This window comes from Rhyacophila brunnea, unplaced genomic scaffold (assembly GCF_057557595.1).
Source record: "Rhyacophila brunnea isolate RB1 unplaced genomic scaffold, BYU_Rbru_1.0 scaffold_1, whole genome shotgun sequence".
NCBI classification, from domain to species: Eukaryota; Metazoa; Arthropoda; class Insecta; order Trichoptera; family Rhyacophilidae; genus Rhyacophila; species Rhyacophila brunnea.
This window is the reverse complement of record NW_028232751.1, coordinates 57,130,143-57,202,231: the sequence shown is the minus strand read 5'-3', so window position 1 is coordinate 57,202,231 and position 72,089 is coordinate 57,130,143. Positions and strand designations below refer to the sequence as shown.

The 72,089-nt window shown below is 33.5% G+C and overlaps 1 protein-coding gene across 1 annotated transcript; it reads left to right on the top strand.

The window, feature by feature from the left end:
- Window positions 1–41,106: 41,106 nt before the first annotated feature.
- CngA (Cyclic nucleotide-gated ion channel subunit A) lies at window positions 41,107–61,964 on the top strand. The gene is made up of 4 exons (XM_085946183.1): window positions 41,107–41,263; window positions 55,146–55,288; window positions 59,275–59,397; window positions 60,846–61,964. Exons 1-4 carry the CDS (start codon window positions 41,182–41,184, stop codon window positions 61,962–61,964), a joined length of 1,467 nt encoding a protein of 488 aa, XP_085802309.1. The 5' UTR covers window positions 41,107–41,181.
- The last annotated feature ends 10,125 nt before the right edge of the window (window positions 61,965–72,089 follow it).

Here is a 72,089-nt window from a genome sequence, read left to right as displayed (position 1 = left end):
TGGGTTGACCATTTTGCTTGACGTCACTACGTGTGGACAGTGGTGACTGCATGTTAATCCGATTTATTAATTAATTTTTCATGGGTTTTGGGGACATTGCATTTCATCTGTAATTGTACACATACACAAAAATATGGAGAATATTTGCGATATTATATATATTATTAAATTAAATTATTATATATATTGCGAATTATAACGTCATATGAATTGACGTCATTTTCGAATTTTTGTGGACACTGGCGTTTTTTGCTTTTATACAACTCAATTGTGTGTTTTGTTAAAACTAATACTATCAAGTGACCTCCCGTGAGGGTATGCAGAGCATGAATTCCATAGGGACGGCACATTATAAATGGCGGCGCATGAAAGATCGGATATAAATATGACAACTTTTGACAACACTAGCGGTTTTCCATGAAGCAGACGATGCGGTTGTTTTGTATCGATATCTTATTTTTTTAATTTTCTAAGCATTAAAAATCGTACTATTCTTATATTGCAATGGTAATTTATCACACAAGCAAATTTTTCACAAGGTTATCTGGAGGTGGCGAAGGGAGGACGTAGGCTGTTAAGATTCGACATAAATAGTGCACACTAAACTTTGTCAGTCATACTTATTTGTTTTTATTTAACTAAGAAAACAATTTGCAGGTGGTACTGGTTAGTTGTTAAAATACAATTAAACCCTGCCTAAATCAAACCATAATAGGTTATATTAATATTATGCTATGGGCGATTTGACAAAAATAGTGCACACTTTTTCAGTCATAAAAATTTGTTTTCGTTGAATTTAGAATACAGATAGTGTAGACAGTAGATTATCTTTTTAGGATTCATTAAGCCCTGCCTTACCAAACCATAATCGATAGAAATATTCTTCCATCTATTTTATTTTATATACTTATATATTTATAGATAAACGAATATTTTTTTTACTATTATCTAATATGTCTTGGATTAGGCAGGCAGAGTTTAATTGAATTTTAAAAACTAACAAAAACACTATCTACATAATATTGTAGTCTTAGTTCAATGAAAACAAATACGTTTGGCTGACAAAGTGTAGTGTGCACTATTTATGTCGGATCCTAAAACCCTACCTCCACCCTTCGCCACTGGTACCCGGAGGTACCTGTCAGTGCAACAGGCCATGTACCTAAAGCCAACACTCTTTGCTAGTAGGCTTCGTGGAAAAGCTCTGATTCTTAGTAGATTGTGTGTACATAATATTATATGAATTTTAATTTCTTTAGTGTATTTGACTGTTTAAACCTAAAATAATTAATAAAAAAAATGCATCAGTAGCATGATGCTGAGAACCTCCGCTACACGAAAGTACATTGGAACATGTATATGTCTGAGGGCGATTGAAGACACATATCCACATTCCAATGTACTTCCATGTAGCGGAAGTACTCAGCATTTACCTACTAACCAACATATCTCACTTATCTGGTCGACGACTCGCCTCGCCGGGGCCCTCGTGAGCCCGGACCCCCAGACTAGAGCCCCATAAGCACCCCCCCTGGGGGCCATGGTGTATGTACAACTTACTGTTGTAATTGAGTAAAAGTAAGTAAACGCAAAATCATCCCGCGTGCCACAGGTTCGCCATTACTGATCTATAATAATTATAAAATCTATACAGAAATAACTGTATTAAAGAAATTTACAATTAGAAACAAAGAATATCTCTCCAAAGCGTTGAAACTGATTCATTCGAGGTTTCTTCATACCAGACTCATTTTGATTAAAATTGCACTTAGACAATTCTGCGAAATCATCATTACCAGGAAACTAATTTATCATAATGCTTTGCTCCACAACCCTTGCGTCATATTTTTTAAAATTACATAGGAAGGACTAATATATATTTTAATAGTACTTAATAAAATATAAAATTTAGATGTTATATTATTATGTCTGTGAAAAAAATAAGTAACTTATTGACACTTCATCAATTGCGTATCCGGAAACTTGTACGTATGCAGTTCGCCGTATCACACTTCACCATGAAATTTTGTACCGGAAATTTGTAGCCATATATTAAAGACCGTCCAACCTCTTTGGGTCGTGTAGTACTGACATAAAATTCATGTCTAAATAAAACACGGTTCTTGTCGGTTTACACTTTACAAGAAGCCAGCGGCAAACAACTTTTGAAAAAAGCCGATTTATTGGATTATTTGTTAGGTTAGGATAGGTTAGGTTTCATGAATTTTGCGAAATCAGCTATGAAAATCAAATTAGTATTCATATTGAATCCACTAAAATTGGAGACCGGATAGTATACGGTCATCTCTTTCCGATAAGAAAGTTCACGGTGAACTGTTTTACGTACATTTTACATGTAACCCACCAATGGAAGGTACACATACCAACGTAGTCACAATTATTCAATTATTCAACATTATTCATCTTTATATCTTTACATTAAATTTTACATTAAAAGTTACACCCATGTACACCATAGATTTGTTTTTACATTTCCGCATTTCAGCTTTACACACATACATACTTATGTGATATTTTATGGAAAGCTTAATAATTTATACTTGTTATAAGTTATTTAATCTTGTTGATTAATATCACCATTATGACGTAAATATCACAATTATGACGGTAAAACACTAGAGATAGATAGGAAAAATATTTATTATAAGTAGTAATTGCTGGCGACATGAAATATATGTAAGTATAATAATATAATATAATATGTATGTATTGCTATATTTTCTCCATAATTTCCATATCTAATAATTATGTATTTCAAAAAAATATCTAAGCTTTTCTTACTGAATAGTCTACTTTAGTCTCATAGGTATCGCAAGCGTAAATATAACCTATTATATTAATATTATTTTGTATGTCTGTAAATATGTTGTATATCCAGTTTTTGTCGAAATTGAGTTAACATGCACAAAAGGTTCGTCTGCATCGTATCTTTATGCTGTAAAAACATTGTACTTCCAAATAAGATATTTGAGAAGATATTGTATCATTCAATTATTCAATTAAATACTATTATTATCCTATAGATTTTTCCGTTTTGGCGAGCAATTGTGTGCTTTCTTGGTCATGTCCGATAGGTTAAAAAAATTCCATTCCCTGATCGTTCTTTATTAAAAAAATATGTATGGAATATGTTGAAAAATCCCTCTCGAATACGGTTATTTTTTATTGTTTCCAATAGGTTTCCGATTCGACACGCGACTTTATTTACTGCGCACTCGATTGGAAAAAAAATTACATATTTGCAACACTGAAAAACATTATGAAACATTTTTATACGTGTGATTTTAAAATTAAAATGCGTTTTTGACAAACTATTCTCGGAATCGGATCGACAGATACACATATTTTATTTTATTTATTAATATTGCCGAGAGATTTCAATTGCAAATTTATTCATAAGGTCGTTTCAAAAATTAACCCCAATATAACCTAAAAATATCCGTATCGACCAATTTTAATCATTATTTACGTTAATTACTTAATAATCGTTATATTTTTAATGTCTCTATAAATGAGTATGACAAACAATCGTCATTTTAACCTTGTTCTTTAAATCAAAAGGAAATGATATTATTAGGTTTTTTGTCATAATAATTATAATCTATCTACACTCTTATCATTCTTGACTTCTCACAATTCCACTGTCACTTTTTTAACTTTCTTCACTTAAAAATGTATCCTGTTATAATAACTAAACACATTAAAATCGAATAAGCAATAACATTTATACGAAATCCCATTAAAATTTGTCATTTTTTAATCCACCCGCAGTTTTCACCATTTTCATTCACCCATAGACTAATATTTCAAAATTTGATAACGTTAGGCGCGATTGAGAAAACAGATCAGAGTGTATTTTTGGCGTGTAACGAAGTTGCGCGCGCAAATGTAACGCATTCATTTGGCATGGGACGGAAGTTTTGCCCGCCGATGCAACATAATTTATTTTGCGCGGTGACGTTCGGGTATTCTAAATGCTGGAGGTGTGTAACTTTCAGCTGTGATATTGAGGGCTGTGGCTTGGGCCGGTTGGGTAAAGACTGCATGTAGCAACTTTTATTTTGCGCGGCGACGTTCGGGTGTTCTAAATGCTGGAGGCATACACAAAAATACATATTTTTAACATTCTACACTGTTAATTTATATTCATAAAACTTCATTTATATTGTTGTGTAGATTTATTTTTCAATGTAAAGATTGTGTATTAAGATTTGAGGCTATATTTATGTAAGTATTATTTATGAGTAAAATTATATATCAATAAATAAATAAATTTTGTGAATGTTGAGTTGGTAAATAATTCAAACAATGGTATGTTGTAAATTTACAATATTTAGACACTCCGTCTCAAAAATTATATTCCCATAACCTAAAAATGTATCGTCATCATAAAATTTATGCATTCATAGATTGTGTATTTTTTTTCCCCACGCATTTTCACGACCACCATAGACTACGGCGAACTGTGCCATGGTGAAATGTTTTACGTATAATTTACATGTAACCAGTAAGTAGGCACATAAGCAGGGCTCGAAATAGACCGGAACGCACCTGAGCGCCGTTCCTGTTCGTGACATTCTAAAAGATGCCGTTCCGGCTCGTGGATTCTTTGAAAATTGCGTTCCGTTTCATGTTATTGAGATGATATTGCATTGATTGCATACTGATTCGTGGGAAAAAAATTCGCCTGCGGAGCTGACAAAATGTGTATTTTATTTATTAATGATTAGTCCTACAAGGTCTATAATATAATATAGACTGTTCGGACTTCAGATGTGTTTAAAAAAGGGCTAAAGGGGCTACAGGTCCAGGACCGTAAATCAGTAGATTTCCGGAACTTGAAAAATAATTTGAAATCACAAAAGAACCTTGCAGCGAAGGAATACACAAATTTACGAGCTTCTAGAATTTTGAAGATAAGAGCCCAATTCTAAGAAAATTGACGAAAAATAAGTGATTTTGCAAAAATGAGTAGTGTACCCACCCGCAGAGCCCCTTCAAGTATAAATGAAACCCTGATTATTAGGCATATCGCCCTTATGATATCCGAAACATATTTACCATAATTTGATATTTTTTAATGATTATTCAGCGCTCCGGTTCGTAAGATTTTCTATTTCCACCTCTGCACATAAGTTATATAAGAATGCAACATGTTTTATTGACCTTGCATAGCTTGGATAGAAAAAAAGTTAAAAAAAAAAGTTAAATAAAAATATTGTACCTAAGTATATTATCCACTGCAGTCCGGGAGGTGAGTTTTACCTTTAGCTAATATTAGATGAGGTACAATTTGTAATTACACCAAAATAATATTATAACAATCATACTTTTGAGTTGTTGTTTTAAATCACGTTATTAACAATCGTACTTAATATATAACATAAGATCTTCCCAAATATAAGTTTTAACGTACTTTCACTTTTTAATATTCTTTTAATTAATAATAATTATTTATTGTTTACAATTTTAATGAGTATAAGTAGAGGTTAGTGAAAACTTGGATGACGTCACTTTGAACGCAGCTAATCACCATAAGCTATCAGATGAAAACATATTGCTATTTCTACTATGCACGTGTACTCCGGTTTCAATGTCAGCCATTTGATAAATTAATCGTATGTTTACAAAATGTAGGTAAAACAATAAATATGAATAAGTAGTAAACAGTGTCATTACTCATTATATCGACAGTGATAAAGCAAAATGTTGTAAGTGACAAAATGCAAATTAACAGGAGAGAGCAATAATAAATTTTTTATTGGTTTCAACTTGTATTTTTCACTAACTACAACCACTAAACATAAAAATAGTAGAAATAGTAGGAAAAAAATTAATACAAGGGATAAACATGAAAATACAAAAAGAGAACATAATATAAACATACAAAAGCAATGAAAATACAATAATATTACAGTATGTAGTTCAAAGAAGTACACCGAGTTTGCTAAGTAGGCCCTATTTTAAGATTTTACAGAATAGCATCCACCTAAAACTCATTCTCACGCAAGTGGAATATATCAACACCCGAAGCAATTTGGTTGAACATAGTTATCGCCCTTCCAATTGGCATTACCAGTGGCAGGTTGGTTCTTCACCTTGGGAAAATAAACAACTGATGCTCCCTATTTCTAAGATAGTTAACAGGGACACACAGGGACACCGACATAAATAGTGCACACTAAACTTTGTCAGTCACTAAGACTACAATGTAGGTAGACATAAAGTCCTGGTGTTGGTTTGTTTTTAAAAATCAATTAAACCCTTCCTACTTAATAGTTTTGGTATGGTTTGGGCGATCTGATAAAATTGTTGACACTTTTCATTCATGCGTATTTGTTAACGTTGAATTAAAAATACACATTACACGTCATGTTGTAGGTTAATCTTTAAAATTCACGAAGTCATGCCTAAACCAAACAAAAATCTGATACAAAATATTATTCTATCTATAAAATATACAAAATGATGTATGATTTAATTGCATAATTTTAGATATTTTATAGATAGACTAGTATTTTTGGTTATTATCTATTATGGCTTGGTTTCGCAGGGTTTAATTAAATCTAACCAACGGTAACTGTAAATTGTAGTTTTAAATCAATGAAAACAAATACGAATGACTGACTAAATTTAGTGTATACTATTTATGTCGAATCTTAAAAGCCTCCCTCCACTCTTCGCCACTGGTATCGCGTAAGCACAATCAATATTTAATTGCATCTAACTTTTTTTACTGTAAGTAAGAAAGTACATGGAAAACATTTATAAGACAAGTATAAGAACTTGTTATCTGAACCTAGAAGATCTAGCATTATTTCATGTCAATAGGCTTCCTCACCTCGTCTGGCATATTTTTTCAGCGAGAATAAATTGATAACATTGGTGAGAGTATATCTATCACAATTCAAGCATGAAAACCTAACCTAACCTAACAAATAATCCAGTAAGTATATCGGCTATTTTCAAAATTTGTTTGCTGCTGACTTCTGTAAAGTTTAAACCAACAAGAACCGTGTTTTATTTAGACATGAATTTTATGTCAGTACTATACGACCCAAATAGGTTGGACGGTCTTTAATGTACGGCTATATATTTCCGAAACAACATTTCACGGGATACGTACAAGTTTCCGGACACGCGTATTTGTATTTGGGTGAATATACTATTTTTATGATTTCTTAAAAATCGTAGAACCTGGTGCATGGGTGGATCGAAACCTTGACCGATAATAATATTACCGACATAAAAAATAGTCGTATATATGACTCAAAGAGGTTGGACAGTCTTTGATATATTTCCGATACAACATTTCACGGTGAAGTGTGATACGGCGAACTGCATACGTACAAGTTTCCCGACACGCTATTTAGGTACTATCCATGCGTAAAAAATTGCATTTTTTTTATGTGCCACGTGTACCTATCTGAGAATTTGTCATTCATCATATTATCAGAGCCAAAACTACTAATAGTAGGTAATAATAGATCCAGAAAATAGTCAAGAGAATGGCTATTCAATCTGAAAACGTAATAAAGAATAAGTAATATTCCATTCATCTAAATATTTTTTTCATTCCTGGGGGGGGGGTGGGATTCAAACCCAATCCCCACCACCCCTGTGTGCGCGCCTATTAATTATCCGGGGAAATTGAAACAATAAAACTAACACACTCAAGATTTTTAGTGTGATTGAATTGGAGCCATATATTAAAAAATCTGTACGTTAGCATATTTTTTAGTCTTTATAGGTATATCAAAGGTTTCTTTACTATCTTTCGTCTCTGATAATTTTATTATCGTAGGAATCAAGGCCATCCGTTGTTTGTTCTCCCAAGGTGCAGAACTAACCTGCCATTAATAATGTGAATTGGGAGGGCAAAAACCATGTTTAATGAAATCGCTTCGGATATTGATATATTCCACTTACGTGAGGTGAATTTAGGTGGACGTTGTTTTATAGGTTTTTAAGATTGGGTCTATCAACGTTCACTCTGTGTGCTTCCATCTACTTTTTTTTTTATTTTATTTCTTTTCTTATTTTATTACTTATTGTATTATTAACTCACATTTCTTTGTATTTTTATTATTAAAAATTATTAACACTTATTTTATGTCATGTCGTGAACGCTTTGAATTTATAATTTGTTATGTTCATTATGTAAAATAAATAAATTTGATTTGATCTTGATACATAATTATAAATGTACCATATTCTGGGTATGGTTTCATATTGCGGACAGGTGACAACAAAGAGTTCGAAAGAGACCGAGCAAGACAAGCCGATATAATAGAAACAATATAAACACTGTCTACGATGGTGACAATAGGCTACTTCGTGCGTAATCCTCTGCACAACAGTTGTCGACAATTTCAAACAATATGCTTTTCAGGAGAGAGAAAAGAACCTTTGGATTATATTACGTTTTTGTAGGAACAATGATTTTTCAGACTTACATTTACCTTCTGACTTTTGCCGTATTTGTAAAATCGAAAAACAGGAAAAGATAGATATCGTAATTGCCCACAAGATGGCATTCAAATGTCAATTTCTATAAAAATTGACAATGTCTTTTTTAGGAATCAACTCGTCAAATTTTATGATCGCCCAGGTAATTATTTAGTTTATTCATAATTTTGTAACTATATAAACAGCAATATACTCTTATCTTTGTCATACAAATACCCTTTTTGGAATACTACAAAACCTCAAAACCAAAGAGATGCATCGATCACCCATCCTCGTAAGATAATATTGTTAATTAAGTACTTATATAATTATACTTATAAACAATTTTTTTTTATTCAATGAACTATTATATTATAATTGAACGTTTCATTATATTCTTCAATACCCACTAAGAATCCTTTCTTTTTCTTAAAGTTGGTATATTGGCATGTTCAATACCTTCATTCGGACACTCAATAATTATAGAAAATGTATTTTGTGTGTAATGTGCCTACATACTCAACTTAACTGATACCAAAGAGATTGGACTCCAGTCTTCAATCTCTTTGACTGCTACCCTTTTTACTACATTTTTATTAGCTCGTATTCTTGTTTGCCCAGTACAATTTTTTTCTTGTTTGACCAAATCTTACAATCGATTTCAACTAACTTCCCAACTAGATAGACATTTGAAACTTTTAGAATATATCAGAACACGATGACAATCCATTATTTTAATACTTTTAGCCATCTTTAAGCCGAATTGAATTCATTTTCAGTTAATTCTGTTTTGTATGGAAAGTTATTTCGGAAAAAATTCGTAAAAAGTAAAACACTAGTATTGGTTGCTAAGGTGGTCCTAGCAACTAAATTATTAATATATACGTGCGTTACTATGGAAATCAATATGAAATGTCAAAATGACATATCAGTATTCTATATTTATTCAATATGTCTATCAAGTACAAAATTTTTTTTTATTAACGGCCCACGTGCTCGTCGTAGGTAAAAATTGAGGTTTTATTGTATTTTCAAACCATGATCCTGGACACTCCTTAAACGTTGTAGATAATCTATTTATATAATTTTGAAGCCTTATTATCCTTTATAGTTATTTTAAACATTTGATGACTGCATAAAGTATTTTTATTACATAAAATAGTATTCTTTTAAACCTCTCGCTCTAATGTTTTAGAATATAGTCATATTTCGGTACATAACTGTGCAGTAGTGTTAAGATTTTTTACATTTATTAATTTTTAAACGCATTTATAAAACCATTAGTATAATTTATTACGAGATAATTTTTGTAAAATATTCACGATAAAAAATTATATTGATAATCTATGTGATCCCAAATTTGACAAGAATTAGGCTTTTATTATTCAAAAAATCGGCAAGATTAACACATTTGAAGATGATTCTAAAGATATTTGTTATAAGCTATGTCTTTGACCATTCAAGTGTGATAAATATCTTATGAATAATGATTGCTTTATAATAATTATTGACCAAAGAATAAGGTAGTATTTTTTTGAAATACGCCATTTCTTTTGTCATTCCCCAGTGGTTAAGCTACAACATACGGCCGTAGCCATAAATTTACAAACTATAATTGAAGTAGGGAGTAAAATTATGTTAACGCGCGTGTTTGAACATGTACCTAACCGAATTTTTTTTTATTTTTTTTTAAACGGTACATGTTCAAACACGCGCGTCAATATCATTTTACTCCCTACTTCAATTATAGTTTGTCAATTTATGGCTACGGCCGTATGTTGTAGCTTAACTACTGGGGAATGACAAAAGAAATGGCGTATTTCAAAAAAACACTACCTTATTCTTTGGTCAATAATTATTATAAAGCAATCATTATTCATAAGATATTTATCACACTTGAATGGTCAAAGACATAGCTTATAACAAATATCTTTAGAATCATCTTCAAATGTGTTAATCTTGCCGATTTTTTGAATAATAAAAGCCTAATTCTTGTCAAATTTGGGATCACAGAGATTATCAATATAATTTTTTATCGTGAATATTTTACAAAAATTATCTCGTAATAAATTATACTAATGGTTTTATAAATGCGTTTAAAAATTAATAAATGTAAAAAATCTTAACACCACTGCACAGTTATGTACCGAAATATGACTATATTCTAAAACATTAGAGCGAGAGGTTTAAAAGAATACTATTTTATGTAACAAAAATACTTTATGCAGTCATCAAATGTTTAAAATAACTATAAAGGATGATAAGGATTCAAAATTATATAAATAGATTATCTACAACGTTTAAGGAGTGTCCAGGATCATGGTTTGAAAATACAATAAAAACTCAATTTTGACCTTCGACGAGCATGTCCCCCCTTAATACATAGAATTGTCAAATTTATATGATTCAACAGAAAATTTAAAAGCGTGGTATATAAAAAGTTCTTTTTATCTTGTAATCATTATACATAAGCTTAATTAATTATTGTAATTGATCACTTTTTTCACCGATCGCATGTATTTTGCTTATTTACTTTTACATAGGTACATAATTTTAAAAACACTTCTGAGAAAATAATATATTTTAACCAAAAGAAAAAATCTTTTTGAAAAAAGTAAAACACCCCGCAAGAATAGGACCTGCATCTCTCGGATATCGCGCCCACGCACATATACCATTCATCATATCATTGCTTAATTAAAATTCATTAGCTAAAATTTGTCACAATTAAGTATGACTCCTTTAGCATAGTGGTATATGTGCGTGGACGCGATACCCGAGAGAAGCAGGTTCAATTCCTGCGGGGTGTATTGCTTTTTTCAAAAAGATTTTTTCTATTGGTTATAATATACTTTATCAGAAGTGTTTTCAAAACTATGTATGCTCAATAATTAGGATGGATGGATACATTCTTAAATCGTGTGAATTATTCATTGAATAAAAAAAATAGTTAATTATTTACTAGTGTTATCTATTTTATCTAATTTTAACATTTTTTTTTACTATTTATGTACTTACTTAATTATTATTATACCTACTTCTCATTCATTTATAATCATATGCTGTAAGTTACTATTGATAGTTCATTAACAAAATATAAGTTAATTCATAACCTGGTTATAACAAAAAAATACTATCCTCACAAACGTAAAATAATCGATTGAAATGAACATTTGATATCACGTTCGTGTTTTTTCAAATTACGTTACAAACTAGCGCGGCAGGGGGAGAAGGAGTGAGCTCCCTTAGCGATCCCCAGAGAAAGAATCACTAGCTCTTTTAGAACATCTGTTGGTACGTATAAGTACACTTTGCGATTGCAATTTCAGCTAACTTACACAACCATTCACTATTGCGTTTACAATTTCTATATATTTGATATTGATAGCTTGACCATGTTCACCATTTTCAACGCCGGGATAATATCGGAATCAATAAATCGAATAGGTTTCCTGGATAGTAAACCCTGCTTAGCACACTATCTATGGTCCATAACTGGATAATATACCATAAATCAGCGATTTCGGATGTTACGGTGTTAAAACTTTTGTTTAATTTTTTAGTTCAAATCAGGCTTGAAAGTGGGTATATTGTTTGGGCACCGCATCAGTTGAAGTAGGGCCTTATGGTCGAGAGGGATCAGAAGAAATTCTTGAGACTCCTTTACTTGAGGTTGTATGGATACTATCCGTGGCTTTATCCAACTGACATTCTCTTAGGTATGCTTGCTTATATACTGCAGTCTGCAATTTAGGAGAGATCTTTATTTAGCTACGTATTTTTTCGACTTATACGAGGTATAAATGAGAACTCTGCCACTCTGGGCAGTGTTGACCTGTGTGTCCCTGATAACTATCTTAAAAATAAAGAGCATCAGTTGTTTATTCTCCCAAGGTGCAGAACCAACCTGCCACCGGTAATGACAATTGGGAGGGCGATAACTATGTTCAACCAAATTGCTTCGGGTGTTGATATATTCCACTTGCGTAATGTGAGTTAAGGTGGACGCTATTTTATAAATTCATAAAAAAGTGTCTTCTTAGCAAACTCGGTGTACTTCTTTGAAATTCTTTAATATGTATAATTGTATTTTCACTGCTTTAGTATGTCTAAGTATAATATTATGTTCTCTTTTTATATTTTCATTTTTATCGCTTTTGAGCTCCTGAACTTCAAGCTGTTATCCCCTTCATTTGGAGTTTTTTTTTTTGTATCAAGTGTACGGTATGTGCGAGTTTAATTCGACTGTTGACGAGGGTCTAGGGAGGCTTGACCTCAATTGCAAATAATTTGTAAAATTACAATTTAAATTAAAATAAAAATTAATTAAGGTTTTCAAAATTTTTCATTCTTCGATCTCGAGCCACCCTCTCGACCGACGTTCGCTTGGTCGGTTTCCTTCCATCATCCGGTCGCCGGTTGCCATTCGTTTTCCTATTCTTCCAGTTTCTTCATCTCCGGACTGGGGAGGAGGAGGAAGAAGGAGAAGTTCAAAGTTTGGCATTAGTCGTACCAGCTCCAAGTAAATGCGAAGAAAGAAAGAAAGAAAGAAATAAAAATAACACCGGATTTCCAATCCTTTTTTCTTCATCAAAAATTGAACCGCGGGGGGGGGTGAAAAACTTTGAGAGTGGGGTGTGCAATACTCTCGGCCAAAAACCCTGCCGCTATGATTGTAATCTGAAAGGGAAGTGTTGGTTAGTTATCTGTAAGAGAAGTTGTTCGTCATTGGCTGCTGGTAGCTGTGGATCTATCTGTAATCAGAAAGATTCTGTTAGCGATTGATCATAGGTTTATTTGTGATCTAGGGTGGCTTTTTTCTAAGTAAAATTCTAGGTCTCTTGTATTCTGTGACGACGTTTTCGTCGTTGTCATTAAGGTTTTTTATTGATGGGTTGGGTTCCGGTATCAATACCAGCGCATCTATTCTATCCACAAGGCTGCTGTCGACGGCTATCGAGGGTAGTTTATCATATTTATGTGTTAGGCGGTTAATTGTTACAATAAGTAAAGTTAACCGTCGGAGCTGTCAAAAAGCGCTATATTGTAACAGCATCTCTCTTGGGTGTGTTAAATTTTAGAGCGAGATACACAGTCTTGACAGTTTAGATGGATAACTTATTGTAACGAGTATAATACATCAATACATAAAATATGATAAACTACCCTCGATAGCCGCCGATAGCAGCCTTGTGTATATAATAGATGCGCTGGTATTGATACTTTTTCTTTCGATATATTGGCCCACGACTATCGTCTCCTGGTTGTCTGCACAATCAATCCGCCTAAGTCCTGATATATCCGCCTTGTGCCGTCCTTCATGTTCTTTCTTTACGTATTACAATGCCAAAATAGATTTCGAAACTAGACCAAGCCAGATGCACCATAAGACTCACGGCCACAGTACCATGTTGGTAGTTTTCTTGTTTAATTACTTCAGCATGTTACGCTGTAGCATTGAAGCATAATGCAAGTAAAAGCCCATGGCATTTCCATGGTCCATCACCACGTCTCACTCCATGTGAGACCTACAGAGCATAGATCGGGGGGTCGGCCACGGCGACGGAGTCCTTGAGGCTGTGTCACAAGAATCTGGAGTGTCACACTCTCTAGTGGGATCCGAAATACAATGCCTAAGCCACGTCTGCAGCGTGCTACCTGTGCTATTGTACCTGTAGCTGTGCGATATAGCATCTTACTACCAAAGGTCTCAACTTTTGAGCTTTGAGAATAATTGATGTATTCGTCAAATCTTACGGTATATATTGATAGGAGGACGGAATAATTCCGATCACTCCTTAAATTCACCACTTTCAACTCTTGACTCGTCTGTTTCAGCAGAGTTTCAGATTACAGGTACAGAGGACACTTCATGTCATTAAAGATAAATGACGGCAGAGCAAGTCAAGATTCTTTTTATTTTCTAAAACTCTCTCTTTAAGCACTAAGGTGCATAGGTTGCTACATCATTCCCGTGCAGCATCGCTTCGGGACAAAGAAGTGTGGCACTAAAGTCTTTTCATTCGCATGTTTATAGCGTCATGGAAGGTGACCGTGCAAAAACTGCGTTTGCATATAGGTACATGTCGGGTGGAGATGGGGTAACTCAAATCATGATACGATTTCAATACAAACACTTGAGTTCGTAATCGTACACGTTGGTCATAGGTGATTAAAGTAAGAAGAGACGACTAGGTACCTACTATTTATTTATCTCTATGTATCGTCTTTTGGTGATCGTTGTTTTGTGAAAAACTGCTCGCAATTTCAAATCAGTTCAATTAAAAGTGGATGGACTTGAATATAGCTCTTACATTTCAACCGGTACATGGGGACGCTCCCAGAACACACCACACTCGAATAGTTATGTAATTAATAGATGCCTACTAAACATATCATCTACGTCTACGCCAAAGCCTCGTTCTAATGCTGCATAGGTGTGATTCTCAGTGCAAGTACAACCATTCACCGATAACCCCACTTATAAGTTGAGTAATCAAAATATAAAATGTATTTGGAAATAATACCTTTGACATTGGTGAGTTTTACGTTAAACTTATTATATGTATTTTATGGAATGGATAAAAAGAACATACTTGCATAGTTTTTAAGGATCTATGACGATTCGGTGCCCGGACAACTGGGCGCCACGCAATCGAATGGAATTCGAAAATAAATATACGTTCGTGAATTTAAACTTACCTACGTACTTTTAAAATATATTATTATTTATATTATTATTTAATATTTGTTGATAATTTAAATATGCACACGTAAATAATGATTTATTGTGCACATGTTTTAGTTCCAACGAGAAGATAGTTCTATTATTTTTATATAAAGCCTCAGGCATGATAATTCTCAATCCGCAATAATAAAAAAAGAGCAAGATGAATTACAACTACTAAATACTAAATAGTATATAAGCGGAAGAGCTAGGCAAAATTGTAAAGTTATTTAACAGAATAGGAGTGAGGACCTGATCGACGGATTCCCTTCTAGAAGAGAAGAGGTGATATGACAGCGAGTCGCAGTCAAAGCCTCGGTAAAATCACAAAAAAAGTAGTAGATAAAAATTGATTAAAACCCCTCGTCTACTTTCTGTATAAAATAGTAACAAACGTCTATTTATTTCATTCAACAGTGCGGCGCTCAATTGTCCTGGTGCCTAGTTGTCCCATTCCCGTTTTTCAAAACTTCAGAAATAAATTTAACAAACATATTTAACAAATTTTAAGCCGAGTGGGAATCGAATTCACATTTTCAGTGCTCCTTTGAACTATCGATCCGTCTATGATTGATCCGAATTTGTACATAAAAGGCGACCAGCTTTGTAAATAATTTAGGTGAATGATATTACAATAATACCGCAACTTACGTGAACTCGGGGTTACGCGGTTCTTGATGTTTTCGTTTGGCAACACTTCAGACTCAGTTCCACTAGAAAAGCACATGACAATTTCAAGCCTGATAGAAGGTCAATTAAAAATGCCCTATTTTTTTTAGAAAACATAGACTCCATCGAATAACGCGTTATAGCTACAAAGCAAGGAATAAAAAAAATATTAGCTACGAAGAAATTTTGCTTGAAAAAAATAAAGGCATTTTGTCGCCAGACAAATTTGTTAGATTTTATGAAGACATCGTAATAACTTTTTTACGTAACTCATTTATATTTTTAATATTTTGTACATAATATTAATATGTAGGTAATTACATAGAACTGCATTTTTTTTAAATATTTTTCTTTTAAACTAGTGTTTTTGTTAGTTCTTTTTCCCAATTAAAAAAAAAATATATTCAAAGTTACCCAACTTACTCGAATTCGACGTATGCGATTTTTTCTGACACACCTATCGCGTAACTTTGGGGTATTACCGTACTAGCATAATTATAATATATTATATTATATATCATCTAGTATTAACCAAATATTATGTATGAGGTATCGTACATAATAATATATTTTATTATTTTCACCATAGATAAAGACTGTTTCGCTCACCTTAATTTACATTTAAAAGTAATATTGTAATTGTTGTCAATACTTGTGTTGTGGGTTTGAAAATGAAGTTTTGCAATGTTAGAAAGGAATAGTTGGTGAATACCAAGTGATAAACTCGTTTTGTAAATTGTCATTGATTATTTCGAATTACCATTAAGCAAAACCTCAATTTAATGAAACAATACTGACTTTTGTAATAATGTACATAACACTTTTACTCTGTGTACAAATCCATCCACTAACCCCAGCTGCCAATGGTAACTGGCAGTTTTTCCGACTGTAGGTTACAAAAACATGCTAGATGGGGTACGAAAACAAGCTATTTGGCAGGGAAAAACGCTAGATTTTGAGAAAATAAAATTTCAACGTTGTGATCGAAGTGATTGAAAAAAAGTGCTAAAATTGAAAAAAATGGTATCTATACATGTAAAAATCACACCACATTTTCCAAGAAACACATAAAAAAAAACAACCCACTTTTACATAATTATTAATAATTAAGTAGGTAATACCAGAGAGTGGAATCCCCGATAATCGTCAATTCGATGCTGCATGCCAAAGCACACATTAAATTAGAATAGATATCTGATACCAATATATTATCATTTATCACTATAATGCTAATACTGTTCCTATTGTTTCTTTGGATTGTTTTATTTCTCAAGTACCGACCTACCTTCATTAAATATCTGTTTAAATTAACTAAAAACCTAGCTTATTTTCAGCACATTTAAAGCGTTGAATGAATCAAAAAATGCTAATATAAACGCTATGGGCTAGAATGCATTTTTTGCAAGCCTATATTTTAAGCAATATGCCTATCGAAAAATGCTAGATCTGGCAAGAACAACGCTGGTAATTGGTAACCACGCACTGTCGACTATATTTTCCATACTATTTTTATGAGATGTACATTATTATTATTGGTAGATGCGATTCGCAAGTATTATTCATACCTCGTTAACTTCATTACGGCGGTATCGTTCTAGCAGTGAACACCTGGCATGCAGTTATAATACACTACGAATCGCGTTGAACTGTTGCACCCACACTTGGTTATAATGTGCAGGTAACCTTAATAGTTAAATAAGGAACAATTATGCTATGGGTGACTGGAATAATATTCCAAATATTATATTATACACACAAAGAGGTTGGACGGTGCTACTGGATACATAGCTATATGTGTATAAATACACAACATAATATTCAGTAGTTTAAACTTAACGCGATTACCACTTCCGTCGTACTACGTGCTACGTAATAATAAGTAATAAGTAGGTATCTACAATATTGTAATTATACTAAGAATATAAGCAAATATTATACATAGCAACTTTTCAGACCGTGATAACTATTATTGGGTGATTTAAATGAAATAAATTTACTAATTTCGACCTAGATTCTTTTTCTTCTTGACTTTATAATCCTATATGGACCTTTTAATCGACCAAACTTTCCTCCAGATTTTGACGCCCGTTGTCTTTAAGCCCAACTCGACACTATTACAGATTGTCATAGAGATTTCATGTCTTAACAATAATTAATAAATAATGCGAAAAGTATTTTTGTTCAGAATTTTCGAGATTCTCATTTCTTGAAAAATTATGAACGATTATCTCTAAAATTTGATTTTTTACCGCCTTGCCAACTGACAGTCTAATTTACCTATTAAAACCTTTGTCAGAAGAGCTAAAGAAAAAAAAGGTGCCGATTTATATTCTAAACGGAATTTGTAAAATACTTTCAGGATGGAACTTTTCTCCAAAGACAACCGACTGTGTGTCATTGGTGGGTCAGAGGATACCGCGCAACACGCTTTCCTCGAATGAGCTCCGCATTCTTTCCGTGACTTTGGTCATGCAACAGGTTTCTGAGTCATATATTATGATATAATTACCTGTATTTAATTACCAAGGTGGGAATATAAAGGGATCTCCATCGGCGAAATCAAGAAAATGAAGATGGCCAAACTCTAATATATGTGGGTACCATTTCATCAACTGTCTTTATGTTATCATCATGGCCCCTACATCCCGAAGCGGGCCCCCAGGCCAGGATGCTTGGCGGGTCCCCATATCTATCACAAAGGTTATGGGCAGTGTGATGTTCTACACTTGTTTTCCCTAAATGGTATTCCTCAATGGAACCGCAGAGTTCTGCAAGGAAAAATTAATTCGTATATATTTTTAGTATTTTTTTAATAAATCCACTTGAATTATTGAGTGTCTACACTCGGTATTCTATTATAAATCACTGATCGCGATCTCTTTTTATTGTAGTCAAGTATCATGCACCCTTCAATATAATATGAGGCGCCCAGTATCAAAGTGGGTCCAAAGGCACTTTTCAGCGTTATTTAAATTTTAATGCCGAAAAATTCTTTATATCAATATCTACCATTCTTACACATTATTTCGTGCATCAAAAACGGCCAGAACTTATGCTAAATCGACTTTTAAGATGTAAATTAATATCAAAAACGGCCAAAGTCAATATGGCCGCCATAACACATCTTTCTTCCGCAAGACCTAAAAGATCATCACTTATTATCAAAAAGTGGCCGAGAGCATATTTTAGATGTCAAATTTAGCTTTGTTGATAAAGTTACACTTAAATTTACTATTATTATTATTCTATTATTAAGTATTCAGGAAAGCTTAGAGTTTATTAAGAAAAATATAATACTTAAATATACATTGTCAAAAGTATAACTACAGTTTTTCGCCCTACCTGTTAAAAACATCAAGGTCCCTTTGATCCACTTTGAAACTGTGCGCCTCATATTTGATGAATAGCCATTTTTATTAGTTTGAAAGCACACTAAAACTAATTAAAATGGATGTCTACATGTGAATTAACATTTAATTATATCAATAATCATTTCACACCGAATTGTATCACATAGGCACATATTTGTAAATGTTGATTGCTTTTAAGTAAAATAGTGCCGCAGGCGACTTTTTTATTATTATAGAAAATTTGCGATGTATGTTTATCTCACTTAACTGGTCGACCTGCCACGCCGGTGTCCATTTAAGCCCGGGCCCCAGGCTCGATCCACTAATGCATAAAGGCCTCCCAGGTTCCTTCAACTCTTATCGGTTAGATTCCATGTACATCTACCGAACTTTATGAGTTCATCTATCCAGAAGGTTTTTATCTATTAAATACAATACTGGAGATATACTCTTAATCCCATATCAAACAGTACTTTAAAGATAACTGACTGAAAAAAACATTTTGTGATACCTTTGCTCTTACTTCGAATGATCCTAGACATTATGTCAATTCCTATGAAGTCGTCTGTGTGCATGTGTATATGAATATTGAGTGTAAATGCCTATTTACATATTTAATTTAAATGATGTCTTAATTATTAAAATGCATTATTTGTAGATGTGGCGTGTGACACGCAGCAGGTGCGACTATTTGCTTCGTCGAGACAATTTATTGTTCCGATCAACACGTGACTGCCACGATTAATTGTTTTCCTATGTGGACCACAAGTCTTACAACATAATATTAACTTGTTAAATATCTCAGCACCAATCAGTATATACCTAAGTTTTAATATTATTTACAACCTAAAATTAATTGCCGAATTTGGTACCAGCATTCATAATTCGATTACAGCTCAAGTGAATTTATAACTCGACAGTCAATTTTAATTTATCAACAAAAAATTCAACTATCATAATTCTTGAGACCAGAGTTTTTGACGTACTTGATAAAGATTTCCATGTAGGTATACCAAAATACATCACGAATGTTTTAAGCAGAAGACTTCCACAAAGCCTTACATTTTATTTCATCTCACCCATTCATTTGCACATCTGAATGGAAGTTATATTAACACATTTTTACAACGAATCGTTTATCGATAACGAACTTTATCAAATTCACATAAAAAGGACACCATTTTTAGCAATAAAATCCACTCACAGCTTCAGAAAAAAATGTACTTATCTAAATAAATTTAGAAATTTATTTAGTAATTTTATTACCAAACTAGTTTTATCTTTATTTGAGACGGGGGGGGGGGGTATAATTTTTATTATAATTATATAATTTTACCGAGGATGCTGAAAATTAATATCTTTGAAAAGGGAGTGGCGCGCCAAAAAAATCTTGGTCAACTAATAGTCAAGTATAACTGAAACTTGTAAACCTTACTTACAGTAAGAACTGCGTTGATGATATCTACATAAGTAGGGATTGCAATACCGGTATTTCAAAACCGGTATCCCAGTATGTTTCGATAATAAATATAAATACTATAATAGATACACCGAAATACCGGTTTTAAAAAAATCAAACAATACCGATATATTCTTCGGTATTGACGGTGGAAACAAAATGTATTAATTAACATAAACGGCTTAACATGTCTGTAATTTATTTGTTGGTCTGGTTTACTTCCGTGGCCCCTCATTGTCCTTGGTGACCAGCAATGACATATGCTATAAAATATTAATATTTTAAAGAGATTTTTCTTCGGTCATATCCACCCCTTGTTGGAGCATATGGACACCACGAGGCGCCTCCAAGAATCCCTGTCGCTCGCCAGTCTTCTTGCATCATTCCAAGTCACACCAATCTTGTAGCTCCGCCGTATATACTCTATATGTAGTATTCAGTAGCCTACCAGGACGCCGGAATCTGGTTGGATTGAAGAATAGGCAAGCGAGGTTGAAATTCTCTTCTGCCATCCGCAGCACTTGGCCGAGCCAGGTCCAACGTCGCCTCTTCACTCTCAGCGTGATGAGAGACTGCATTGTGCGTTTTCTTATCTCCTCGTCGCTCCTAAAGTCATATCACCGCACACCCAGTATCCGTCGCAAACATCTGTTTTCGGAGCTCAGTATACGCTTGCTCTGAGCCTTCATAAGGTGCAATGATTCAGAATGCAAGCGTCGAATAGACGGCATTTGGTTTTGACCAAATACAATCGTGAGTCCCAGACACTCCGCATCGAGTTGAATGTTGCTCCAGCCATTCCCATTCGGATAGCAAGCTCTCTCTGCAAAATCCTATCTTCCGTGATGTTTACCCCCAGGTATTTAAATCTGTCGCTGCTCTCGATGTTTTGCCCCTCGCTATTCAGAGGGAAAAGAGATTTTTACATGTTATATTATATTTATTGGTTTTCTCTTTTCTAACTTCTGTTTTTTTTTCAATTATTTTACGATTTTTTTCCCGACCATGTCCGATCCTAATAGGATCATATTATGGGCGTCCACAGAGTGGATGTTTGTATTGACAGATATTGTTTTTACGAGAAATGGATGTCAGCCACTTGCTCAACTAATTAGGTCCATACTCTGACTCATACACAAATTGAAAAACAATATGTGTACTTGTCAGACCCAGGATTCAAACCTGAGAGCCACGACGCAATAGGCCAACGCATTAACCGCGCGGCCATCGTGGGTGTAAATGTTTACGAATACCGGTAGTAATATCCGGTATGAATACTGATATTCAATAGGAAACACTGAAATACGGGTATTGGTTTTTTCATTCGGTATTGCAATCCCTATACATACAAACAAAAGGAAAATAATTGTCGATGTGGAACAATCAGAAGGTTAATAACGTATTACTAAGAAGTTACATGTGAGCCATACAACATTTGGAATGATTGATTGACATAGTTTCAAGAATTTATACTAAATAGTAATTGGGTAGATATATAAAAGAGCTTATTCAGCATTTGGTGTGATACCATATTATGATATGAGATTAGATTTCGAAAGGAGCAGAGCGGACAATATACTCAATTTAAATAATTACAAGATAAAAAGAACTTTTTAAATACCACGTTTTTAAATTTTCTGTTGAATCATCCAAACTTGACAATTCTATGTATTAATAAATATAGAATACCGTTTTTAAAAAAAAACAGTTAGGTACATGTTCAAACACGCGCGTTAACATGATCTTACTCCCTACATTATTTATCGTTTGTCAATTTATGGCTACGGCCGTATGTTGTAGCTTAGCCACTGGGAAATGCCAATAGAAATGGCGTATTTCAAAAAAATACTACTTAATTCGTAGGAGGTTTAACACATTTCAATGGTCAAAGACATAGCTTATAATCAGTATCTATAGAATTATCTTCTAATGTGTTAATCGTGCCCATTTTTGAATAATAAAATGCCAAATTCTTGTCAAATTTGGGATCAAAAAGATTATAAAATATATTTTTTTCTCGTAAATATGTCACTATATAATGTTAACATTAATTTTACTAGTGGTTTTGCAAATGCGTTTAAAAATTGATAAATGTAAAAAATCTTAACACCACTGTACATGGACGTACTGAAATATGACTATATTCTAAAACATTAGAGCGAGAGGCTTAAAATATTACTATTCTATGTAATAAAAATACTTTATGCAGTCATCAAATGTTTAAAATAAATATAAAGGATAATAAGGCTTCAAAATTATATAAATAGATTATCTACAACGTTTAAGGAATGTCCATGGTTATGCTCTGAAAATACCATAAAAGCTCCATTTTGACCTACGCTGAGCATGTGGGCCCTTAAGCCCTGCCTAAACAAAACTAGAATAAATAAAAAATATTATTCTCTCTATAAAATATAAATGATTTAATTGGGTAATTTTAATTATTTTATTGATAAACGATTTTTTTGACTATGATCTATTATGACTTGATTTTCGCAGGGTTTCATTGAATTTTAAAAGCTAACCAACACCATCTGTAAATTGTAGTCTTTTTTTTAATGAAAACCAGTTTAATGTGCATTATTTATTGCGGATCTGAATAGCCTACCTCCACCCTTCGCCACTGCCAGTCCAAGCATCCAAATGCATTCCATCCATCCCACCTTATAAATAAATAAGTAAAAAAACTTACCCTAAAAACGAGTTTTTCAATGTAAAGATTTTTAATATAAAGAATATATCAATAATAATATAATTATGTTTAACCCGGCTTAGAATTGAGGCCGGCATCTACAATACCTAAATAAGTGGAATATTTCCCGTTTAATCTACGTTTGCACTGTGCAAAGTAATTAATTGCAATACGTTTATAGAAAATGCTCATATTCAAATGGATTTTTTAAGCCGCGGTAAACGTAAAGTATGTATGAATTGTTGCGCAGGTATACTGTTTATTCGGACAATTGTTCACGCCGATTTATGTTCGCAAGCTAAAAAATCATTATCTTTGGTGTAGGTAACATTGAAGATTAATATGACTAATAATAAAATCATTATATTGACAGTACAAAATAATGCTTATGCATTTGACCACCTTGACACTTTGTGATTCACAATAAATCTTCTTGGTCGTACACTCATGGCTGAGGATCGTAACCACATTTGAATTTTGCCATCCTTTGAGCGACCAAGACTTTCCATCCTTCTCGATCTTCCGCTTCTCTCAGGGCAGAATGGATGGTGCCCAGTCAGCTCTTTCACTTGGTCGCTCCAGCGCGCAGACGCTCTTCCTCTGCTTCGCTTTCCCTGGAGACCACCCAAAACCACCAGTCTCTCCAGGTTGTCTGGTCCGCGCCGGAAAATATGTCCAAAAAACTGCAGAATTCATCTCAGACATATTGTCGAGAGCCGTTCCTTTATCTGCAATCTCTGGATGATTGACTGGTTCGTCCTGTGGTCAGTCCAAGAAATACGACGTATTCGGCGCCAACACCACATCTCAAAGGCATCAATTGCCTTCCGCTCACTTGCCTTCAGGGTTCATGACTCGACTTCGTATAAAAATATAGATAACACTAATGTTTGCACAAGCATAATTTTTCTGTCGATCGAAATTCCCCGATCCTTCCATATCGTGGTAAGATGTGACATCGCATTTTTTGCAATCTGTGTATTAAGTTCTTTAACAGAATTGGAGTGAGGACCTGATCTTCGGATCCCCTTCTAGAAGAGAAGAGGCGATATGACAGCGAGTCGCAGTCAAAGCCTCGGTTAAATCATAAAAAAATCTTTTTATAAATTATAAACCTTTTTAAGATTTTGATTGAAGATTTTTGGAAGGCAGACCTAAAATATATATCGATTTGGATGCCGGATGGAATTTTCAATGTAGGTAGACAGCTTTTAACAGATTTTTTTTGGATGAACTAAAAAACTGGAAGACTGATTTTGGACGGATATTTTTTTCTTGGGTCCCGATAGAAAAACTAGGTAAGACCCATATATTTTGCAACGTGTAAATATATTACCCAATTATTTAGTAAAAATGAGAATAAACATATACATACATAATAATTTGTCACACATAAAGAAAAAGGTTTTCCATTTATGTTCTAAGCCTTAGGGAGACCAACTAATTGTACCTATGAACATATCCAGAAGAGTATCAGGTGGGTAAATAGATACTCACTTTTGCTGATTACATACACACAAAATAAAAATCGTAAAATCGATTATTAGCTATTTTCTAGATTACAGATTGTTAAAATATTTTTTTTATTACCGATACATTTATGTTTTATTGTTACATAAGACATTTTTCTATTCTATTTATTTATATGTTTGGCCTTTATAAATAACTTAAGAATAATTATTGCGATAATTACGTAACGTAAACTTGATGATTAAACGCACACTCAGTAAAACCCAAATATATTTCGTAATACTCTGGTAATATTTGATATGCAGCGTTGTCTAACTATGCAATTTATCAAATTCAGTTATTTTCACCCAGGGCATTAGTTGTTCAAATCGATATTTTACCTGATTTTTCATTTTCTTAAAAGTATGTTATTTTCATAATATATTGTCGTGATATTTTTCATTATACCGTTTGCAAAATATATGTAAATGTAAACCGATATTATGTGAATTGAGTATTTATTATCTATTAAGCATCCATAATTTGGAACCCGTAAATATATGAGTAAAATATTTAATGCTCTATATCCCTGGTCGTATTTATCACATATTTACCAAATTTGGCTGTCATATTGGACTTATCTAACAATTCAAATTCTTTTTTTTTTTTTTTTACATATAGTGCACATTACAAATTACTAAATGAAGACGTTCATAACATAACATTTAGAAACAAAGAAATATTATGAAAACAGTATTATATAAAAAAAAAACGTTATTAACAGTAGACAAGTCTTAGTGTTAGGGCTATACCTCAGCTGGGGCACGTTCTAAAAAGATCGTGCCTGGCGATGCGCGGATTGTGTAAATGACGCGTGCCGATTAACCACAGGATTTTGATAACACACATGGTTGCAATCCCTGCGGTGTTAAAATTTATATAATATTGTTATACTTCAAAATATGCAAACTACTGCATGTCCGTCGGTCATAATATCGTGTAATCAAAAATTAAATAATGCGAATCAATTTATCACTCAAACCGTCATTATCATTGATTAAATTACATCGTGAGACCCGAGCGATATCTTATCTAATTAATATGGTATTATTGATCTGTAATAGTGACCAATATTTTCACCAAGACAACTAACGCCACGCTTTGTAAATATAAGAAAGATTTGAAAGTTACTATAGAAAATAAACTTATTTTAAAATAACACAGAAACAAAATTCCCGCGTGTTATTGGTTGTTATTCTTTTCGCTTGTTATATTATTCGCTCATCGAAAATCTGTTAATACAATCCTCTACTCTGTGGAGGCCCATGTGATCCTGTTAGGATAGGACATGGTCGAAAAAAAATATTATTTGCTTACCCGCGTCCAGCAGGTAGTCTTCGCCACCGCTGTCGAAAAAGCGCAAAAAGTTGTAAGCTTTCTTCAAAGTTGCATTTTAGTGCAGAGCTTATAAAAAGCTCAGGTGCATTAAATTATTTTATTATAGGTAAATTCCCAACAAATTATTAGTACCTAGATATCCTCTGTTGCACGCAACTCGATATGGAGTGACTTGTCGCTCAATATAATAGATATATATTTTTTGGTTTCTCGTGAATATGCCAACGTATTTCAATCTCGGATAAAATTTTCAATTTATGGTATTAGTATTCCTGATCCCGATCACAATCCCGGGATCTTGCCTACGTTGAAAACATGAACGTGTCTGCATATGATTTTTTTATTGCTATAAAAATGTGTAATTAATATTTCGGCGGTCCTCGTAGTCCAGTGCGAAAGGCGCTGGCCTTTCATCCGGGGCTCCAGGTTCAATTCTCCGTGAGATCACAATATATTTATGTGATTTTCTGAAAGCCTGGATTTTTGTGATTATTTCTCTTTAACTACTAATTACACTACTGTTTCATTGGGCCTCATGGCCTGCTAGTGTTGAAAAAAATACATATGTATGTGTATATATAAATACTACTTGCTTTTCCCTCCACCACCCACCATGTATCCACACCCGTTGTGTAGGCGTATACCGTGGCGTAACGAACGTTAGGCGCTCTTCAAATTTGTGCCGAAAATCTCCCAGGAGCAACTTCCCAAGACATCGGTTGGCGTGCACTACCTTAGAGTGTGCGTGATCCCTACTTCGATGATATAATGTATCACAGTCAATTCTCGATGATGTTATATAATTACTACTAGGTACTACTACTATTTCATCATGTTCGATCCTTAGAGGATTATATGAGCCTCCACAGGGTGGGGGTTATATTAACAGAATTTTATTTTTACGAGAAATGGATGTTAGCCGCTTGCTCAATCTATTAGATCATTACTCTGACTCCAAACATAAATTGTAAATCAATATGTGTTCCGTATGTACCCAGACTCAGGATTCGAACCTGGGACCCACGATATTATAAGCCGACGCTTAAGCCGTTTGGCCGTCATAGGCTGTACCCACATATTTTTTTATAAATCATTTTTTTAAAAAATCACTTTCAGTTAAACGTTTTCTTACTCAATAATAATAATTCTTTTGAGACTTAAAGTGTGAGGTTTTTTCCTCCTTCATTCTTCGGCGTTTATCTGTAGCTCTGGTACTTTGACGTTATCTCTAGTCGTCGAAACTGATACAGTACACTCCCCTTTTATTAATCTGAACAACGATTATTTATAGGTAAACAGACCCTTTTTGACACGACGTCACGTAGAGCAGATTTCGCATTCATACACCTAGCAATACTTACACACAAGGATTTTTCAGTTGTATAATGTCAACGTGTTGGATTATTGATGAGTTGTAACTCTTTAAATCTATATAATATTACTTTAACTACAAGCTACAACATCCAACATCGCTGTGGTCAGATGGATATCAATTTCAGTATAAGTTTTAGTAGATGTTACGTTATATATGTAACTTTTACGAATTAATATCATAAGGCTAATATCTGTATTAGGTAATACTCCTTTTACTAAACAAGCAAATACCAATATATATTATATATATGGGGATAAACAACTCAATCCGTGTCAGCATATTGATCGGCAATATTGAACTGACCGCAATTTTATTATAAATTCTTTAATATCTATTTCCCGTAGTGTCCAATTATGGCAAACTCAGTAAATCACTTACTGCAATTCTACACAATATATAATTTACGCAATATATGTTTTTCCACATAGTCAGCCATATCCAATGACGTAAACTCCATATAGAGTAGCTGACTCAATTATTATAATAATTATTTCCTAAATATTCTTTTCAGGATATTATTTTGAGTACGTCAATAAATAGCAGATCATAATTCATTGGACATGTCACTCGAATATAAACTCCCGGTCTGTCAGTATCTCGGTCTCTGTATCGCTCCGCACAACATCTCATTCTACCGAGACTCGGAGCTCGGAACAGTATCATAAGTATTGTAACATAACTACTAACACTGCAACATACGTTTGTACCGACTGTTCTGAAACATCCACAACACTATGACTACCACAGGTACCTAGTTAATGTGATGTATAACATTGGTATCACTATCAAGTCGTAGAGATTTCCGTCATGTTGGAATTTTGTACAATATGTTATTGACAAACATAACTTATTCCTCGCAAAGTTGTGGTAGTCTTTCTCCTCGACATTTTTATTTGTTCTCGATTACTAACTCACTACTTTTACATTTACCCATTCCATGTATTGAAATCTTAGTAACCAAGTAACTTCAGTAATTTTTTCAATTTTAAAATTACATTTATCTATTCATAGAATTCGTCTATAACATCGTTGTCTTTAGAGGCAGCAGGAGCGTATCTACACTTTAATTATATTAACGTCGCCTATCATTCGCGATTTTACTTGTAACAACGTTACTCTATCATAGAAGAGAGAGAGAAGAGGACAAACCTATTAGCCGACTTGTTGATTTTAACGGACACTATAATACCAACTCCACTTCAGTGGTGGTTATTATTATTTCCCAAGTAAAACAAAATAGCATTATACATATGTTTTGAATCCACTTCATTTCACTGATACCAAGGATATCTAGTTTTAACCTATTCATTTCCATAATATAAATTTTGAAATTTTCCACATTCAAACGTTTATCGCATATTCCAGTTTGCATTCCTCGTAGACGACTCGAGGATTCTTAACATCCTCTGGATATTTAAGGCTTGTAGGGGACTTACGTCTATGCAATTTAATTTTCCAGCCATTGTGATAACTAGGAATATAGTGGTAGTTTCTCACTATTTACTACAGAAAAAAATCTGAATGTAAACTGTACTGATGTCCATCATTTTCATCCTACACCAGTATTGGTAATTGCTACTATCCAATAACAGGGATATTTATTGATTTCTTTATATCAATCTCATGTGTTCTTCAAAAAATACAGAAGCATTTTTTTTAAATAGGGTTGGTTTTAGATATATGCAGATTTGAGGCGCTGACAAGTTGGGGGGCATTTTTTAAATTTATTTTTTAAACTCGCATCGCCCGTTTCACGGAAAACCGCCACTGCTTTCAAACGTTGTAATGCTCGTATTTATTTCTTCAACGTAGCAACACATGACCTGCTTACCGCCACGGGACGTCACTGCGTAGAGTATACGTTTTATAACTTTTTTGCACTTTTTACTACACTCATACGACTCTTTGCCTGATTGCGTCGCATAAAATTAGATCAAATGATATTGACTTTAATATAAATGTAGTAATAAATAAATAAATAGATAATAATATATTAAATCATTTTCATCCTAGAGCTGGAGTGTAAAGTTATGAAATGTATACTCTACTATGGTTATAATAAAATAATTACAAGATAAAAAGAACTTTTTATATACCGCGTTTTTAAATTTTCTGTTGATTCATATATACTTGACAATTCTATGTATTAATAAATACTTTTTTTTGTACTTGATAGAAATACTGAATAAATATAGAATACTGAAATGTCAGTTTGACATTTCATATTGATTTCCATAGTAACGCACGTATATATTAATAATTTAGTTGCTAGGACTGGACACAGAAGAAAAAATGTGTACTGGACAAACAAGAATACGAGCTAATAAAAACGTGGTAAAATGATACCACCATAATTTGCTAAACATGCGTTTCGTAAGCACTTACCACTTATAACATAAAAATGCAGTTGTATTTGGACGAAGAGATCATTTGATTTTTACCTTGAAAACAACGACCTATTGTCCTAGTCAAAAAAGGACGACAATAAAATTAAATTTGGAATGAAGTCCGACATGCACTGATACTAATGCTATCGGGAGGACACTGTGCGCCGCAACTCACGGGCGAAGGCGGGTTGGAGTTTTCAGTTTTCAGTGGAAAGTGATCGGTTGCCAGCGACGCATGCCAGGCGACTGCGAAGCCCTAATTAATTTAGTGTTCCTTCTCCGTCTTATGTTTTTTCTTTCATCGAGCCATCGACGCGACAAAAGAAATTCCGCTGTAAATTGACGTACAGGTGTCTAAATCGAATTACGGAAACATAACTATCAATAATTACATTAAAAATATATAATTAATAACTTACTTTTACTACCATTATTATATTATAAAGTATAAAAATACCAATGCAAACTTTATCTTTCACTGGCAGTGTATTCATTTATCGATCAATTTTATTTCCAATCTTCAAGAATATCAGTATTTTCAGCTGCAAAAAAGGAGGACAAATAAGTAGAAACACATAAAGTATTGAGTGCATAGTTATTGATACCTAGGTACAATATCATTTAAAATAATAATAAAGCAGCATAATTGACCCTGATAAATTAAAAAATATTTTTTTTTGTTATCAAAGAAAACTATAAGTATTTGCATTTTATTTTAGCACACAAAACGTTTATCTGTGGATCGAAGTGTCTTATATTTTATTACATATTTTGAAAAATTTTAGTGCACGGTCAATTACTGAATTAAAAGATTTATACTTTCAAGTGTTTTTTATGTAATCTATTCTTAAATACTGCTGTAATAATAAATAAATTAATAAACACATAAAATAAAATATATCGGTTGCCTTCAATTATTTTTTAATTTATGCGATTTTAGTATAGTTTCTCACTATACTCGTCAAATTTAATACAAAAATGTTAATAAAAAATATTTTTCTATAAAGGCTGTTCCCTAATAATGCAAATTAAAGTGTTCCCGGTACATGTGATTAAATTATTAACTACTTACAATAATTTATCATTCATTTTTTAGCCATTAGTGTCACAAACCAAAAATATATTACTATAAAATGAACCAACGCTATTTACATAAACACTCACATAAATTCGCTAAAAATAAAATAATTACAAACCAAAGCGCCCGATAATTATCAGAAAATAACATATCAACCTAATTTTATTTATATTTTATATAATGATTGTGTTAGATTTTTTATATGGCCTACATAGCTCAGCGGTCTAATTTTTTTTTCACGAGACGGAACGATAATCTTCTAGAGTTTATGAACCGGAACTGCGCTCCGGTGCGCTTCGGTCCACTTCGAGCCCTACGTAAAATCAGATATAAATAATTAAAGTAGTTGTTTTCTTGTTTTAATTTATAAACAAAGGCATTCGATTCAGCGAAGAATGTAGAGAATAGTATTTTTGTTTCAAAAGAACGACTGCCAATTTTGTTCTGAAACCAGTAGCGATGACTTAAGTCAATACTAAGCGTATGTTTTCCTTGACTCTTAAAAATAGTTTAAAAATGAAAATTTTCTAAACATAATATCTATAATTAATTTATTATTCCAGTCGTATAGAATGAAACTATAACGCCAGACTTTAGTATGTACCACCTGTAAATACAATTAACCTATTATGCAATTGTAACTAATAAATTAATATGAACTACTTTCGGTCACCTGAATGCAGAATTAAAACGACATTATAAATATGAATGACTTCAAGCCAAACACATTTTTCAAAATCTGTGATAATAAGTTGTGAACATTTAACGAATTCACATTTTATTGCACGTTTATCTTTGGCGTTAAATACAATACATTTCTAATATGTTTAGATACATATGTATTAATTTATTTGAAATTTAAATTACTAATAAATAATTGTGTCGAATTGCAAGCTTCGTATTTTTCAGATAGATGCCTCTAGTATGCAAAGCATTTACACATTGAGCCGAATATGGTAGAACAATAATTATTTGTCGGGCGTTACCAAGTAGTGTTCGTTACTCATTGTCGATTTGTGCATTGTTACTCTTTTACATTCATTGATTACCGATCGATCCGTTAACTGTACTTTCATTTAAAGTGTTAAATTTCTTATTAATTAAATTAATATTTTTATAACGAATGTACTGTATCCTTTTGAAGTAACGCTTAATTAAGCCTTATTTCAACGTAATAGATATTAAATCATGTTGTAGTGATCGTGATTACTTATCGAAAATACTGTGTTCGTAAGTGTTGCCAGTTCAGGAAACATGTTATGGCTGTTTGGTATGGTGTTGTGGCTAGTGTCGGAGGGTTTGTAAGTGTCAACAGCGGCATTTTGCATGGCACAGACGATCGAAATATCCGTAATAGGGAAAACGAATGCGGTAAGTAAACTTGCATTACGATCCATTTACACAACCAGACTTCCAGACTCGATGACTCGTACCGATCACCATCAGTTTACAGTCGTCGATGGAGATACCAATTCGATCGTCCGGACGGTTTTTTTGATTGGCTAACATATGTTAGTGATACAAATTAAAAGTAAACCAAAAAATACACATTAGTCAGTTTGGTGCATACACTTAACAGTCTTCTGACGCAGTATTGGAAATTGATTTCAACACCAAGTTACCAATCGGAGAGGCAAAAATTATTAATCTTAATGAAGACGTACTAGACACAGAACAGATTCATATGATAGAAAATCAACACCAGTCACCATAGACCTAGATTTTGAAGGCGAAACTTGGTTATGGCTTTAAGGAAATATAAAGCTTTCGGACTTTTTTTTAAATATTACCAATATTGAATGCGCGTTTCGGTTACGTTACAAACATTAATGTAAACAATCGTAACTATTGAAAATAAGATATTCTTTAACACGTGGTTAAGTTTATCTCATACTTCTCCACAATCGATATGTACGATAATCACATAAAGAAACTAACGCAACTTTATGCCCTGGTGCTTTAACATAAAAATATTTTTTTTAACAATGATTGTGGAATATGTTCTGGAATTGTATTTAAATGAATGGTTCCACATAGGACGCAGTCTAAAAAAATCGTCATGTTTTGTTTTGCATAAGTAGATAGTTGAGCTTGAAGGCGCAACGACTGTATTATTTGTATCTGTAAAGTCCGGCGACTTATTTTAAATTAAAGTCAACATGGCATCAGCAAAATCAGGTACCCAACACCTTTGAGGCACTCTCTCATCGCAATTGCTTACGACTCGATGAAAATATACAACGTGATATCGGTAGTCGTCGACTCGAGGAGCTTGCTTGTGTAATTTGGATATAATAGAATCACGATTGAGCGAGTATCTTTGCCATCAACTGACGTTTCCAATTTATCAACTTACTGTTTTATAAACTATTTCATATCCCGTAATTTGAACGAAAACACTTAGCCAAAACCACCAGTCCGATTCTTAAATTAGTATAAAAAGCATTTGAGCTAAATTGAATTTTCACTATTGGAGATGTAGTACAATTTTTCAAAATAATTAGACTAAATTAAGCCTTGGTCTATATAATTCCCCTCGGTCTCGAATGTTGTGGTCTTCTAAACTTTCGTTTCCGACTTGGGTATTCAATGCGTGTCATTTTGGGAATCCTTATACTCGGCATACGGTGGATAATAATGTCCTACTTGATCCGTAGCTACTCGTCCATTTCAACTTGTGACACTCAGTATACCTACGGATACACAGAGTGCTTAACGTCAGCGGACAGCAGACCCAATCCAATTTTTCTTTCTTCTTTCTTAACTTCCTTCTTTAAGCACTATGGTGCATGGTTGTAGCATTGAAGTTAAGCGCCCTCCACCGAAACCCGCCCCGCACCACACTCCGTCTTAATCGAGCGTATCGCGGGACCCTACAACTGGTGATGTGAAGCATTTAAGACAAGAATTGGACTGGGAGTGTCCTGGGAGAAGATCCCCAAGGCTTAGGTTGCTACGCTCAAAGTGAGCTCTGTCTGAGTTTAATGAGACTATTTTAATGCAAAGTTCCAGGAAGAGAAAAGCAAATGAAATTACGAAAAGAAAATGAAGTTACGTTGTGTATACAGCAAAGAAAGCGAAGCTAATCATACGGACAGCAAAAATTATGTAAAGAGATCTTCACGCTCGCGGTAAGACACCGCATTTTTTTAAAAGCAAGATAATTGGCCTTAGTAGCAACCAAGTCGGACGGGCCGATGGGCCCAACAGCCGGTTGGACCGACTTATTAGTCCCGTGTGGCTCCGTCTCGGGACGGAATGAGCACTTAAAATCACTTCTTTCAGATACGTTTATAGCGTCATGAAAGGCGGCCGTGCATATACACGGATGTACATAAATGACGGGTGGTGGTGGGAACCTAGGTAGTATTGGTACATTGTAGGTACAATATGGTGTACAGATCTTCATTGTGTATTTTCAGGGCACATTTTTTAATAATTTTTACGGCACCCTAAAATAATTACCAATAAATATTATTAATCTGTAATGTGTAGATAAAACACAATATTATTATATTGTATTAAGGCTGTCGGTAAACTATTGTGATTGCAACTGTGGCCATACAAAAACGCGATACTTTTAATCATATTGCAAGGCTTTTAAAAAGTTTGATTTCTACTCTGTTTCCGATAGTAAATTATTTTCTTACAAATATGGCTTCGCTGGTATGCCCTATGAGCATAGTCTTTTCACTCGTTCAGCATATCCAAGTCGCAGAGAAATACAAGAGCCACATCCTCTTAAGAATGTCCTAAAATGTGTACCAAGAGAGAAGAGTTGCTCAAGTCGGTCTAACCAGCTGTTGGAACCACCAAACAGTTCAACCAGATCTCCACAAAGGCCAATTTGATTGCATATAGAAATTTTGCAGTGCCATACTGCGAACGAAAAGATCTGCTCACTTAGATTGTTCGGCAGTTTTGTATGAGCTTTTGTTACTTATTAGAATATTGCTTCTATGTACTCCTTCATCGTGTAAATTCCGTCAAAGCACATATGAATGCTTGGGTAACTACTCCTGTGACACTCCCAGTTATAAAAAAGTCCCGTGATACACCCGATTGATAGCGGGTGGGTTTCAGGGTGGTGCGGTTTGGTGGGGCCATTAATTTCAATATCTGGGATAAGTATAAATCAATAGATATTCGATTTTTTTTATCGTCTGAAGAAAAAAGTCAACATTTATTTTAGAGCATTGTAGTATTACAATATTAACCTACGTACGTCCTTGGAATTAGTAAATATACCCCAGCGCATCTATTCTATACACAAGACTGCTCTCGGCCTCTACAACATTTATCTATGGTAGGAATGTATCGAAATATTAGCACTTATTGTAACAATTACAGTACGTTAGTTGTAATTGTTACAATTAGTGCTACTTTTTAACAGCACCTCTAAAACTAAATTTCAGAGCTAGATAGTCAGTTTAGACTGTTTAGACGGCTAACTTAGTGTAATTGTTAGTATAAGTGTAAATACTTCGATACTTTCCTACCCTAGATAGCTGCCGTTATGGGCCGAAAGCAGTCTTGTGTATAGAAGAGATGCGCTGGACGCCAAAGCACATATCTTAAAAATCTCTTATCGTGGAATGAATTCCGAGTCTCATCTGTCGATGGTGATCGATAATAATTGAAATGTTATTATTTTTGCATAGGCCGCGGTGGGCGGGGAGGGGAGGGAGGGGCGTCGTCGGGGGCGCTGGCTTCGTGCCTGTATGAGTCGCCTCTGTCGCCGCCTCACCGCTTTCCTGAGGCCGTGCTGCTTCAAACGTCCCCGCGACCTGGAAGACGCGGACGCCCTTTCTCGTTCTCCGCGCAACAGCGCCCTCCGCGGCAGTCCAGAGCGCCCCCGCGACTGCCCCCCGACGTTTTCGCTATTCTGCAAAAGAGAGGGTGGCCGATCAGTGGTATGCGACACCACCCAAACTCTTCATTACCGGGTAATTCTTTTTAATGACATCAACAGTATCACGCACTCATTCTTTTGAAACATAGCGCATGACACACATAATGAAACAAAATAGTAAATAATGAAAACGATCGTATTTCTTTTTCCATATATTACATGACATGTACCTACCATTAAAAATATTAAATATATCGAAAAAAAATAATAAAACCGATCTATTAACATAATACAAATTCTGAATCACCGCTGGAACATTATTTTAAAACTACTAAATATTCAATAAACCATTTCTTTTATTCAAATGAACAATTCAAAAGATTTTGAGAATGTAACATTCCATATATTGAACATACATAACTTTGAAACATCTCAGATATATACACACTAGAAAATAATCATACTTGAAAAAAATACGGAACTCGACGGAATTTGAACCCGTACAACCATTGGTGCCGCGCCAATATGTGCATTTACCAATTATGCTACTAGCCTCCTAAATAATTACGACAATTTAAACTAGTAGGTCATACATGAAATGCTTATAAAATTGCGTTATTATTGACTATCGGTTTTTGTGTATTAAATCAAAGAATATTAATTACCTTAATTACTAAGCGATGCCCGGCTCCCGCCAAATATTTTAGTTATAACGTCTACTTGAACTTGCTAACAATTTTTAATAAACCATTTCTTTTATTCACATGACCTACTAGTTTTAAGTGTCGTAATTATATAGGAGGCTCGTTGCATAATTAGTTAATGCACAGATCGGCGCGACACCAATGGTTATACAGGTTCAAATCCCGTAGTTTCGTACTTTTTTCAAATATGATTTTTTCTAGTGGGTATATTATCTGAGGTGTTTTCAAGTTGTGTATGTTCAATATATGGAATGTTACATTCTCAAAATCTTATGAATTGAATAAATGAAATGGTTTATTACTAAATATTCATTTTATTGAATATCGATGCGTAGATCTTGCATATTAATCCTTTACTTATATGTTTAAAAAAAATTGATGTTGAAAGATTCGAATCGATTAAAAATCGAAGAATGTCATCTCAATTGGACGTACACTAATTTACGTGTGATTCAGATAGGCGGTTTGTGATTAATATCTCATTTTTTGGTACAATAATTAATGTGCACTAGAAAATCGATAGGTTAGATTTACTTCGCTTAACGTTTATCAACAAATAACTTTGAATACCACTAACAATCTGGAAAATATAACGTCAATTTACAATCAAACTGAATTCACGTATAGCATCAAAATCTCCGCCTGAGCATTAACCATAGCACAACAGTACACTTGGCACCTTTTTTAAATGATTTAAACATATCGGTACCCCTGAGTCAAAAAGCCTTCAATCCAATTTTGTTGAAAACAAGTTAAGAACAGATTTTTAAGTCACTTTGTGTCTAGAGACAAAGCAGAAACCAGAAATTCTTAAAACAATAAAGCCGTTATGACAATATTGTCTTGAAAAATTTATATTGCCTTTTCCAGCTCAAGTTTTCATTTTAGAGATAAAGTAGTCGGCTCTTAGGCATACTATATATTATGTGCGTGTATGTGTATGTATGCAAGGTCATCACGTGACCCATTAAAAAAACAATGAATCATTTTTATAGTTTAGTTTGGTTAGATATTCGCCTGATAATTATTATTGAACTTTTATAAAAAAAAAAAACACTCTTATTAACAATTTTCTTTAAAAGTGTGTTTCTACATTCTACACAATATATTTATGTTTAAAACTAATAAGCCAGACGAAAAGTAAAAATTTTAAATTATTCTTTTTTTACCATATATAGGGGTTCCATGATATTTTACAAACTGAATGAATAACTAATAAAACGATTCCCTAAGTATATAGAACAACTCAAAATTTTAAGTTTTTGATGTAATAATGACATTCGTTGTTAATAAGTGCCTTTATAATTCAGCAAAAAACAAATCATTTTTTTTAGTCATAAAATCGACACACTTTCTGTTATACTCATTAATTGAATTATATACGAGAATATCGGTGTTGATTCTTTTTTAAACTGTTAAATTTCCTTAGATTCAATTAAAAAAAAACAGGTTTCCCTCAAAAATCAATTTCTCCAAAATTTTTAAACGCCATTATCTTAGGACTTAAAACATTGTTTTTATTATATATATATATTAAAAAATGGTACTTATCAGAAAACGGTAAATGAGCAATCGTATAAGTATCATCATTTTGTTGAAACTCCTGAATCTATTGGAAAATACAGATTTGCTAATAATAAAATACTAATGTTGCTACGTGACGATATATTGTTCACGTTAGAAGTGAAATAGCACTACATGCAAGAAATATTAACAAATAGGGATTGTACTAATAATTGAACAAATTAAAATACCAATATCGGTATTTCGGAATTTCCTTTTGAATACCGGTATTCGTAAAATAATTGAAAAGTATCTACCAATAAATATAATATATGAAAAAATCTCTTGAAAAAATAATATTATATGGCATGTATCGTTCCTGGTCACCAAAGACGATGAAGAGCCACGGAAGTAAACTAGATATCGCGTAACCTGACAAAATACACTTCTGCTAAGCCTTTTATGTTAATTAATATATTTTGTATCCAGTATCAATACCAAATATATCGGTATTGACTGATTTTTAAAACCGGTATTTCGGTATCGAAAAAAATTGGGATATCGGTTTTGAAATACCGGTATTATAATCCCTATTAATAACCCCTTAAAAAACTGAACAAACCGGAATGTGAGTATGATAGAGAAAGCTTTCGACAGCGCTTAGTGACACATATATAGAGTTAGATAGAATAAGCAGCAATGTACCTAACGTACTATCATGAACCCACTGTTCTGTTTGACATATGTGACGAGCCAACTAGTATAGTTATTTTTTTGCATAAAAAATAAATACAATAACAAAAAATATAATATAATATACTTAAATAATATTTAGTTAATTGATTATTTATATTATTTGCACTATGATTTTTAATGTGAAATTTAAAAAATACGAATATTTTCACCCCAATCATTCTGAAATGATTTTCTAGAATGCCTAATGTTAATAATTGTAAATGTAACCTTATTAATTTGCACATAAAACGACCTCATAATATACCTAGAAAATACCCTCTCTCTGTCATTATTAATTTCTTGTCTGATACCTTTTGTGGTTTTCTTAGCAAATAGGTACTTCATTGATAATTATTATTTCTTTTTGCATAATCCGTTACTTACAGCGCGAAAAACAATTTTAAGTAGCTAACTAGTATTTTTAATTACCGTTAATGTAAATGTTAATAACGACTTACTAATCAGCGTTTGACTATTAATTATTATAGTTGATATCATGAAGCTGTGTACACACAGATAAATTATTGACAACTCCATAAAATATTTATATTAATTACAAAATACCATCGATTGAGGGTACCTACTTGGTGGAATTAAAATTAAAATTATAATTGATTTAAAGTTTATACTATTATATTATTTAAATTGTATTTCACGTCTAAGCATATTCAGGCACTACGCACATTTGCGTATTACAGATACCTATACCCGGGTCGCAAAAACTAAATAAACTAAATAGTACCTATAAAACTTGATTCAATTACAATTGATTATTATCTCTTAACACCTTACATTGCTTTAACGTGTTGTCGCGCTCACAACAACTTCATTTTTATTCCCTTTATCCAAAAATTAAATGGGCGAATTGAGTCGACTTGCCGTTTTTATTATGTTGTCAAGTTGCGTGTGTATAATATTTTACAGTGCACTGTTTTTATTTCCAAACAATAATTATCGACACACGTACATTTTTTTACCCACAAGGATTCAGTTAATTGGTGAATACTTGATACACATTGTTCCAAATTAACAATATAGTTTATTGATTGACATATTATTAGGTACCTACTTTCCATCTTTATTTTGTTAAATTTTACACTTCACATTAAATGTGGCTTAACCATTCACAGAATAATCTGTGAAGAAAATGAAAACACTTATTTTTATTTTCTTGGATAATATTAACACGCGAAACCGCACAATTCATTTTCGTTTTTTGTACAATACTACCATTTTCTTGCGGTCTGTCAAACCAACACTTTCCAAAATATTATAGGTACCCTAACCTATTTACTTTTTTCGCGTCACATTCAAACGCACCACATGATTTCAGATTAAGATTGAATTATTGTGAATTCATTATTTTTGCTCTTATGAGATGTTAGTAACAGTCACTTGTGTGGCTTTTATGTTTTATATTTTGTGGCGATTGGGCATATATATTATATTACATAGGTACCTACTCAATCCAGTACCTATCAGATACAATTGTGTTTCCTAGAGTCATAACTCACATTTTCTATTTTTTTTTGTTAATAATGTCGAGTTATTCTAAATGCTACAATATAATATATAAAAAAATGTTTTCATTATGTAAAACCTATTCCCCAAAATCACTATTGGGTAAATTATATTCTGGCTTATTCTTCCTAACCAACCAGGAATCTGTAGCTTTTCTCACACTGTCATATCGTGTTTTACATCTTATGAATGAGACAAAATTAGATAAAATAATATTGATAAGTACTTTAAAAAAAATCAAATCGACGATGTCACTCATGATATTTCATTACTATTTTGTGATTATGAAAAATAGTTCTCTAGTGTTTTTTAGCGATTTATTCATAACTTGATTTTTGGAGAATGTGAGTTATGACTATAGGCGACTCAATAATACATTTATGTTGAATATTGGTGGTATATATATATATCTACATAATGTAAAATAATTGCATATGAGGCGGACAGCAGAGATGTGACTAATCGTGAAAATAAAAGTAACAAAACCATCTTACACAGCGTTGCGATCCCTTCCTCCATATACCTTATTATATTGTTATGACTTTACTGAATTTTAACCCGTTTATATCAATTAGTGTAATATTTTTACTTATTCTCTAAACTTCTGCTTTGACCGCCTCATATTATTCAACTGTTAAAGTTATTGATTTTCATTATTGTAGCGTGTATATTATGCAGTTGTGTTACTTGCCCTAAAATGTACATGAATTATTGTTGTGGCAATGCGATCAGTGGCTGGCCGTGGTCTCCGTAGCTGTACTGTACAACGTGATCTTCGTGATTGGGCGCGCGGTCTTCTGGGAACTGAACAACATGAGTCCAGGACTTTGGCTAGTTCTTGACTACACATGCGACGCAGTCTACTTCGCCGACATGCTGGTCCACGCACATGAAAGTCAGTATATACCACACTTTTCTCTAAATTAATTTATTCTTCACCTTCATAACGTCGGTGTTTTGAAAAAAGGGAGAATCAACCATTTTGGCGAAATCGAGATCTAGCTTTGATGTGTAAACACAGCGAATTTGTATCTCCACAGGAAAGTACTTAAAAACGATAATCGTAAGCGCGAATCTACTTAGTGTTACGAATAAAAAGCGAATGTGACATATTCGGCCTTTTAAAATATGATATTATAAAAACAGTATTCTTTCTAAGCTTTATTATAAACTTATTAGTCATTTATAATCATCTACAGGCAATTAATAAATATATGTCAAAAGTTAAAAATCCTCCTCCTGTAAAATAGCATTTTGTTTAATTCGCCCTTTTTACAAAACACCGACGATATTATCCTTATTACACACCATTGGGTATTTTTATTTAGGTTTTTGCGTAGTTGTGGACTAACTATATTTCCATCATTTAAGAGGTCCTCCGGGAGGGCAACGTTCAATGGACCTTCTGAATATCAATATAAATGCGATACTATTTCGTTTGTTCTGTCCACGCGTGTATTCCAAAATTTTCTTATGCCTTTCCCATCTGACCATTCCCCAACGGTACAAACATCTCGGATCTGTTTATATGAATAAATTTATTTCAATAATACACCTCAAATATAATTTAGAATATACATAACTTGAAAACACCTCAGATATAAATATACCCGATAGAAAAATCACATTTGAAAAATTACGATGCTCGACGGGATTTGAACTTGTATACATTCTCAAATCTTGTGAATTATTCGTTGAATAAAAGAAATGGTTTATTAAAAATTGTCAGCAAGTTCAAGTAGACGTTATAATTAAATATTTGGCGAGACGGACGTCGGTTATTAATTAAGGCAATTAATATTCCTTGATTTAAAACACAAAAATCGATACTCAATAATAACGCAATTTCATAAGCATTTCTTGTAGGACCTACTAGTTTAAATTATAGCACTTAGGTAGGAGGCTAGAAGCTTAATTGGTTAAAGCATATTGGCGCGATACCAGTGGATATACGAGTTCAAATCAAATCGGGCATCGTATTTTTTTCAAATGTGATTTTTTTCTAGTGGGTATATAATATCTGAGGTGTTTTCAAGTTATCTACGTTCAATATATAGAATGTTATATTCTCAAATCTTGTAAATTATTAGTTGAATAAAAGAAATGATTTATTTAAAATTTAGAATGTTTTTAACACAGTGGTTTCCCGCTTATTTTATAATTATAGGCCATTCCTACAATAAATCAATACGTTTATAAGTTTCTAATATAAAACAGTGAAAACTAAAGGCCTCAAATTAATAATTATTCTTATTCAGAAGACGCAATCCGAAACGGATCAGGATATTTTTTTCAAAATAGATAAGCACTGTTTTTTAATATAAAAATGGTAGTTCGTGTGCCGAAATTTGTACGTGTGTAACTGGCTGTATCACAATAATTCATCGTGAGATATTGTATAAATATGTAATACTTACAAATACGTAATAAAATAATATAAAGGATAGACAAAAGAATATAGGTACGTTAGTAAATTAGAAATACAATCATACCAAGTACGACGAAATGTATTACGTGCATTTTATCTGTAACCATGGCACTTGTAAGTTGGAACTTTTTTCAGCAAATTCTATATGAAAACCACCAAAGTCTCCACCTGAGAAAAGGTTTAATAATTATCTTTGGTAATATTACATTCAATTAAATAATTTAATTAACTATTTTTTTTATTCAACGAATAATTCACAAGATTTAAGAATGTAACATTCTTTAAATTAAAAATTATTAGCAAGTTCAAGTAAATTACAACATAAAATCTTGGAGTGATCCGTGACGTCGGTTAGTAATTAAAGTAATACTTACCTACTTTGATTTACAGTACAAAAGCCGATCGCCAATAGTAGCTCAATTTGGAAAGCGTTTCAGAAAGTATTAACGCTTTATAGGACTCTTTTTTTGAGTTACATGTTCCAAACTTAATTAAATATCTTCTTTATAGAGAAAATAAATATATTGCATTTGCAAATTTTCTAAAAAACATATACTTTTTTCTGAAAAAAAAAATCGTCGTGTGTAACCTATGCCACTTACTGTCTGAGGCCATACCAGGAAAATACGTATTCGGTGGTATATACATATACCATATGCTTTTTTTAAAATAACTATGTTATTAACTGTATATAAAAATTATAATCATTGTATTTGTAATTCTTGTATTATTTATTATTATTATTATTATTATTATTATTATTATTATGTATGTAAATACACGTTTTATTACATTATCTAGCCAAAAAACTAAAAAAATAGAAAAAAATTCGGTGGCGATGATAAATTCACCTCCTTGTTGATTCCTGTACACTGGTCAATTTTTTTTATATATTCGGCTGGTGTTCTAAATTTTGAGGCGGTCCACTTGTTACATGTATTTGCTTGGAATTGGCTGGTAGCAGATACCTGTGTTACATTATTCGGTGGAGACTGGTTGCTAACAAGTGAGGTTGGTCACCGGTCGCTGGTAGTAGATTGTTCGTTGGAGGTAGTTGGTAGTTACGCGAAACCCGAGAGATGCAGCTTCGATTCCTGCGGGGTGTTTTACTTTTTAAAAAAAGATTATTTCTATTGGTATATGTTATAATATAGTTTTCTAAATTATGTATGTTAAATAACTTAAGTTTTTTCGTGGGGGGGAAGTCTGGACCCATGGACTCCCCCTCCCCGTTGTGTGCGCACCTGCTTGCAAAAGTCTGATCAAACAAGAGGTGGTACGCCGTTTATCATTATTCAGGTTGCCAGCGAGAACCACCTTTTGAAAATTACAGTCGAACTTGGTTTATTACCTACTAGGAAGATGGGACGGACTGAATTGGCTCGTTATAAGCATTACTCGTTATATCAAAGAATATTTATTTTTAAATGAGCGGTCACATAACACAAGAAGTTGCAATTTAAGCAAAAATATACGATATCTCAGTACCTACTGACTTCAGCTTGGATTTTTTACATGAGATTTCAACCATATGTGTGGATACTTTTTCAATGTTGTCGGCAAAAACACCAATTAGGTAAGTACTTAGACACTTAACTAGTGTCATAAACGTAATCCGATCCCGGCGGCATCGGTCTACGGTCGGATTTTTTGCTTAGGCTCGAAAATGTATTTAAACGATCGACACATTAACAGTTTTAAGAAAATTTTTGATGAAATTTTTCTCTTCATCTTTTGGGAATGTCTTAGAATGTGCTCCGAACGGGAAGAGATGCTCAGGTCGGTCCAACCAGCTGTTGGGCCCATCGGGCCGCTGTCTGATTTGGTTGCTACTAAGGCCAATTATCTTGCATTTAAAAAATTTGCGACGTCTTACTGCGGGCGTGGGCATGGATCGTATGATTAGCTTCATTATTTTTGTTATATATACACTAGAATCATTTTTATTTTTATAATTTCCTTGTACTCTTCTCTCCCCGGCACTTTACATTAGAAAGTAACTTCTTTAAACTCAGTCAGAGCTCACTTTGAGCGTAGCAACCTTAGTCCTGGGATCTTCTCCTAGGGAATTTCCGGCCTAAAACTGAACTAAATGCTTAACATCGCCAATGTAGGGCCACGTGATACGCTCGATTAAGACTGAGTGTGGTGCGTGGCGGGTTTTGGTTTGGAGGGATTAACTTCAATGACGATATTTTTGCTCGGTATATCCGATAAGTAGCTCGCTATAAAAGTGAAGAAATGTATGAAGAAAATCATAAACTAAAATGTCAATGAATGTCTCCTCATTACATCCGAGATCTCGCTGTGTCCGTGATAGTAATAACCGAGTTCGTACTTGTAGAGTTTTATTGTCGCAAAGTCGGAAATAAAGTAGACCTACCGTCAATTATTGACGAGAAGCGTCAATATTGTTTACTTCAGCTGTCATTCGATCGCTTTTGCAGTTTTATATTCCAAAGTTGCATAGAAGGGCGATTGTAAATGAGAAATAATGTAACTGTCTAGCATAGCAATGTTTCTAGGTGGCCATAAAATAAGAAATGATTATCGCTCGAGGTAGGGGGCCGGCGTGGCATGGGGAAGCGGGTGGTTTCTGGTGGGGGGAGTACATGACATTCGCCTTTCTTACCGCACCCACTTGCTTCTTCAAACGGAGTTTGTTTGTTTAATTGAGCGGCTAATTATAACCGCCACGTTTTGTTTTGTCCGCAGACTTGCACTATCTTTGGAAAACGGTTGCACACACATACCTGCCATATTATTCTCGAGCATGGAGATTTACAGCGCGTTATGACTAATTGACTGATCAATAGTTTTTCGTAACATTATGAAATTGGGTAGCGGTTACATGTAAATTGTACGTACAACATTTCACCGTGAGCTGTCTTATTTGAAAGAGATGACCGTATACTATACGGTCTCCAATTTTTTTAGATTTAATATGAACATTAATTCAATTTTCATATCTGAATTTGGCAAAATTCAAGAATGAAAACCTAATCTAACGTAACCTAACCTAACAAATGATCCAGTATATCGGCTATTTTCAAAATTTGTTTGCCGCTGGCTTCCTGTAAAGTTTTAGCTAACAAGAACCGTGTTTTATTTAGACATGAATTTTATGTCAGTACTATACGACCTCAATAGGTTGGACGGTCTTTAATGTACGGCCATATATTTCCGATACAACATTTCACGGCATGCGTACAAGTTTCCGGACACGCGTATTTGTATTTGGGCGAATATACTATTTTTAAGATTTCTTAAAAATCGTAAAACCTGGTGCATGGGTGGATCGAAACCTTGACCTGATCAAATCCTGCGTATCACACAACCAAGCAGCGCCCAGTTATCGCGGCAAATATCGATGTAGGTTTTGGCGACCTTATTTCAACGCCATCAATATAATAAAATTATAATAGTGCATTGCCAAGGTGTACTTATACGCAATACGAATATTTTGATGGGAGTTGAAATTAAGTAGCAAACACGCGACAACTCCGCAGCCTGGCTGTGTGATAAGTAGTGTTTGGCAATACGCAGCCTCACCTCCAGCTTTGCTCTCCACTACCTCTTCAATCTTGCCTTAGAACGCTATTTGGATAGGTATACCAAGAGTCTGGTATAGTAGGTAGAGCCACCGCGACGCTGGAAGACGCATAGCACGGAAAGACCACAAAAGAATCCAATGGATAAGAAGGTACACAAGAGTAAGCGATGTGGTAAAGGTTGTCAAACTGATAAAATTACAATGGCGAAATGTCGCTTCGGATATGTCGCTCATCGGAGGGACAACTGCTGGACAAATTGATTCATATAGTGAACATAGGGAGGCCCTAATCCAACGGTGGATCGACCCCGCCTGATAATGATGACTATAACACAACATATCGTCATAATATGTATAAAATCTAATTTTACATGTCTATTACACAACTGCTATTAATATTACGACTACGTCTAGATAGATTCACTAAACCATTGCCGACTCAAGTAGAAAGCCGATACATTCATAACAACTGGTCCTACCTTTTCCGCCCCTCCCATTGGTGTCTATGGATGACCCGTCATTGCCTGTCATTGTTCTATAGAGTGCTCATACTGACGTGTCTGTCGTATTCACACAGGGAATGGTTTGATTTGGATAGATGAGTTATATGATAAATAATACAATAGCATTAACACATCTTCTACAAATGTAATTCATAGATCAATGCTACATATTTTTTGGATACCACTATTACCACCGGTTTTTGTGTGAAGGACTAGTCTGACTTTGACAACTGATGAATAACATGTATGTACGAGTATATTACTTATTTATAAATAACACTGACAGTAAATAATTTTAATTTGAGATTTTTTTTATAATTCAATTTGAAACGAGAAAGGGCGAATCATTATGGCAAGCAATCTGGGATTTGATTTTGACAGCTGAAAAGTGGACCACTCGTTGCTTGTGCAAAAAGTTATGCTTAAGCTTTGTTAATATAAAGATGGCGGTGACTAAACGCAATTGAAAATGACATTAAATATGTAGTAAAAGTGCCAGTCTTTTCAATCTTGACTGTCGATTAAAAAAATCTTTTCAATCAATATCGAAAGAATGGCAGCGTTAGATTATAATCCCTGCACGTGTTCCGAGTTTTGTGTAAATTTCCAACTTCTGATATAGGTACTCTAGAAGTGATTTTACGATTCGATGTGGATCTTAAAAGATTTTTTATACGAGCAATGGTTGTTAGACATTCGATTATAATACATACATGTGAATTTGCCAGACGCGGGATCTAGTACCTGACATAACTAGGGAATCCAATCCCGGGCTTAGTAAACATAATCCCGAAACCTTCGAAATTGATTTTTTTATCAGTCACAATCAATTAGTATGTGTACAAAATAATGTCATTGAAGTTTATGTACCTGCACAATATGTCACAGGGGGAATCGCCGGATGCTCACGGATAAAAAATAACCATTTTTTGTTGTCATACGCGATCATAAGAACACCAGAAAAATAATAAATTCGTTCATTTTACCAGCTAGACGCCACTGACGTTCTGGCACGTGAACGGCGTCTAACCGCCAGTGCCACAGAAGTGCAGGCAGGCACTTCTTTCTACGCCGAATTTTATGAATGTTATCCTTTCTTAAATAAATAATAAAAAAAAATGTTTTACTTTCACATTATTAGCTTTACAATATTATTTATTCCATTAAATCCATGTATTTCCAAGCCCACGTGCTCGTCGTAGGTCAAAATTGAGTTTTTATCGTATTTTCAAACCATGATCCTGGACACTCTTTAAACGTTTTAGATAATCTATTTATATAATTTTGAAGCCTTATTATCCTTTATAGTTATTTCAAACATTTGATGGCTGCATAAAGTATTTTTGTTACATAAAATAGTATTCTTTTAAACCTCTCGCTCTAATGTTTTAAAATATAGTCATATTTCGGTACATAACTGTGCAGTGGTGTTAAGATTTTTTACATTTATTAATTTTTAAACGCATTTAAAAAACCATTAGTATAATTTATTACGAGATAATTTTTGTAAAATATTCACGATAAAAAATTATATTGATAATCTCTGTGATCCCAAATTTGACAAGAATTAGGCATTTTATTATTAAAAAAATCGGCAAGATTAACACATTTGAAGATGATTTTAAAGATACCAATTATAATCTATGTCTTTGACCATTCAAGTGTGATAATCATCTTATGAATAATGATTGCTTTATAATAATAATTATTGACCTAAGAATAAGGTAGTGTTTTTTTGAAATACGCCATATCTTTTGTCATTCCCAAGTGGTTAAGCTACAACATACGGCCGTAGCCATAAATTAACAAACTATAATTGAAGTAGGGAGTAAAATGATATTGACGCGCGTGTTTGAACATGTACCGTTTACAAAAAAATAAAAATAAAATCGGTTACGTACATGTTCAAACACGCGCGTTAACATAATATTACTCCCTACTTTAATTATAGTGTGTAAATTTATGGCTACGGCCGTATGTTGTAGCTTAACCACTGGGGAATGCCAAAAGAAATGGCGTATTTCAAAAAAACACTACCTTATTCTTAGGTCAATAATTATTATAAAGCAATTATTATTCATAAGATGTTTATCACACTTGAATGATCAAAGACATAGCTTATAATAAATATCTTTAGAATCATCTTCAAATGTGTTAATCTTGCCGATTTTTTGAATAATAAAATGCCTAATTCTTGTCAAATTTGGGATCACAGAGATTATCAATATAATTTTTTATCGTGAATATTTTACAAAAATTATCTCGTAATAAATTATACTAATGGTTTTATAAATGCGTTTAAAAATTAATAAATGTAAAAAATCTTAACACCACTGCACAGTTATGTACCGAAATATGACTATATTCTAAAACATTAGAGCGAGAGGTTTAAAAGAATACTATTTTATGCAGCAAAAATACTTTATGCAGTCATCAAATGTTTAAAATAACTATAAAGGATAATAAGGCTTCAAAATTATATAACTAGATTACCTACAACGTTTAAGGAGTGTCCAGGGTCATGGTTTGAAAATACAATAAAAACTCAATTTTGACCTTCGACGAGCATGTCCCCCCTTAAATGTCTTAAATAATATGAAGCTTTCACGGTTGTTTTTTTTTTATCGTAGTAGATTTTTGGGTTTCCACCGTGTGTCCTTCTTCCTTCTTTACTCGACGTTTCGGGCTCGTTGCAGATGCCATTATCAAGAGATCATCTCTTATATCTTATAATGGCCTCTGCAACGAGCCCGAAACGTCGAGTAAAGAAGGAAGATGGACACACGGTGAAAACCCAAAAATCTACTACGATATTTTTGACTAATTTTATAAATACTATTTGTATAAATAAAAAATAGTATTAGGTACGTATCAAAAAAAACGTCGAGTCCCGGGATCCCTGGATCGTCAAATTGTAATCCCGAAATCCCTGAATCAAAATTTTGACTCGGGATTAGATTCCCTAGACATAATCAACGGCTTCTGATGTGTGCATTCTGACGATCGACTTACACTTTAAATCCCTAATCCATATAATCTGATTCGCGTCCTACGGCTAAGAACGCGACATTTGTAACTATATTTCAATATCACTCGTATGAATAAATACAATCGTGTTTTCTTAAAATCAATAACTAATTATTTCAATAACATGTCTTATGTCACGGGAAATGTTTACTGCTCCATATTAAAGGGGTTTCCTTACAAGAAGTAGCAGGTGAAGTAAAAATGTCTTTGTACAACGAACAATATACGTAAACATAAATACACATATTGAAATAAGTGGCCACAGACATGCAAACAGACACTCAAATAAATGGTTTGCTTTTAAGGTCGCTCCTCCAAATAACTACCTAGGTACCGACAAAATATTATTATCCTTAAGAAGGTTTGGGTAAAATTCTGTCTATTTAATTTTGGGAATAGGTACACCAAATAGGTAACTTTAGTATAATCGCATAAGTACGAGTATTATCACTTACTCGTACCTTGATGAATACAATGATGTGTTCAGTGGCGAAGGGTAGAGGTAGGATGTTAAGATCTGCCATACATAGTGAACACTAAACTTCGTCAATGATACATATTGTTTTCATTGAAATAAGACTACAATTTTATTTACAGATGGTGTTGGTTAGTTTTTAAAATCCAATTATACACTGCGAAAAACAAGCCATAATAGATAATAGTCAAAAAATACTCGTATATCTAAAATTATGCAATTAAATCAAATATTTTTTTGCATATTTTATAGATAGACTAATATATGTTGTTTCTATTATAGTTCGGTTTTGGCATGGCTTAATGAATTTAAAAAAAAGAACCAACAATACGAGTAATGTATTCCTAATCCAGCGAAAACAAATAAGTATGAATGAAAAAGTGTACACAATTTTGTCGCATCGCCTAAAATATACAAAAATTATTATAGTTTGGTTTAGGCAGGGCTTAATTGATTTTTAAAAACTAACCAATACCATCTGTAAATTGTAGTTTTAGTTCAATAAAAATAAATACGTATGAATAAAAAAGTTTAATGTGCACCATTTATGGCGGATCTTAACAGCCTACTTCCACCTTTCGCTACTGGATGTGTTATTGGCGATATTCATTCACACCTCCTTTTTACTTTTTGTCTGATGCTACCACATTATGTGGCTCTTGGTTTCCACTACTATCTATCTCCGTCCAGTACCTACTTCCAAAAATCCACTTACCTTCAGTTTTGCTCGTTCCAGTTTAACTCTATACATTACTATCCCTCCATATTGACGTTATTTTTTTTCATTTCGGTTTTCGTTCCGGTTCAAGTATAAAAAAATCGGTGTATGTACTTATGTACGCGCGATAGAAGTTATACTTCTTTGGCGTAACAAAACAAAATAAGCAGTTACCTGAGTCTATTAATATTACAGTGGATTAGGTTGATGAAAACGTACGCGATTCATTTTTTGTGTCTCATATAGCATATGATAATTATTGTATTGGACCAAAACTCATCTTTGCCATACAGCGGTTATAATCGATTCAGAAGTGTCCATGATCAATTAATAAAAAATCAAACTTTAATATATTTTTTGAATTATTTACCAACTCAACATTCACCAAATTAATTTATTTATTGGTCTATAATTTTACTCATAAATAATAAACATGGCCTCAAATCTTGATACTCAATCTTTACAATTAAATACACATTCACTATAAATAAAGTTTTAATATAAATTAACGGTGTCGAATGTTAGTCTCCAGAAATTTGTTTATAAACCTATAAGTACCTATATTTATTATGACACAATATTGGTTATGTTTACAACATGTGCTGTTTACTTAGTTGTATTGAACGACTAACTAAATGACACTATGCGCATGCGCATGTACCCCTGAGACCGAAATGAATATCATCATAATAATAAATTATGTGTTGCATCGACGCGCGCAACTTCGTCACACGCCAAAAATACACTCTTATCTGTTTTTCCAAACGTGCCAAAAGAAGTGTAGCTTCAAAAATATATCGGTTCGGTTCTGGTTGTCATTCCGAAAAAATAACGGTTTTTCCGGTTTTCTGTTTTCGGTTCAGCTCCGAGTGATTAATTTTTAAATGTTTTTATTTGTATTAAAAAAAAATTCTAGCATTATTTAGAACATTTTATGGTATTTGTATGATAGCCCGGCGCCACGCTCCGAAACTAATGGTTATACTGCACCGCACGGCCGTAGCCATGTCGAGATACGTCACACAATCGTGAATGATTTCTTTGCGCCTTTTGTTTGTTACACATATTTGAAATGAAAAACAACAGCATATGTATTTCGTATACATAATACTCGTATAATATGTATTATGCTTGTCGAATTGGTATTTCCGACAAAGACTAACGTCGACTAGCGACGCAATTGTTGGCCGGCTCTCATATCTAAACTTATTTTATCTGTAACGTGTCGAATACGTCAATGTGACGTTAGCGTTATTCACAAATTACACGTTGCCAAATGGAGCTCCGCAGATTGGTCGAATGCGACTTTTTAGTTTGAAAAAAACATCTACTGCTGCAATCGACAAGCTGCATGCTACTCGGGCTGCAAGTCGAAGACGCTAAGAACGCATATTAATAGTTACAAATTGGTCATTCCTATACCGGCTCGCCAATCGCCGCATCCAAATATATATATACGTTTCGAAGGTTACGTGCAATTGTCACTAGGAACCTAGATATGCGTGGTCTTCATATGCAACACCGGATCGACGTTATTGGAAGGCTTGATTTAAGGCTATGCGGCAAACGGGCGATTTAATATGTGTGAGCCGGCTTTCGTCGCAGTGCAGCATAACTGGGAGTAAGATCATGTTAATGCGCGTGTTTGAACATATTATATCGAACCGGAAGAACCAATATTTTTTTCGTTCCGACAAAAATAACGGTTTTTACGGTTTTCGGTTCAGTTTCGGTTCGAAGCCCTGATTATTTAGTACTTATCGGTAGCATAAAAATATATCATCACAACAGTTATAAGTAATATAATATAATATCTAACAATTTTGAGTTAATCAAGAATCGAGATTGAATGTAGGTACATACCTACTATAAGGTAATATTATCACCTCAATACTATAACTAGATAACTTGATTTTCACTGTTTTTGAGAAAGCTATTGAATATGATTCTACATTTCCTTCTCTACATAATGATAAAACTAGGTAAATCCGAAGTTAATGGGAACTCTATTAATGGCTGTGAGATATGGCAGCTTACTAAGTTTCAAGAATATTTTTTCAGACTTATACGCGGCGTAAATGTGAACTCTGCCATTCTTGGTGGTGTTGGCTTGTGTGTCTCTGATAATAACCTTAGGAATCGAGGGCATCCGTTGTTTGTTCTCCCACGGTGCAGAACTAACCTGCCATTAGTAATGCCAATTGGGAGGGCAATAACCATGTTTAATGAAATCGCTTCGGATATTGATATATTCCACTTACGTGAGGGTGAATTTAGGTGGACGTTGTTTTTTTAATTCTTAAAATAGGATCTGCTTAACTCATCCGGTGTACTTCCTTGTACCTATATACTTAATATTTTTTGTATTTACACATTTATACTGTACATAAAACTGTTTTAATAATATTTCTTTGTTTCTAAATGTCATGTTGTGAACGTCTTAAACTTATAATTTGTAATGTCCACAATATGTAAAAGAAATAAATAAATTGAAATTGAAATTTAAGAATCTCGGCTTTTGAGCTTTGAGAATCGATGTCTCCGCCGAATCTTAGGGGTACATTGGTACGACCGCGTTACAAACACCCGAGTTCGTGAGCAGACACAACATCCTTCGGTGATTGAAGTTATCACGAAGAGACGATTTACGTGGCTGGGACATGTATTCCGGATGCCGCAATAGAGTGCGGCACTTCGTACCCTTGTGGCACAGCCTCAAGGGTTCCGTCGCCGTGGCCGGCCCTCCCTCACCCTGCAGCGATGCTACAAAAGCGACATACGTGCTGCAGGTCTGACATGGCGGGAGGCGCAGGAGTTGGCGATGGACCGAGGGAAGTGGCGCCAACTTGTGCTTGTCCTATGCCCCAATGTTGGGACGTGACAGGGTGAAAGAAGAAGAAGAAGTATTAATTTTCTGTTTGAAAATATTAGATAACTTTAAAACCATAAATGCATTAAATAAATAAAATAATAGCTATATCTACAATATGTTCATACAATTGAACATTATTTTATTGTTCCTTATTAGACAAGCACAAATATTCATTTTTATTGTAAATAATAATAATAGCCTAGATTTTATAATATTAAAGTAAAGTTTAAATTTCATTTTCCCAACAATGACCAAATCAGAGTAATCTAGTTGTAGTGTTGAGGTGATGATATTATATTTCTCATTTTTAAAACAAGCCGATTTTGCAGGGCGCTAATACTAAACTTATGTACTAAGATAGATCTTGTATGACCTTAAATTCAGTGACGTCCCGTGGGGGTAGGCAGATTGAGCGTCGCTTGGGGGCGGCATTTACTCGAAAGGCGGCAGATCAAGGAGAATCATTTGTAATATTGACTGTGGAAAGGAAAAAGAGCGTTCAACTCACTGGTTTTATCGGGTTTGCGATATATAGTTTACTTCCGTTGCCCTTCGACATCCTCGGTGTTAAGAAAAGAGACGTGCAGATTTTCGCATAATTACAGTCTGATATTTTGTTAGTAATGTATCCCTGCAACACATTTCGTAGATATTGGACTCATGAAAAGATGATAACAATGCTGTTTAAAAAAATGCGGCGGTATTTTGGCGCTGCTTAGGGGCGGCATTTTATCTAGGGACGTCACTGCTTAAATTTCATCTTAGTTTTAACTTGTAACGAGGTCCTAAATTTAAACGAATCAGACAAACTATTGTTAATCCCCATACGTGCTATCGCATTTTATAAATACCGTAGAACTAAAAGTTTAAATTTCACTTTCCCAACAATGACCAAATCAGAGTTATCTAGTAAAGTTGTAGTATTGGGGTGACGATATAATATAGGTGTCATCATTTGCCTTCAAAACCAGTTATGTGTTTTTTGCCTTTCCCGTATTGTTTTTCAGAAAACCACCGGTTTTGAATACACCACAACGCTACATAATATACCAGGGGTGTGGAATAATTGTATTGTCTACGTATTGGTAATTGATTGGCGTAATAATATATAGTCATATATAAAGGAAAATGTGTATGACTCGTTTGGAATAATTGAGTGAATAGAACCTATCCGAATCTTAAATAAATGTTGATGATTCAGGTTACTTGGAGCAAGGCCTGATGGTGTTCGACGCTAAGAAGTTACGCGCACACTACGTCAAGACATCCTCATGCAAGTTCGACATTCTGTCCATGATGCCCACTGATATAGCTTACTACTGGTGGAAACCCTTCGGATGCCAGGTAAATGCATATTTTTATGAGTACGGATATATTTTCATACTCGATATTTGTGCGATTTTATCATCAAGTTAAACCTTTAACTTTCTCGGATGTTGCTTATATAGATGAAACGTTATTGTTAATGAACTCTCTACAGAAGGGTTTCCCAAATTTTTTCTGCAATGGAACACTTCGCAAACCTGGAAATTTTAACGGAACACTTAGCTTATTTTTTAGGTTGGGTAATTCCTACTAGTAAAAATTTTAAAAAAATGTTACTAAAACACATTATTTATTTAGTACCTAATTATGTTTAAATAGAAAACTGTTATATAAAATAAACATTTGCGCTTAAGCCTACTGGTTTAGCTGTCACGGAACATAGTTTGGGAAACCCTGCTCTACAGTATAGAGATATATATATATATATCCTGTAGCGATAGATGGAAGTAGGCTGTTAAGATCCTACATAAATAGTGCACACTAAACTTTGTCAGTCGAACGTATTTGTTTTCATTGAAGTAAGGCTACAATGTGTAGATAATGTTTGTTAGTTTTTAAAATTCAAGTAAACCCAGCCTATTCCAAGCCATAGTAGATAATAGTCAAAAAATATTCGTTTATTTACAAAATAACAAAAATTATGCCTTTAAACCATACATAATTTTAAACATTTAATAGATAGAAGAATATTTTTTATGGATTATAGTTTGTAATAGGCAAGGCTTAATCTCTATATATATATAAATCTCGTGTCACGGTGTTTGTAGTAGCACTCCTCCGAAACGCCTCGACCGATTTTTATGAATTTATGTATATTTTTTCATAAAAATTTTCCTTTTATTTTTTTGACAATTTTTTTTTGTATTTTTTTTATTTGGCATCAAAAAATACATATAACTCCAAATTTTCACTCTCCTACCCCAACCCTCCCATTTTTTTATCGCGATTTTTGTATTTTTGTATGAACAAATTTAACCGTCGTTCGTATTTCAAACAGAACGAAATTATTTATGTTGTTGAATGACAAATGGCGCTACGTCAGAGAAGAATTCAAGAGAAGCGTCGCATCATTTCGACATTTCATTCGGCATATCACAACGCAGTGCGTGCAAAATTTTGTACGATTTTTTTAAATTTATCTATTTGTGTGCGTGTATGACAGTGAACAATGCCAGCAAGACGCAAGGGGGCCCATTTGGGCCGTCGAACGAATAAAGCAACAAACATGCGAAATAGTAGAGCAGAAAGAATAGACGAACAAATCCAACAAGATAACGAAAATGTGCGTCTGAGCATGTCGCAATTGCGTGCATCTCAATCACAAGAGGCACGAGCTGAACGAAATCAACAACGACAATTGGAACGGAGCCAAGCGCGCCGGTTCGTAGTTAACACACGCAGAGCGAATGACCGACAATGCCAACAAGTACATCGAGCATTTACATCCGCTTCGTTCCTTCGTCTCGCATTCGAGTACGAGCCAAATATTGAATATTCCGCTCATCCGAAAGTGCTGATTGATGTTATGGACAAAGAATGTCCCCATTGTCATGCGCTTAAATTCAAACATGAGTCAGTCGGGATGTGTTGCGCATCAGAAAAAGTGCAACTACCAGAAATTGAGACACCACCAGAACCATTTAACGGATTGCTCATCGGCACGGTTACAGATTCAAACCTGTTCCTGAAGTCCATTTGCACATTCAATTCATGCTTCCAAGTGACTTCGTTCGGAGCAACAAAAATAGTTCACAATACTGCGGCAATGGTCAATAATTCCATTCAACGTTCAAAATCAAAGGCCAAGTGTACCACAAAGTAGGCTCATTGCTGCCAATGCCAATCGAACAACATACATTTTTACAAATCTACTTCATGGGCGGTGAGGACATCAATCGTGTGGATGCACGTTGTGGCTACAATAACCTCAATTCGCCTAATGCCAGGCGCATCGTCGGCGAACTGGACGCACGAAGAATGAGCACAATGAATTATTGAAATTCTTCAAATCACACATGCACGAATTGTACAGTGGCAATCACGCTATTGCCATCAATCTTGATAAAAACACCAGCTGGAGAGCACGTGCGTCGATTCGATGCGCCTGATGTTGACGACGTTGCTGGAATCATGGTTGGCGACCGCACATCGACCGGAGAAATCGTGATTCGAAGAAGAAAAAATAATCTGGAGTTCATCGCTGACACACACCGTTCATACGACGCTCTCCAACATCCGCTAATTTTCTGGAAGGGACAAGACGGATATTGCATAAACATTAAGCAACGAGATCCCGCCACAGGTAATTCATTCATTATGAACATCATTACTCATTTTGAATTGAGAAAATGAATGGTTGGTGTTTTTTTGTTTTTATCGGCGGTCATCGTCTACAGCGCTCCATTCCTCTTTCTGTCATAGATCCCATCCCCACACACTTACAATACATTCGTTATTTTTTATTTAACAACCAAAATATTCACTAGAAATAATTTATATGGCAGAACAACGTTTGCCGGGTCAGCTAGTAACTTATAGAAAACTAATCAACACCACACATAATAGGTTTGTATAAATTCTTAATTCAACGAAGACAAATGTGTATGAATGAAAAAATGTGCAATTATTAGATATGGTTTGGTTTAGGCTGGATTTAATTGAATTTATAAAAACTAACCAGCACCATCTGAAAATTGTATTCTTAGTTCAATGAAAACAAATAAGTATGACTGACAAAGTTTAGTTTAAACCGATTATGTCGAATCTTAACAGCCTACCTCCACCCCTTACCACTGTAGTTTACCCCATTTAAACTGCTTGCTCTGAGAATGTACTTTAGACCAAACAGAAGGAGTAGACTCTTCCAGAATCATGGTTCTTTGGCTTCTTCTCTTCTTTGGTAAGAAATTTTATCACGAAATGGTGCTCTTAATTGAAAATAAATCTTAAGACACGAGGACTCATTTACCATAATGTGACAATATGAACCTCAAAATGACTCTGACCCGAATCTATGCATGTGTCAGCGAGTCCCAACATGCACAGATTTCTTTCAACGTTATTATTTTTATCCTTACTGAGGTGAATACATAAGTTAACTTTATATCTATCTACCTATAGCTAAACATAGATCATAGCTAAACCAAAATTATTATGTGACGGATATTTAGATGACAATATTTAGATGACGAGGCGATAGTTTGAAAGAGTTTGGGATACTATGCCTTAAAATATTATCAATGTTATCTAATGTTGACATGGTGAAAGTTAGGGATTGCAATACTGGTATTCCAGTATATATCAATACCGAAATGCCGGTTTTTTAAATCCAAAATAGCGAAATTTTCGGTATTAAGAAAGTACACTCGTTTACGTTTTTGAACATGAATTATAAGTTATGTGCTGCTAAAATACAAATATATTGAGTGAATCCAACAGAGGTGAAAAAATAATTTTAAAAATTCATCAAAATATATTTATATGCTTAAGTAATTGTCGCGATAAATTATCAAAATATTATTTCGATATAGACAACATCCGTGGCAAAAATGTTTAATTTTTCTATAATTATTGATGACTGTACAAGCATTGAATTTAAGAAGCTTTTCCTGCAGCCTGATTATTTGCACTTGAACTTTTGAGGGCTTTAGTTAAAATAATTATCAATATATCCAAATTATTTGTAAAAAATCACTAGTTCTACAATTTTATTATGATAAATATATATTTTTAAATGTCAACTTAATAAATGTAGGTTTGTAGGTTTTAGCTATACTTAAAATAATATTTTAAAGGGATTTTAATAGTAAGCACCTACTTCCGTTTTTTAATGTTTAAGAAATACCGGTATTCAATAAGAAATACCGAAAAACCGGTATTGACATTTTCATTCGGTATTGCAATCCCTAAAAATATTATCAATGTTATCAAATGTTGACATGGTCAAAGTTACATCCTCATTTGAATTTTTGAAGATGAATCTGTAACTGATAATTCTATTATAGGTGAAGGTGCCATGTCCTGTGATAGTCCGAGCGAATAGACTACTGCGTCTTCCTCGAATGTGGGAGTGGTTCGATAGGACTGAAACAGCAACCGGCTTCCCAAACGCTTTTCGGATATGCAAAGTAAGCAGAAATTTGACTTAACAATCCCAATCTCAACACAGTAACATATGGCCCCCACAAGAGGGGGCTCACAAGCCTCTATCTAGCCTGGGGACCCGAGATCAGGGGGGCCTGGCGTGACTGGTCGACAACATAAGTGAGATAAACATATAAAAAAGTCACCTGCGGCGCTATATTACTCTGGGAGAAGAGGTTGTGCGATACAATTTTTGATTACACGCGCGTTAACATGATCTCACTCCCTAGTTCATTTATCGTTTGTAAATGTATGGTTACGGCCGTATGTTGTAACTTAGCCACTGGAAAATGCCAGTAGAAATGGCGTATTTCAAAAAAATACTACCTTATTCTTAGGTCAATAATTATTATAAAGCAAACATTATTCGTAGGATGTTTATCACATTCGAATGGTCAAATACATAGGTTATAATCAGTATCTTTAGAATTATCTTCAAATGTGTTAATCGTGTCCATTTTTTAATAAATAATTAATAATTAATTAAATAATTCTTGTCAAATTTGGGATCAAAAAGTTTATAAAATATAATTTTTTATCGTAAATAGGTCACTATATAATGTTAACATTAATTTTACTAATAGTTTTGTAAATGCGTTTAAAAATTAATAGATCTAAAAAATCTTAACACCACTTCACATGGACGTACTGAAATATGACTATATTCTAAAAGAATACTATTTTGTGTAATAAAAATACTTTATGCAGTCATCAAATGTTTAAAATAAATATAAAGGATAGTAAGGCTTCAAAATTATATAAATAGATTATTTACAACGTTTCAGGAATGTCCAGAGTTATACTCTGAAAATACCATAAAAACTCCATTTTGACCTACGCTGAGTATGTGGGCCGTTAAGGATTCGAAATTTCTTGTATCTTTTTAATATTGGCTGTAAATATTAATAAGTTGAAATTAATAAAACCCTATGAAACGAACTATTATCGAAATAGTTTTGAAGATGCACTGCAAATAATAATTAGTTTCAGTCTGATAGGTCTCCATGTTATGGATAATAATAATAAAACAAATAAAACTTAAAATGGTCGTTAAACCTCTATAAAAACTGCAAAAGAACCTTTTAAGCCATGTGCACACCCAAAAAAACTTGACGACCTCATAAAATAGTTACTATAATTAACACAATATATTTTTAATCCATCAATATTGGTTTTTGCTTTAATAACATCTTCATCTTTTTGTTTACTTTTTCTGAGATGTAATTAGCAAATCAATCCTAGTTTCAGTTTTTATGGTGTTGTCAACTTGTATGAGTACAGTTTTTCAGTGTAAATGGGTATAATTTTTTTCTCATATAAAATAATTTCATATTTGATGAAAAAATATATGGAAGTCGATTATGGGGAAGCCAGCGAAAAACACACACCTTAAAAACTTATATTATAGAATATGAATACTTTTTATTTTCAGGTGGTTATGGCTATTCTGGTGTTGATCCATTGGAATGCGTGTTTTTATTTTGCCATTAGTTACGCTCTTGGCTTCGGGTCTGATAACTGGGTATACAACCTGAACGGGGCGCGGAATGCATCTCTCGCCAGGCAGTACATCTACTGCTTCTACTGGTCGACTCTGACTCTCACCACCATCGGAGAGACGCCGCAACCGGAGAACGATGCCGAATATCTTTTCGTGGTGGCAGACTTCCTAGCAGGAGTACTCATTTTCGCTACTATTGTCGGAAATATCGGGTCTATGATTTCAAACATGAACGTGGCTCGGGTGGATTTCCAAAACCGCATGGACGGGGTAAAGCAATACATGGCTTTCAGAAAAGTTAGCGGAGAACTGGAAGCGCGAGTGATCCGCTGGTTTGCTTACACTTGGGCACAGAGTGGAGCTCTCGACGAAGAGCGCGTTTTGGCCGCGTTGCCGGACAAATTGAAAGCTGAGATTGCGATCCGCGTTCATTTGGATACTTTACGCCAAGTACGGATTTTTCAAGACTGCGAGCCAGGTTTGCTAGAAGCTCTCGTACTGAAATTACGTTTGCAAGTATTCAGTCCTGGCGATTATATATGTCGCAAAGGAGACGTAGGAAAAGAAATGTACATTGTGAAAAGAGGAAAGCTAGCCGTAGTTGCAAACGATGGAAAAACTGTTTTCGCCACTCTGCAAGCTGGCTCTGTTTTCGGTGAAGTTAGTGTCTTGGAAATACCGGGAAATCGTACGGGAAACCGTCGAACGGCTAATGTCCGATCTTTGGGATATTCGGACTTGTTTTGTCTCGCGAAGCGTGACCTTTGGGAAGCTCTTGCAGATTATCCGGACGCCAGAACTACCCTCACCGAGAGGGGCTGCCAACTACTCCGCAAAGACGGCCTGCTGGACGAGTCCATCCACCGAGGAGTGCAAGACACCAAGGAGTCCCTGGAAACCCAAGTGGCCAAATTGAGAATCGACATGGATCGGATCGACGAGAGTACCGCGAGACTTAAGGCGGCTTTTGCGGTTACCGATTCAAAAATAAAGGAAAGACTGAGCAAGATTGAATACAGGTATTGTGGATCCACATTATTAACTCAATAATTTAAACAAAGAAAAAAATACATTATTTACAACATTTAGAATATAAAAAATCTTTATAAACATTATTATTATCAACTTATTTATAAAACGTAATAGTATCTATCGGGAGCACTAAAATAAGATACTTATTACAGGCACAACACATAACATTATGAGATTTTAGAATAATAAATAATGTAATATCAGGACTATCTAGTTAAATATCATAATACTTGTATACTTATAATTTATAATTATTGCATTCTTCAAACTTTTTGATTATTACTCCCTTTACTTTTTTCCATATATTAGACCGATTACATACTGAACTGCATATTGCGCATGCGTCATAATAATAATATTATTATTTGGTAACCGGACAATATGAAGAAACAGAGCTGTGACAAAACAGAGCAGCCAGGGGAAAAATAAAACAATCATTTTTGTCGTATCTATTTATTAATTAAATACTTATGAAACTTAAGTTTATAAACGAAATATATTATAAATATTTAATATATAATAATTAATAATATAATCACTGCATGTTGGCTATTCAACGTAAAAACGTTAATTTATCTGCTTTATTTTGATAATCGTGCACAACTCCACAGAATTATAAAACTCATTATTTCGTTGTACCTAGTCACCCAAGCATTTTGAACATTGATTAATACGAGATATACGTACCTAGCTTGCTGACAACATCGAGTTAAGTTCCGTTTAATTGAGGCTTTCCAGTGATTAGACTGCAGAAATTATGAAATTTGATTTTTTACGGCTTATTCAAAACCCGTGTTATTAATCTATACAACATTTTTAAAGATACGTCAATTTCATCATTAACTGTTATATTTTTCCTATTTATCACGGTTCTGTTTTGTCACCATTATGTTTTTTCGGGTTCTGTTTATTCATGTTTTTTTTATTCATGAAACCATTGTAAAATATGCTCTAGGCATATCTAGCAATTTGATGACACACCCCGCTTGTAAAAAAATGCATTATATCAGCATGTAACATTAAAACTAGCGTTTTTGGATGTCGCAAATAACTTAACAGTTCTCATAAAACGTTAGATGTTTCAACAAATACATAATATGTACATTTACTGTCCAAGTGTTTTCACGTCAATGAAAAAAGTAGACGTAGTAATTTAAAACATAAAATCTTGCATTTTCAACCTATTTGGAAAATGTGTAGCAGTGGCGAAGGATGGAGGTAAGCTGTTAAGATCCGCCATAAATACTCCACACTAAACTTTGCCAGTAATACGTATTTGTTTTCATTGAAATAAGGCTATAATTTACAGACGGTGTTGGTTAGTTTTTAAAATTCAATTAAACCCTGCGATACCAAGCCATAATAGATAATAGTCGAAAAATACTCGCCTATCTATAAAATATCTCACATTATGCAATTAAATCATACATAACTTTGGATATTTTATGGATAGAATAATATTTTTAACTATTATAGTTTGGTTTAGGCAAGGCTTAATAAATTTAAAAAAATGAACCAACAATAATATGTGAACCAACAATACAACGAAAACAAATATTATGTATGAATAAAAAAATGTCTACAATTTTACCAATTTTACAAAGTAGGTATACCAAAATTATTATGGTTTACAAATAAATAATGCGTTGACTCATTAGCTCTGGGGCGTTCATAAACATAATACAAAGGCCTCCTATGTTATATCGAGCGCGACACCGGTGTCCCGTCTGAAACGGGCCTTATCATCAAACTAATTGCCATTGGGTACACTATATAAAGTATATTATGATTCATAACTTTGCACTCCAGCTATAGGATGAAAATGATGTAATATGTTCAAAAATATTTTTTACGCATACCTACCTATTAAGTATATAATATTTATTTAATTATTACGATACATATTATAATACAAGTGCACATCATTAAATTTGATCTAATTTTATGCGATTAAAAAGTGCAAAGTTATAAAACCTATACTCTACCATCCCGACCATTTAATGTGCGATCCTCCATTATTTTTGTTTCATATTTATTTTGTTTGTTATCTTAATTATATTTGCATAATTAATATCTACATATATTATGTTTGTATAATATTTTTAATTGTGTAGTTTTATACGTTTGTATTTGTTCACAACAAATAAAAATATAATAGAAAATAAAATCTTTACATATATATTGCAGCCAAATCAATACTTATAAATAAAGTCTACTAATGCATCTCCTCACATCAACGACTTTTAGGAGGTGACCGACACTGTCTAGTGTAGGATGCACATTGTAATTTAATTAAACCTCACTCTAATACGTTAATGGACCACAGAAACTAATCGATGCATGTATGTACGTATAATAACCTACCTATCATTATATATTTGTGTCCCGTGGAGGTATGCATTACTTTGAACAGATTTTTCATTTGTGGTCCTTGTATACTTAATTATATGAGTTCTAAAAAGCCAGTGTATATTTTTGTATATATTATATATATTTACCTTGAAAATTTCTGCAAAATGAATAAAGGATATAATATAGGTATATAAGAATCATTATCAAATACCAATGTTAGACAAATAGTTTTCTTACAATAAAGTTGTGATTATATTGAGATGCACGTCGCGTATTATCACTATTGACGTCACAGTAAGCTGCCGCTACGGGTAAAAGTGTGTACTGTCTTTTTCCTTGGTGTCAAAAATGTTATCAGACTGGTGCTCCCATCCCGTAGCACATTCTGAACCGTTAACATTAAACAAACATTGTCAGTTAGCAATATCTGCCGAAATCACCAGAACAATGAGGTCACCTCACATTTTACCGCACTTCATCGACATGACTCAATGAACGTTTTTTATCATTTTCTACATGCCTACACATTTTGGATTCATTTCAAATCGCGTGTTTTTTGTTTTTAGCGGTTGGCACTATGAATTTTCTATAAGAATATTATCTATTATCTATGGTCTGCAGATTGGGTTATGTTCAAAATATTATCTATGGATTTAATATCGCAAGTAATTTGATCATACGCACACGTAGAAACTGTAAAAACTAGTTGAAATTGGCATGAATAATTAATAATAATTCAAAATACTAATACATTAGAGTTGGCACTCTCCATCATTGAATTTACAGAGGTGGTGATCGTTCAAAATATTTTGCAAAATGACAAAACCATAGACTAAATTTGTCGCCGTGACAGCGTGACAGTACGCGACGTGCATATAATCACAACTACTTAATAGTAATTTGTTCCTACTTGCATGTTTCCGCATTTTGGTAAAATAATTGGAAAAACTAATGCTATATTTTACTTGTGATAGTTCAAAAGCGATTATTTGCTTGCGACGATTTTTTTTTATTTTTTCATTACAGAATATATTATTATTTAGTAAGTGGGTACCTAAGTATAGATAGAAACCTCAAAAAACATGACTGTGACGTTATATCGATGAATGTAAATTGACGGATATATATATACGATGAACCTGAAAGAAGGTGTAGATTTTTATTTACTACAAAATGTCCAGGGTCAAATGTATGCTTGAATAGGTTACATCTTTATACATTACAAATTGGTTACATCTAAATTGTACGTAAAAAATTTCTTGTGGCACAGTTCGCTGTGAGCTTTATTATCGGAAAGAGATGACCGTATACTATACGGTCTCCAATTTTTTAGATTCAATACGAACATTAATTCAATTCACATAGCTAATTTTGGCAAAATTCATGAATTCATGCAAGAAAACCTAACATTACCTAACCTAACAAACAATACAGTATATCGGCTATTTTCAAAATTTTATGATCATGTTTGGGAACATATTCGATTTTTTACTGTATTAATATTTGTATCAACAAATTTTGAAAATAGCTGATATATACTGGATTATTTGTTAGGTTAGGTTAGGTTAGGTTTTCATTCTTGAATACACGAATTTTGCCAAAATCAGCTATGGAAATTGAATTAATGTTCATATTGAATCTAAAAAAAATGGAGACCGGATAGTATAGACGGGTATCTCTTTCCGATAATAAAGCTCACAACGAACTGTGCTACGGTGAAATGTTTTACGTACAATTTACATGTAACCACTGCCAATTTGGGAACCCTGGGCTATAGTCTATTTAGCCCTGCAGCAAATCCAAAGCTTTCGGTGGGTCTATGCGAGAAACGCTATAGCAATGGTGATAACCTGATAACTGATAATTAATAATATATACATGGATGGAAATATAATTATGACTTCCGCTAACCCATTTATGTGTTATCAAAAGGTGACATGCTTATGTGGGGCAGTAGCAAGAGTGGAGGTAGGCTGTTAAGATCCGCCATAAATAGTGCACATTAAACTTTGTTAGTCAAACGTATTTGTTTTTATTAAACTAAGACTATAATTTACAGACAGTGTTGATTAGTTTATAAAAATGAATTAAACCCTGCTTAAACCAAACCATGATGGTTTTGGTATTTTTTAAGCGTTTAAAAAAAAGATTTTTTTTCGGTTAGGTACATGTTCAAACACGCGCGTTAACGTGTTCTTACTCCCTACTTCAGTTTTAGTTTGTCAATTTATGGCTACGGCCGTATGTTGTAGCTTAACTACTGGGGAATGCCAAAAGAAATGGCATATTTCAAAAAAATACTACCTTATTCTTAGGTCAATAATTATTATAAAGCATACATTATTCGTAGGATGTCTATCACATTTTAATGGTCAAAGACATAGCTTATAATCAGTATCTTTAGAATTATTTTCAAATATATCTTGCCCATTTTTTGAATAATAAAATGCCTAATTCTTGTCAAATTTGGGATCACAGAGATTATCAATATAATTTTTTATCGTAAATATTTCAGTATAATAATGTCGACATAAATTATACTGATGGTTTTATAAATGCGTTTAAAAATTAATAAACGTAAAAAATCTTAACACCACTGCACATTTATGTACTGCAATATGACTATATTCTAAAACATTAGAGCGAGAGGTTTAAAAGAATACTATTTTATGTAATAAAAATACTTTATGCAGTCATCAATGTTTAAAATAAATATAAAGGATAATAAGGCTTCAAAATTATATAAATAGATTATCTACAACGTTTAAGGAATGCCCAGGATCATGCTTTGAAAATACAATAAAAGCTCCATTTTGACCTACGCTGAGCATGTCCGCACTTAAGCCCTACAAACCAAACTATAAGAGATAAAAAATATTATTATATCTACAAAATACCTAAACTTATGTATGATTTAAATGAATTGTTTTAAATTTTATAGATAGACGGGTAAGTTTTTAATATTATCTATTATGGCTTGGTTTTCGCAGGGTTTAATTGAATTTTAAAAACTGACACCATCTGTGAATTATTGTAGTCTTATATCAATAAAAACGAATACATATATATAGTGTGCACTATTTATGGCGGATCTTAACAGCCTACCTCCACCATTCGCCACTGATGTGGGGTATATGTATACATCAGAGGCGTGCGGTAACTTTTTGTTGTACGGATGCTGTTGACATTATTATAGCTGATATTTGCTACATATTATTATCTTGGCGGACGAGCGATAAAGTATTACAGTGAGTAGTTTTGCTACCTGGTGACACTGATATATGTTATTCAAATTAAATACGTAATATAATATAGAATATTTAGGAGTAAACTTTATCATACGATTGCACAATAAGGGGCACCTAGATAAATAGTACTATGTATATCGATTTTTTCTGGGGATGCGAAACATCTTCATTCTACAGCGTATAAGTATAGACCGCACGCCACTGGTATACATACACAGTTATATTACCTAACTAAATCGCAAAGCGTAGCTATCCAGTGTTGCCAACTGTACTGTAATTATCAGTGGCGAATGGTGACGACTTTTGGAAAGAGGTAGGCTGTGGAGATCAAAGAAAAAGAGCACACTTATCAGGTATACTCACGGGAAATAAGACGATAATACGACATTACTACTGATGAATAGGTACACACTAATGTCAACGTCACACTAAATCGATGAGATTTCAATAGCTCACTGACGATATAGAATTGAGCAATGAATATAAATTATGTGTTTTTTCTATACCTACACGTAAGTAACATACGCCTAAAAATATATCATCGGTAAATATTATCAACAGCCCAATATGACAAACAACTAAACAACTAAACAACAAAATAATATACTTATATATTATATGACTGAATTAAATGATAAATAATAATCACGAGATAAAATTATTAATTATTTTTAAAAAATATTCTATCTTTATATGACGAGATTGAACAAATAGAAATTATTTTTGAAGTTATAGGTACCTACTTCTTTTGGCGCGTTTGGGAAAACAGATCAGAGTGTATTTTTGGCGCGTGGCGCCGATGTAACGCCTTTGGCGTGTGACCGAAGTTGCAAAAATCATAAAATTGTCAATATCGCCGCTGCGAGCGATAGCACAAACACAGCGCGTTTGGCTGCGAAGCGAAAGGTCAGCGGTTCGAATCCACTTGTAGACGCGTTTTTTTCCATTGAAAATACATGATTATTGGCGGGGCGAAGTATATCATGTACGTCTTTTATATATGGGCGCAGGCGGCCGCCATGACAGGACAGCATATTAATTCGAAAATGCACGTTGGTATACGTTGATTACGCGTCCGACGTCATTTTCACTTCCGTAACGGTTTCTCAAATTCACTACGTCCCAAAAGAAGTATAACTTCAAAAACCCTCCGAATTTCTCAAATGCTCCGTTGTTTTTTTTATGAAAATCAAAAATCCTGCACATTTTCAACAGATGACAATAATTTTTGCGGAAATACTATAATTTCTTGAACCGCGTACTATATATTGATAATGATAATTTTGCGCATTTTTCAATTTTCTCGCCAGTCATAAGGCCAAGACACACGGCAATGCAGGCGCGGTTACGTCGACGCAGGTCTTTCTTGATTCCAAACAATACCTAATTCCTTAGAGTAATGATATATAGAAAGCGGTTATTGTTCGGCAAAATGATGCCGTGTTTCTTGCGTATAACGCACAGTAGAACCTCGATTTTATTATTATTTTAACTACGAGACGTTATACCATAATGTTGCTTCTCAGTACGGCTGCCAAAATTAAACACACTATAGTTAACCATATTTTCTACTAAATTAACTAAAAATAATTACCTCTAACTTTATATTTAACACAAAAACAATAAATTTCAGCAACACGTGCTCGCAGTTTTATAATGAATGTAATCAGTTAAATCCATATTTACCGGCGATGTTTACAAAAAATATTTAATTCAGCCGTAGAAATTCTATCTTACTATATGCATAGTGCGGAGATATAAGCGTGCCGAATGCTTACTCACTCGCACTTATCGTTAATTTTCGTTCAGGCCTTGCCTAATTCCAATTTAATACATTTGGAATCAGTTAAGACATACGTCGACACAAATGCGCCTGAGTTGGCGTGTGTGTCATGTATGAATATGAATTTTATCTCAGTAGGTACTATGCGCCCCAAGAGGTTGGACGGTCTTTAATATACGACCAATATTTTCAATACAATATTTCACGGTGAACTGTGATACGGCGAACTACATACGTACAAATTTTCGGACACGGATCCACACAGCATAAATAAAAAATTTTAACAGCATCGTTTTAATTGTTTTTTTAGCGTTCCGTATTGCTGATTATAATAAATTTTAATGATGTTGTCGAAGACATACGTCGACACAAATGCGCCTGAGTTGGCGTGTGTGTCTTGTAGGGACAAGACACAAGCAAGAATCCTTGTAAGGGTACAAGGATTCTTGCTTTACGATAATTATGTACTGCTGACAGCTGAATGTTAAAAAATACACTTATTAATTAGGTATTTTATGATTTCAGAGTCGCCGGAGCATCAAGGGGCAGGGAGTGGAGTGGAGGGCGATGGCGATCGGGAAGTTCCACACTGTGCACATCCAAACAATGCGTTCGGCGCAAACTCATGTACAACAACTCCATATAGACAACATTTTATTATTTTGTCCTTATTGTTTGTTACCTGGTTTTATTTCTAATTTATTACTTCTCAGTATGTAAGCATTTTTGGACTATTAAAAAAGCACGTAACCTTATGAATCGTGGTGTGATTATCATTATAAATCACATAATTCTAATAAATAATTAATAACACAAGAGCATTGCCATACCTGTCCACATTATTGGACGTGTTATTAAAATATAATATATTACTATGTATCACACTAAGTGTGCTATATTCATGTTCTATGTTATAAGTACATTATAATAATGGAATAAATAATTATTAATTATATACTAATTTATAAAGCTACTCTTTTTGTAGCTTTTCACGAGGGGCGTGGTCAGTGTCGTCTTCATCATTATAAGAGGAAATGCCTAAACATGATTGATATTATTGACCGATTATATTGGTGTTTTTAATTCAAATTATAGACGACAAATAAATGAAGGAATGATAAGATTATAATTTTTAAAGAATGTGCAGCTTTCGTGGAGATGTGAGTTTTTCATCTTCAGCATTGAGAAACGTGATCTGTTCAGACTCGAAACATAACTGGTTGTGTATGTCATAATTTTAAAGTTTTTTTATTGTAAGTTGAGTATTGAAAAAAAAAAAATTGATTCCGCTCAATTTCTTGATCCTGAATTCGGGATTGAATTGCTGGAATCCCAGGTATTCGGGAATAGTTTTTGTATCAATGTTTTGTGTTATATATACTTACTAAAGATGTTGAGATTCAAGAAAGTGATAAGTACCTAGTTTGTAATTATAAAATAATAAAATCTATAGAAAATTCCATACGTATAATAAATTCGACATTGTAGTCAATTTAAAATTTAAAAAATATGTAGTGCTTGTTCTAATTAATTTAATAATAATCAGGACCTGTTTCGCCAGCTTTAAATGTTAACTGGTGAAGCGGACGAAATCAGCCTTGATTGTAAAGTAAGTGCTAAATATTATATTTTTATTTTATTTAATACAACGTATTTCCATCAAGAATTATTGACAGTTAACAAACACTATAAAATAAAAGTTCATCGACGTAACATATCTGCTTGGTAAGTCGAGGGTCTTCGGATCATAATAGTTTGAGTAAGTGGCTAACATTCATTTTTCTTAAAACCCACGAATACTAATTAGTACCAAATTATGTTTCAGAGATTGTAATTCTCAAGTTGCAACCAAATGGTTCATACCGTTGGTTATATAATAGATGAAATATTAACCTGTGTTGTTTAGTGAGTATAACATATAATTGTCACACTGTTCATACATATAGATTTATTATTTTATTGCTGGAGGAACTATACTTATTTACTAATGTTTTTTTATGTATGGTTTACTGATAAATTCAATATGAAATAAATATTATAGTAGATCTAGCATCGTCATATAAAATTAAACTACGATTTCATACCAAGCGAAAGTAAAACTTCTAGTAATAAACATATTACAAGAACTTGGTATCAGAGTTGCTGACTGTCGATGACAAAAACATGCTAGATGGGGTACGAAAACAAGCTATTTGGCAGGAAAAAACACTAAATTTTGAGAAAATAAAATTTCATTAAGTAAGTACCTGTTTTTGGTGATCGAAAAAAGATCTAAAATTGGAAAAATGGGTATACATGTAAAAATCACACCACATATTCCCAGAAACTCATTTCAAAATATATATATTTATATATATTTATTTAAATATATATATTTATATTTCATAACAAAAAATAGTTAATTAATCTAACAACCTACATCCCTACTTACGATGATTATTAATAATTAGGTAATACCAGAGAGTGGAAGCACATATTAAATTATAATAAGTATCTGATACCAATATATCACTATAATGCCAATAATGCTCTTATTGTTCCATTGTATTATTTTATTTCTCAAGTACCGACCTACATTCATCAAATATCTGTTTAAATTTAAATGAACTAAAAATCTAGCATATTTTCAGTACATTTAAAGCTGTTGAAAGCATCAAAAAATGCTATAAGCTAGATGCACTTTTTTGCTAGATGCCTATCGAAAAATGCTAGATCTGGCAAGAAAAACGTTATGTTGGCAACGCTACTCGGTATCCAAAC

Bases quoted from the DNA above. Each gene is read 5' to 3' on its own strand.
- CngA (XM_085946183.1), top strand. From the start codon at position 41,182: ATGAGTCCAGGACTTTGGCTAGTTCTTGACTACACATGCGACGCAGTC. The intron at 41,264-55,145 runs GTCAGTATATAC...TTGATGATTCAG, and splicing joins GCTGGTCCACGCACATGAAA to GTTACTTGGAGCAAGGCCTG. The intron at 59,398-60,845 runs GTAAGCAGAAAT...TTTTATTTTCAG, and splicing joins ACGCTTTTCGGATATGCAAA to GTGGTTATGGCTATTCTGGT.